Raw genomic sequence first — 72,089 nt, forward strand, 5'->3', positions numbered from 1 at the left:
ATTTTTTAAGAGATTTTTTTTCATAAATAAGTCTTAGTCAAAAAATTTTGATCAAAAATATTTTTTAAAAAAATTCCTCAAAAATTAATTTTGTGAGGAATTTTTTGAGGGATTGTTTCCTCATAAATGAGTTCTTAGGAAAAAAAGTTTCGATGAAAAACCTTTTCTCAAAAAATCCCTCAAAATTTATTTTTTCAAAAAAATTTTTGAGGAATTTTTTTCTCGTAAATAAATTCTTATTTAAAAAATTTTGATGAAAAATATTTTCTTAAAAAAATTTTTAAAAATTATTTTTATCAAAATGATGATAGAGAAGAGTATGAAATAAGGCACCAACTAACTCTTTCAATATTCAGTAACTTTGGTCACCCATCTGGTCAGTGTAGAACTCAGTATTTGAATGATGTGGAGCTTATTGCTACAATATTACATGTATTATTAAACTGTGATGAAGTGAAGCGATATCTTGAGTGAGTATCGAATCCTCCTTAACTCCACATAGAACTTTATACTCAATTAATAAATCCATCAAAACTAATACAACATGATATTTTAGTATGTTTGTGTAGTATATACATGCTTCCACACCTGGACATCTTAGTGATGCTTAGATAGATGCAAGGATTGAGACTTTATTTGCATCATGGTTTAGAGATTATGTAAGTTTTAACTTCTACTTGTGCCAATAGAAATTTTTTGTTCATATGAAACATAAGTACTAATACATTATTTTTGCAATTTATGATTAGGTACCTAATCCATGTAGTATGATATAAAATTAACACTTGAATCACTTAGCCTGGGGTCCCATAAGAGTGGTAAAAATAAGGCTCATATATTTCCTTGGTAGATTCAAATTCCACACAGATGCATATAGTGAGGGCAAAAAAATAATCAATAGTGGAGTGTGTGTAAAGGGCAGAGGACATGGTGATAGTGAAAGTGATTTCTATGATATTCTTAAAGAGGTGATGGAGTTATAATATCCAGGACAAGGTGATAAAAGTGTGGTGATATTTTACTATGAATAGTTTGATCCTATCATAAATCGGGGGATGAAAGCGCACAAACAATATAATATTATTGAGATTCGACATAATAGAAGGTATCTAAATTAAGTTTGATCCATTCATTCTTTCCCAACATGTGGTGCAAGTGTATTATTTACCTTATCCTAGGAGGATAAGAGATAAGGTAGACTAGTGGGTGGTCATCAAGACAATATCAAGAGGTCGAGTAGTTAATGACCATACCTTGGAGCCTGCCTTTCAAGATGAGGAGATGTCTTGAGTCAATGCAATAGATGATAATGAGCCCACTGAAATTTTGACGAGACAGTGAGGGATTATTTGAGGACATTGATGCATATCTTGAAGGCACTATTGACGATGAAGAAAAAGAAGATGAAAAGAAAGTTGAAGAAGAAGAGGAAGAAGAAGAAGAGGAAGAAGAATATTTCACTATTAAAAATGATTCAAAAAGTAATGAAAAATATGAAGATAACAATAAGGATGATGATGAGCAATTGTGATATAAAATTTATGTTTTTATATAATTTTTTTATTCTTTTTTGCTAGTAATTATGATATAAAATTTATTTTGTATTTTTGTTGTTGTAATTAACACTTGATATTTGTTTTGTTTTATATTTATATTGTTATGCATCTACAGATGTCATCTTCAGATCGAGTTCATGGGAAGGGGAAGAGAAAGTTATCTACTTCTCGGGACAACGATAATAGCTACTTCAACTCCTGCAACACCAATCGGGTTCGGGACGATGCGTTTCATAACATTGATGAGTCAATGATCCAATAGAGCTGAGCTACTTCTCTAGTTTTCGAGCCAGTAGCTTTACCAAGTCAATGATCTGCCTAGATCACTAATCTAAAGTGGCCAAAATGATCCACATTAAGTCCGATGATCATCATGGATCATAAATCTATTTAAAACATGCTTAATCTATTTCTATCATATTTAAGCTGACCCACTTAACATGTTTAAATCCATTAAATCTATTTGAAATTTATTTAACATGTTTAACCTATGTATTTTAATTTGATTTATCAATAAATGGACTATGTAGATCAAATCCGATTATTTGTCTAATGAATAGATTGAATTTAAATAAAAATTTTTATTTTATTAATTCAAATAGATTGGAATAGGATTGATAAATTTTTGGTCCAATCTATGTATAAGAGTTAATTTAGATATAGTAATTAATATAGATTCATAATCAATAGTTAGTTATTTTAAATTAAGAGTTAATTTATAATCAATAGTTAGAAATGAATTTATGTTTTCCACGGCGACACCGAATATGGGAACAAACAGAAAAATGAACCAACATGTATTGGTGATAGGTGTCGGCATTGGAGAGAATTACAAAGGATACCAACGATTTGTAATTACTAGAGGTTCCCAACTAGACTAAAAATTGAGATCAGATGGATTTGGTCTTAACTTAATTTTAATAGATGGCTTACAAAATTTGGATCAAAACCAAACCACTAGCTCCCCCCCCCCACCCCAAAATTTGGATCTCTCTCGTTTACATAAAAAAAAAACAACCCTCCCTCTTTCCCAAACCCTTGAGCTCTCTCTCTCTCTCACTCTCGCTCGATGGCTAGTGAGTCTTCATTCCCGCCCCCACCCTCTTGGCCCCTCGCCCTCTCTCTTTCTCAGTCGGCCAACGAGTCTTCATCCCCAAAATTTTACACAGAAGTGGCAAGAGGTGCAATCATGTCAGAACTCGATTGGGGAGGATGGTGCAAAAGCATCACAGTAGCAGCCTCAATTGTTCATGATGCATGTATGGAAAGAAACAGTTGGAGTGAATAAGAGAGGAGTTCATGCGTCTTATGATGGAGAAGATGCAGGTCAATCCATCTATCTTAGTGCAACCTTCGTCTACAGTTTCAGCACTGCCTCCAGTTGCTACCCCTGCAGATGGTGATGATTGTGATGATGATGATGATGATCAGGAGAAGGAGGATGGTTACTTATGATTTTCTTTTTTTGCTATGATTAGGATGATGATGCTTGTCATACTTTTTTTTGTTATAAACATGGATATGATGAGGATGAAGATACTTGTGGATACTTTTTTTTGATTATTGATTTGGATATGATAAAGATGACGATACTTGTGGATCTTCTTTTATTTATGCACTTGGATACATGAGAAGAATGATGTTTGTGATGATTATAATTTTTTATTAGAATTAATATGCTAATTTATGAATATGAATTTATTGTTATGTGGATTATTTATTGTTGGTGCAGAATCCTGTCGAAGTCGGAGAAGTAGGAGCTGGGATGACCGCGGCCGCCACCGGGACCTACAAAGAAAGTCTAAATCGGAGTTGGGGGTGCTCCGGCAAGACCCTCCGACGCTCAAGTCAATACTCTGCTTCAACAGAAATGGAGTGCTCGAGCAAAAATTTTGACAGAGTTTTGAGATAGAGTTTAGAGCTTAGAAAAGAACGTATCTGGGGGTCCTTATTTATAGACGGAGAGCGTAACTGACTGACAGCGACGTCTGTAACCATTTGGAAGTGGGCCGTTCAGAGACGTGCGGAGTTTGTTACGGAGAGTAGTGGCGTCAGAGGTCGCCCAGGGCCACGTGGAGCTTACTGCGGAGAGTGGAGTGGTATCCATTGTCGTGACTTGCCAGAGAGTGGAGGAGTTGCATGGAATCCGTTGCAGAGAGTGGAGTAGGGTGGCGGCTCTTGTCGTGGCTTGTCAGAGAGTTCGGATCCGTTGGTTGAAGCTCGGCTAGGATGCCTGATGGAGCAGAATGGCTCTTCACATCGTCGTTCTGGGAAAGGCCCGGATGTTCCGAGGTCGCTGACGTTTCAGACGGGAGTCACCTGCCGCAGGAGCTCGGATGGAGATTTTCTATTGGCGGAGTTTGGGAAAGTCCGATTGCTAGGGAAGTTCGTCTGAGATTTATCTGATGTGGAGGTTCATCCGAAGATCATCCGCTGGGGAAGCCCGATTTTATGGAGAGCTTGGTAGGAGGTCGGTCAGCGATGGACTTCGGATAGCACTGGGGAGGCTCGACAGACATCGGGGGAGATCGGCCATCGTAGGGACCCAGCTGCTGGAGCTCGTCCGTCATAGAAGCTCATCTGGAATCCATCTGCTGGAGAAGTTCGGACGGGATTCGGTTCTCGCGAGAGGTCGAAAGGGGGTCATTTGTTGTAGGAGCTCGGGCGAGGACCAGTTGTCGTGGAAAATTGGAGTAGTGTCCCGTTGTAGAAGTTCGTCCGAAATCCCCTCGCTACGGAGTAGCTCGGCTAAGGTCTACCTGTAACAGAAGTTTGAAAAAATTTTGTTCATAGTAGAGGCTCGAATAAAATTTGCTTACAGTAGATGTTTGGGATAGACAGCTCGCTGTAGGTGTTCGGAGTAGACCGTTTGTAGTAGAAGTTCGTGTTGGGAATAGTGTCCCAAAGCCAATCGTCAGCCTGTTGACGGTTGTGCTCTTTTTGTATTAGTACATGAATTATAAATAAATAAAAATTATTTTGATATTTTTTCATCACAAATGTTCATCTTCTAATGAACTCCTGTGTTGTGGTGAAGTCCTTAGGACTATTTAGACTCGACAAAGGAGGATTTGTCGCTTAGTCCTTAAACATGTTCACGACCAAATGATACGTTGTTACAAAGGACGACAACGTTTATCGAGCATAGGTCGTTGTGTGCCATATGGGTTGGTTGTCCTCATAACCAAAGAGTGTGAAGACACTCCTATGGCATACAGGTGAGATGTAATGGTACATCTGCACTGAACGTGATCAACTCCGGAGCTATTTCTGCTGTCAAGATTTGCTCCGATGGGATATGGATATAAATATCCCTCCGACCTGAGACCGCCACGGTGACTTGCAAGCAACTCACTGCACTTAGGCACTAGACTACCTGAATTTCTAATTCAATGACGGAAGGCTGCTGGGTGTAGTCAAGTACTTGACTTGTCGGTGCGTGTGTCAAGATGGGATTGACCACTCCAGTTTAGGAGCTGTGTACAGTCGTGTTTCAATTTAGCAAAATCTTGGCCAGGGTAGTCCTAGTGAGGAGTCACAGGACTAATTGAGTTGAGCATGATTCGGATGATATCATCAGGGTTGACAGTTTAACCCTGAGTCGTCCTAAACACAGGGGTCAAAAGGGATGAATTATACGGTAACCATATTCACGTAGGTTCTGAATGTTGCGATTGTGATTATTCGACCTATCCGGTTGTCGGATACCATTGCTAGATGGTCACTTCGATTAGTACAGAAATTGGTTCCTATGCTACCGGCTTAGGTTCAAACTTGCGGGGTCACACACATTAGTGGTTCCTTTCTGATCAGATGGTTGATTATGAGTCTTATGTGTCTGGGACTCTATGATTGAGAATTAGGATTCTCTGATCATGAGTTTCACACATTTTGGGTACCGGGGTCAAAATTTTGAATTTTAAATTTTGAATTTGAAATTTGAACTCTTTGATCAGGATTTCATATCGATGGTCTCTGATGCCTGATTGCCCATCGGATTTGGACTCAATATTTATGAGAGGTTTAATTAGTGATTTGATCGCTAATTAACTCAATTTGATTGAGTAATTATTTTTGGATCAAGTCCAATTGAATTGGATTCAGTTTGGATTGATCCGATTAGGTTAAATGTTGACCTAATCGCTAAGGTGGTTTAGTCCCTGATTTGATCAGGGGTTAGGTTTAGTTAATTCCTGATTTGATTAGGATTTTATTGAGCCTAATTAAGCCTAATTAAGTTAGATTTAATTTTATTCTAATTGTGCTTAACCTATTTAGATTAGGTTGGCTCAATTAGGTTCAAACCACCTTGACTTTTCTCCCTGCGCCATCTCACTTCTTCTGTGTATATTTAAATTCACGAGAAGCAACTTCTCGTGAATTTTCTCCACGCAGAGCCATCCCATGCCCACCCTTGTGCGCCAAATATCTGGATAAAAATAAGTTGGTTGGCCATTCAAATTCAAAAGAAAGTTTGAATTTGAATGAGCAACCAACTAATCCATGCGCCATAGTTTTATCTTGTGCGCCCCATATTTTACACGAGAAAATATTTCTCGTGTAAACTCTCCATGGACAAATCAACTCACGCCCCTTCTCTTCTCACGCATAAGTGGATAGGGATGAGTTGGTTTTGCATTTGAATTCAAATTTGATTTGAATTCAAATGTGCAACCACTTATCTTTATCCTCTCACGCGGATAAGACACGTTCGATGTTGTTTTAAAAAGAGGAAAAATGTGGGACATGCGTAGAAATTTTAGGAGAGAAATTTTGGGGCGTGAAGAAAGTTTGTGCGCAAGGTGAAGGTCCAAAACCTTCCAAGAGAAAAAGAAAGAAAAGAAAGAAAATTGAGCGCAGGGTTTCTAGTGTGTACCCTAGGGTTTCTACCTAGGGTTTGGGAAGTGAGATTGGTGTGCCACGAGTGTCGTGAATCCACCAAATTTCAGGGAGAGATCCATCAGCCTCTCAAGCAATCGTGTAAATGATCCAGAGCATCCGAGAAGTCGGCACACATTGATCGAAGGAGTTCGATCAACATCTGCCATCAAAATGGTGAAATCACGAACTAGCATTCGTGAGGAGCTGATCAGATGGGAGCTTCGTGTGGACGATCCGCAGAGGTCGGACATTTGTGTGGCTGCGACGTGACGATCAGAACCGCCCGATGGTGATCAGATTGCGGTGATCGACTACCCGCAAAAGGTGATGTGTTCTGAACACAGTACTGTAAAAGGTTTACTGAATCAAATTTGAATTTCAAATTTAAATGCATGCTATTGTATCATATTTAGATCCTAGTATAGGGTTAATTAGTATTAATTAATGAGATTAATTAATAATTTTACTGTAAAATAGTAATTTTGAAAAAGATTTAAAATTACCATTTTGCCCCTGCACAAAATTTTCGCTACAGTTCGGCTCTCGCGGGAGTCCGATTAAGATCTGGGGGGTGGTCGACCGTCGTAGAAACTCGGGTGGAGTCTGGTTACTGTAGAACTCTCGTTGTAGGGGAAGCTCGGACGCTGACGAAGTCCGAAAGAAGTTCGGGGGATAGTTGGTTGCTGTAGAAGGTCAGCTGACAGTGAGCCCCAGAGGGCCTTCGGGGCGGCCCGATGGACGAATGCAGAAGTTCATTATCGGAGAAGTCTGGACGATTGAGGAGGTTCGGAGAGGCGCCACGCATAAGGTCGGGAGCCGGAAGAGTGCAGGAAGGATCGGTCCTTTACAAGCTTCGGCCGGGGGGGTATTTTATACCCAACATTTATATATGATCAGCTGTATAAAAAAAAAGATATTTTAGGTTGTTTTTAATGGTTGGATTTAAATATTGTAGTGAAATATTTTTCTCAAAAATATATTTTGTGAGGGATTATTTTTTCTTGAAAAGTCATTTTGCGAGGGATTATTCCTTAGAAAAATTATTTACGGGGGATAATTTTCTCAAAAATACAGAAAAGTTATTTGAAAATTTGAACAATCCCTTGGAAATACAGAAAGATTCCCTCAAAAAATTTCTCAAAAAATCTCTCAAAAAGATTCTCTCGAAAAATTCCTTGGAAAATCCCTCGAAAAGATTTCCTCAGAAAATTCCTCAAAAAATTTTTCTCAAAAAATCCCTCGAAAAGATTTCCTCAAAAAAATTTTCTCAAAAAATTTCTCGAAAAGATTCTCTCGAAAAATCCTTTGAAAAAATTTCTCCCAAAAAATCTCTCAAAAAGATTCTCTCAGAAAATCCCTTGGAAACTTTCCCTCGAAAAATCTGTTGGAAGTTTCCAAGGAAAAAATTTCATCGAAAAATTCCTCAAAAAATAAATTTCCTTGGAAAAATCCCTTGAAAAAAATTTTTGAGGAGGGTTTTTCCGGCAATCTTTTTTCCATCGAAAATTCATCGGAAATACAAATTTTCGACAGATTTTTTTCTTTTTCCCTCAGAAAATCCCTTAGAAATGGCCATTTTTCTTGTAGTGGGACCTCATATAAGCTATGAAGCCTTTTTCACTCTCTCCTTTTCATTGTTCTCTGATTTTTTGTTTGACTTGAGCATTATAGGATCTCCACCGAAAATAACTCTGGCAAGAAATTTTGATTGCGAATTCAATCTTCTTACAACCATATGGACAACCTCAGCAAATCTCAGATTAACTGACCTCGAGTTTAGTTCGGAAAATAGATGCAACACTTACCTTTATCCACCATGGACAACATGTTTTTGGGGATTTTTGACTGACATCTTTGGGTTTTGTTTTTATAATGTTTACTTCCCAACGTGAAATACACAACAAAATTTCTTGATTGATCAACCTATCCTGTGAACTCCTCCCGTGAACCACAACCATCTCATCCTGCCATATCACACATCAGCAATATGGAGAATATTGCGGTCCCATATAGCATAAAGAATCTAATATTATATATATGAAAGCAGAAACTGAGAGAAGATCCATTAACTATTTACATTATCCACATAAACAGCACATTATCATCATGAATGTCATTTGAATCAAATTAACCTACAACATGTCATGTATCCAGACTCTTCTACATAATAATTTTTAAAATATTAAATTAAAAATAATATTATTAAAACTCATTTATGTCCCGTGTGTGTACACAAGTAAATTTTTATTTTAAAAGAATCATAATACGAGACTTTAAGAACACCAAATTATGGTTCTCTTAAAATAAAAATCCACTCTTATATATACTTTTATATATATATATATATATATATATATATAGAGAGAGAGAGAGAGAGAGAGAGAGTTAAGAATATGAATGGGTTTTAAAAATTTGAATGCATATTGTTTTATTATTTATAAAAAAAATTTTTAATAAAAAATAATAATGACCTTGAATCCGCGTGCGGGTTAAAAACTGGTCAGAAAAAGAAGAATGTAGACAGCGAACTGCTGGATGGCGTTATAAACTGAGCTCTCCTTTGATGTGGATGGCCAAGTGGGCGTAACGTGCGCTCAACCCACCGACGATGGCATTTTACCGGCTTGCGAGCACGTCGGGCAGTTTAGTCGGTTGCTCTTCTAGTTTCCTCGGTTGCCCGCTGCCGCCCTTCCCCATCTTCTGTACCCCATGTCCTGTCCTCTACCTAAAAGAAACAAAACAGAAGTCTAACCACGCTCATGAGAGCGAATAAGGAAAAGAATGGAAAGGTTAGATCCTATTGCCTCACAGAAAGGGCTCCCAATCCCATGTTTCATTCCCTTCTCTGTCTAATTAATCATGGAAATATTTTTGTTCGTCAGATTGGATCGGCTGTTACTCGAAGGAGATGGCAACCGGTGGAGGTTGGGGTTCTCTTTCTCTTCTTGATTAATTTCTTCTACTCCACTATTTATTATTATTATTATTATTATTATTATTATTATTATTATTATTATTATTATTATTATTATTATTATTATTATTATTATTATTATTATTATTATTTTGGGGATTCTCAGCAATTTTCTCACCTCTCATGTTCTGTAGACTATTATTATTGTTATTATTATTTGGAAGTACGGGGTCATTATGTTTATTAGATTCAAGCACTTCGTAGAATTATGAATTTATGATGCTTGCTGCTGAAATTTCGATGATGATAATGGTGTTCCCTCATTACCATTTCCGTTGATGTTTATGTTCTGTCCAACTTTCCGATGTTATGGGTCTTGGTTCACTGTTCCCGCGATTGAGAGTGGAATATATGCACGATGGTGAAGTGCAGTTTGACATTGATGGCTTTTTATGACCTTGCTGATCTTCAGGGTCATATCTAATAGCTGCTGTTTGTTGACCCTGGTGTTCTCCATCGGAGATGTTACTTTGGGCAATTTACGGGTAGAAATGTTTGGGGAGGGGGGGAGAGGCTACTGAGAATTTGGCACTTTGAAGAAGAACAAGCTGTGTATGGTTCAGCTAATGCCACCTTCTCGTCACATTGCTTATTATATTTTCCAAATCTTGATTTTATTTCTTTTGTCAGTCGTCATTCATCATAGGGGAGATATGGTCGCATTTTCATGGTGAGTCAATAATCACAGTGCGCTTCCTTAATCATTCCTTTCCAATTCCTATACATACATTTTTTTTTTTTGCTTTTTTTGTGGTAACTTCCTTAAAGATCCATCCATTTGAATGTGTCGAGTGCTTACTGTTACATTATTTTTCTTTTGAGAAGTGTTGGATCCTTTGTACTGCCACTGATAGTGGAAACCATTATAGTTTACCAGTGGAATTTGGTACGAGTATGACTATTATGATCCGAGGAGTCTTTGCTTCATCACATAGATAATGGACATTTTGTTTCCATTCAGGTGTTGAGAATATGTATATCATTAATAGTGGTGATAAATTTAAAATGAATTAGGCAAAAGGTCTTTTAAAACCATTATTCATTTGGAGGTCCCAAGACAGATGATGTGCAACTCTCCTATTGCACCTATCACTGACAGCATGTATATGACATGGTAGATGTTATCAATGAGAACAAGAATCTAAAGTTGACAACAAGCTGTGTAGCTTTTTGGTGTGAGGTTTCTGTGCTACTTTAGCTTTTCTTGACCAGTCCAAGCTGTGTTCTTGCAAAAGTATGTAATGCTTATGTAACTGGTATGGAGGAGTTTGTGATGAAAGGGAGTTTAAATATTTAATGAAGATTATCTCTTGACATGTGTGTTGAGGAAAGCACAGAAACTGTCTGCAATTACAAGATTGCTTGGTCGATATCAACTAAATCTTCTTTACATCTGGAACCATATCTGCTTCATATGCGATGAAAGAGAAATTAGAGTCAAATAAGAGGGGGGGGGGGTACTGTGAGTGGAGGACTTGGCATGACAACAATTAGACTAAGTGGAAGTGGCTTTTTGGCTTGTGGAGTGATATAAGTAGTGTTGCTGCTCGATTCGATCGAGGTCAGAGAGAGGGTGACTAAGCCTCATGCAGAGATGCTGATGCTGGAGTGACCTGCAAAACAAGTCAAAACCGGAGGTTTTCGCTCCGACGAGGATCCTCTGACACTCAAATCAGATTCAAAGAACAAAAAGAGCGGCAACGAGTTCTCTGAGAGGGATTGTGTTAGGATTTGACGCCTCGAGATTCAGCCCACATTGAGCCCACAACGAGGTTCGCGGCGAAAAACGGAGTCCAACGAGACCAAGATCACCTGAAACGGAGCTCGGATGGAGGAGATACGAGCTTTTGAAGTCGGCACGAGAATCGAGGTGGCGGAGGACCGCCGGCGACCGGCGGCGGGCGGCAGCGGCGCGGCCGCAGGCGGCGGCGCGCGGGACGCGCGTCCCAGGCCCGCGTGGGACGCGGGACCCAGGCCCGCGCGGGATGCGCGACCCAGGCCCGCGCGGAACGCGCGACCCAGGCCCAGGCCCGCGCGGGACGCGCGACCCAGGCCTGCTGGCCCTTGCCCCGGTCCACCGTGGACCGGGTGGTCCACGGCCCGGCCTGTGGACCGCGTGGGCGTTTCCCACGCGTTTCTCGCGGTCCACGGCACTATTCCGTTGATCGGAGCGCGATCCAATGGCATGGGTGGTTTCCGGTCTTGATCCGACGGTCCAGGGAGTTTTTGGCTTTGTTTAGGATTCCTAATCCCTCTCTAATCAAGGATTAAAGTCAGTTTATGCCTTTAAAAGGCCTGAGACGAACAGAGGTTGGGTGGTTTTCGGTTTTCTCACTGCCGTACGAATCAGAGGAGAGAGAGAGGCGTGAGGCGCTGTGAGAGAGGAGCAGGAGGCTCCTGGACAGCGGTCGCCAGGCTCTTCAGGGGTTCAGGGGGGTCTCCAAGAGAGAGAGAGCTTTTGTAAGGGGAACTTTATGTGAGAGAGAATTGGGTATACAAGGGTTGAGGGTGAGGTCTCCTCTTGTAAAATTTTCTTTTCATAGTGAAGTTTGCATGCCCCGTGGAGGCGAGCCCTTTTGTGGCTGATCCACGTATTTTGATTGTTTTTCCTTTTGTTTTGTTTCTTCTTTCTTCCTGCTGCATCGCGTGGTACTGGAAAGATCTTGGGAGGTGGTGTCTTGGCCAGACATCCACCCAACAGATTGCTTATCTTGATCTTTGGGGTTTTGGTTGTTTATATAGAATGTCGTCGAATAGCTGATTGAACAGCTGTGAGATTGTACGATCCTGAGATTGTAGGGCCGTTGAACATGCCATTACGGATGAGATATTTTAGTCTTTGATCGTTCCCACGAAATCAGGAGAGATGGTTACCTTTGAACCTATCCACTCGGGGTGGACGGCTGTTGCACATGTTAAGAAATGAGTTGATCGAGGTAACAGAGACAGCTCACGTGCTTATGTGTCAGGAAGATCATGGGCAGGCAATAAGTTAGTAGCTCGGCTTTGCATACCTCTGCTCTGCTCTTAGGTCAGCAACCACTATAATAGCTCGGCGGTCTGAGGAATCCTATGATAACATGCTGATCCGAGGTATTCACGGTAGTACCATAACATTATCCCCTACTCCTAAGTCTGAGGATTAAGCGAATGAAGTACCTCAAAAGTTGTACCTTGGATCAGGGGATGCGTGTGCTTACGCTTTCATATGGGCCCTTAGCATTTAAAGGTGATGCTGTTAGCTTGACAAGTAGAAGCATGCGGCGAATGATTGCGATTGATGGGATCACATAACCGGCGGTTTTCTCGAGAATTGAATTTCTTCAGGCGGCGGCTTTTTGTCTTCACCCTTGCCTTCTTTTACATCTGCCCTTCGGGTGTACGGGGAAGACAATCGCAAGATTTTTTCACTCCAAACTTTTACTGCAACTCTTGACGATTCTTGGAGACAAGATGGATCTAGAGTGTTTGAGAAAGCTCGAGCTGGTGCTGGCCAGAAAGAGGCAGGCAAAAGTTTCGTCCATCGGTCCCTCGGTCCTGTCGGGTGGTGATGTGAGGATTTTGGCCGTTGAATCGACTGTTGTGGCCATAAGGGACAAAAATCCTCCCTCAATCAGTGAGCCAACTGTTGCCTTATTAGATGTCATGGTGAAATCTCCATCGGAAGGGGTTCTGACAGAAGAGAGACCAATGAAGAAGGCATGATTGATGGGCTCGGCCGACCACCCTGAGGTGGTCCCGACGGTGGCCAAGCAAGTAAAGGACGTAGGTGGTCGTTCTGAGGAGGCTCCAGTGATGGCGACAAAAATTGGGGAGCCTTCGGAATGGACGCTTTCACTTCAATGCCTCTCCCTGATCGTAACTCAGATGGGGACTTTGCAGCCGGCGCCTTCTGCTCCATCCATAGCAGAGAATCTCAAGTCCGTGGTGGATCTTCTGAGAAATTTTCTTTCTCTTGTTGAGAAGCTGCACATGGGTGAGCAAGGGGCCCAACAACAGATAGCAGGTGCTTTGAGATCTCTTGCTTAGGTAGAGTGTCTTCAGATCTCTGCTCTCAGCCTTCCGCGACTTGCAGCACCTAATAATTGCATGCCAATTTGTACTGATCGGGTATGATTTAGCCAGTTTTATTGGCTCTACCCCTGAAGCCTCAATAGAGCTTACTGCAATGAGAGAGGAGATTGACTCGCCGAGATATCACTTGGGATAGGTAGAGTCGATCAATTCCGAGTTGGTCAAAGAAGCCAACTCTTCGGAAGAGGCTCTCGGAGAAGCTCAAGAAATGGTTAATCATCGGGACGACAAGCTGAGGAGGGCCAAGAAGAAGATTGAGGACCTTGAGCGGCAGAGATCTAGAGCTGAAAAAAGATCGAAGACCTCGAGAGACAAAGATATGAAGCTAAAAGAAATTGCCACCAAACCCATGATGATGTAGAGCGTCTGAGGAGGATGCTCAAAGGGAAAAGAAGCGGAGATTATATTCTCTTTGAAGTTCATTCTTGAAGGAGTTCCAGCGGAAGCTCAGCTAAGAGGGTCAGGACCTCAGAAAGAGCAAGGCGCAGGAAGAGAACTCTGAGGGGTGAAGGTTTTGCTTCCAAAGGGGTCTAAGCATCCCCAGAGTCGTCTGCCGAGCTTCAGGAAGCTTCATCAGAAGCGGAGCACTTGAAGAAGCTGGAGGAGAAAAGAGAGTCAAAGTCTTCTCTGGCACCGGCTCATAGATCAGGAGCTTCTGATTACAAATGCCAAAAGAAGGGAAAGCTGACCGGCAAAAAAAGGAGCTGAGATCATAAACCAGGTTTGCAAGATGGCGTTCTCCATGTGCTTCGAAAGGTGCAAGATAATGACTCAGGCACATCTTCCTGTTAACAGTATTGAGCTCCTACGAGTCAATTTCTTAGATGAAAGCTTGAAGGCCGTGACGGTGGATAGCGTAGAGAGATTTGCAAAAGCGTCTTGTTATTCTGTTGAAGCAAATAAAATCGATGTTGCCGTCCCAACTGAAGATGCTACTAATGTCGAGGAAGGCTATTCCGAAGCGCGTCCTGGTGTTCCAAGGCAGTGACGTGTATTTCTTTTCTTTTTTCTTTTTTTCTTGTAATCTAAACTTTATAATCATTTTGATGTGAATGAATAAAGTTCATTTTGTTGCTACTTGCTAGTGCTCGTAGTGTTTGAATGGATTAATGCAAATTACATTCTAGCTGAATTAGCCAAATTTTGATCTGTATTAACTAATAACTTAGCTATAATCATAAAATATGATCTGAGCTATAATTCAGCAAATAAATGATCTGAGCAACATTCTGAGCAGAGTAATGCTCGAGCCATAATCTGAGCTGTAGTTTGAGCAATATAATTCGTACCTATTGTACAGGCGTTAAAAGAGTTGGAATTCAAATTGCCTCTATGGGGCAGGTACCGTCACACATTTTCGCACGTCCCTTCAAAAGTGGTGCAGAGTATGATTCGCCTGTCGCTGGCATTAACTACCATATCGATGGCAGAAGTTATATCCCATCAAGGGCTGCCACACGTCGAACGTCCACTCCCAGTCCATCGATTCATGTCTAGAACAATCAATGCTCTGGAAGAGAGCATCGTTTGGTGATGATTTGAACTCTGGGGCTATTTAAAACCTCAGACGAGACTGGGCATAGGCTTTTAGGGTTCACCCTTATCTTTTTTCATCGCAAGTCTTCCTCATCTTTCGGCTGTCACTTTCAAACTTCTGACAAGAAAGATGGCCTTCGGAGACTGATTTTGCTCCACTGAGATTTCAATTCGAGCTGATGGAAAGGGATGTGATATTGCTTCACGAACAGTTTCAAATCTCTCCAGAGTTCCAGATGAAAATCCCAGGGCTGAATGATCGAGTTTGCCACCCTCCCTCAGACCGGATGAGTCTCTACGAGGAATGTTTTCGGGCTGGGCTGAGGCTTCCTCTCCACCCCTTCTTCATGGCCTTTCTTCAATACCTTGAGATGTCGCCCTATTCTATAGTCTCGAACTCTTGGCGACACATCAGTGGATTCACCGCAGTGTGTGTTGTGTTGCACTTTTCCTCTCCCTTTTCAGCCTCAAGAGGCATCTAGATTCATACGGGTGGTGGTATGTGTCGATGCGAAGGAAAAAGAACGTCTGCCCATTGATACAGGATGCTCCTACCGCTGTCCACGATTGGAAGGAGCGGTTCTTCTTCGTCTCCCAGATGTCTGGTGAGGACTGGAGGTTCGTCACCAGAGGTGAACCCCAAGAGGCTGTGCTAAAGGAGCCTCTTTTGAATTAGAGCCAAAGGGAGGAGGCGAGAGCCTTACATAACTTCAAAATTCTGAGGCTAAAAGAGCTTCTATCGGTGCAGACACTGTTCAACGCCGGCATCAGCCAGGCAGCCCGTCAAGATATGCATGGGTTACTTGTCTTAAGGCTGTGTGTCCTTCAATTTTTGCTTTACTCCTACGCTAACCATTTGGTTGCCTTGGCAGCAGAAATAGTTGCGGAGACGGGCCTGGATAAGATGAAAAAATTGGAGAAGAAGGCCCGCAAAAAGAGGGTAGCTGAGCTTACGGGTGGTCGGATCACTTGTATCAGGATTATGCACCCCTCCGTGCTGCCAGCTCCTGGGTCCGAAGACCCTGAGCCTCCTCGTACTGACGACTTCAGAACCGTGCGGATCCATCCTGGCTCGACTTCACTGGCTTCTAATGGGAATTGAAGAAGCCAAACCAGTCGAATGATAGAGGAGGCAATTCTGAGCCTATCGACCTTGGAGGAGGCAATTTCAAGCTCGCCAGCTCCTCCTGTCATCGTATTCTCCTCGGAAGACGAGCCGACCAATAAGGCTGGGATTTTTAGGGCCACGCCAGCTACACTGAAGCTCGAGGCTTTGACCTTAGAGGACTATCAGCTGGTGCATGAGCTATTCACCAGAATTCTCCTCCCATCTGATGCAACCAAGCTGCTGGTCGAACCGCACAGGGAGGTGCGGAGAAAGGCCGTGGAGAGCTTCATCCGGGTGAGTTCGAGTTTCTATAGTTTTGTTTACTTTAAACATTCACTTATCATGTGCACTCAAAATAGATTTCTTTTGATAGCTCACCCATTATCTAAATGGGTATATGGAGAGCTGCCGCGACCTTTTGACTGAGGCGAGGAAGCACCAAGCCGATGCCAAGATGCTCAAGGGCACCAGGGACAAAGCTGTGAGGGAGGCTAGAGAGGCCTCCATGAGGACCGACACTGCTGAAAGGAGAGCCGAAGATGTTGAAGCGGCATTAAGAGGAGCTATCGAGGAGAATTCCCGACTGCTGGAAAAAAATTAAGGAGCTTGAAGTTCAGCTAGAGGCGGCAGATAAGAAGGCAGCATAGGCTGCTTCCAGGGCCGTTGCGGACTTCCAGACGTCAGTGGAATACGAGGATGAGAAGATCGAGTTTTTTGCTAATGCCTATGTCGGTGGGAAGCAGCTGGTCCGAGACAGGATTGCTGCTAAGTATCTAGAGCAAAATTTAGATTTTTTGGATGAGCTTTGGGAACCCACTGTAGCCAATGTACCTGCGACGGACAAACCAGCTCCAGGCGCCACCTCTTGGGCTTTTACCTTTCTCCCCTTTTTTTTTTTGCTTTGTATCCAGACTCTTCAAGGTCTCTGTAAAAACTCTTATTGTAAATATTTTACAAAGAATGAATGAATAGAATTTGTTCTTCTTCTTACTTCTCACCTTTCATTTGTGATCGCACACTCTTGTTCAGCATACAGGCGGATTTAGGATACTAGGCTTTGTAGTGAACTTGGAGAAAGTAGGAGTGTTCCGAGCAAAGGAACATCAATGGTAGCCAGGTCAGTTTTGAATTAAGATCGATCAAAGATTACTGAGACCTAGGCCGATCGAAGGCAATTGTTTGCGCTTGCCGATTTGAGGCAATTGTTGGGGCGGCGTCTTCACCTCGCCTCTTTTAATGTGGATAGTCACGGGGAACGATGCCTGTTGACTCTTCCGATAGGATAACATCTGAGAAAGAATGTAAGACTTATAGGAGTACGCCACGCCTGTAGGAAAATGCCATGTAGCCATGCCTGGATTCACGAGGTGTCGCTTGGATTTGTTTCTGGCAGTTGGAAAACACACCATTTACCGCCTAATAGACAGCTGTATTCCTTCAAGCCGTTGATTGGCGATTAATGCGGGCGCTGACGTTTATAAATAGGGGCTGAAAGCTAGTTAAACCCTACCTTTCATCTTTTTCTCCTTGTAAAAACTTTCTTTTTTTTTCTTTCCTTGGTCGCGATGACACCACCTTTGCATCCACCCTTGTCTGCGATCAAGGCTAGGGTAAAGGAGCGGAGGCTCTAATGAGAGCGGCTCGGGAGAGGGCAAGAACCAAACGCACTGATCCGTCTTCCTCTTATAGGGTGCCTTCCAGTTCTCGGGTCTCGCTGCCTTCTGAGAGTAGACGTACCCCTCAATTTGGGCCGATTCCACTTGGTGTCCGAATGCACTATGCCGAGGAGTCCCGGGCCTCTGTGAAGTTCGAGCAGGCTGTCGACATCGCTGCTGGTGGCTTTATCCTCGGCTTTATCTGGAGCTCCAATTCCTCCGGTCCGAAAATAGCGACGATGAGGCAGGGGACTTCTCATCGGATGGGGACTGAACATCCTCATCTTCATCTTGTTTTGCTTTTCCCTTTTTTTTTTTTTTGATAAGGTGGTGCTTTACACACCGTCTGTTTCTTATAAATATTCAGATGAATGAAAAGAGGTTCTCTTCCATAGCACTTTTATTTTCTTTGTTCATGCCTGCATATTTTCGCTTAGCATGTGGAGGTCGACTCCGACCTAAGGCATTTAGAATTACTTCAATTTAACTCAATTCCAACCTTAGAAATTTAGATGACTCCATTCCAATTTAAGAGAAATAAAATAACCTCAAATGAACCTTGATGGAAATGGTTTCGGTCAAAAGGGACTTTGGTTCTGAATAGAAGAACCTCAACAGTGGCTAGGTCAATCTTAGACCATTTTGAGTCATGGCTCATCAAAAGCAATTATTCGGGGGGCATCTTTGCTTTGCTCGATGACGTGAGAGGCATCTTTGCCCTGCTCGCTGATGCAAATGGCATTTTTGCCTTGTTGATGCGAGTGGTATTTTTGCTTTGCTCGTAATGCGAGAGGCAGCGTGTGCTCTGCTCATCTTGTAAGCAGCAGCTTGTGCTCTGCTCGTAACGTGAGAGGCAGCGTGTGCTCTGCTCATCTTGTGAGCGGCAGCTTGTGCTTTACTCGTAACGTGAGAGGCAGCATGTGCTCAGCTCATCTTGTTAGCGGCGGTGTGTGCACTTCTCGTAACGTGAGAGACAGTATGTGCTCAGCTCATCTTGTGAGCAGCAGCATGTATACTTCTCGGAATGCGATAGATAGCGTGTGCTCTGCTCATCTTATGAGCGATAACGTGTACACTTCTCGTAATGCGAGAGGCAGCATGTGCTCTACTCATCTTATGAGTGGTAGCTTGTGCTTTGCTCGTAACACGAGAGGCAGCATGTGCCCAACTCATCTTGTGAGCGGTAGTATGTGCACTTCTCATAATGGGAGAGACAGCATGTGCTCAGCTCATCTTATGAGAGGCAGCATGTGCTTAGCTCATCTTGTCAGCGATAGCGTGTGCACTTCTCATCCTTATATCATAGGTTGAGGGTTCTTATCGGTTAGCCCTCCGGAGGTCCCTTAGGGTCTCCCTTCGCTTCTCATGTGACTCAGGTTCTAATGGGGTCTTGTAAGTTAGCCCCACCTCTAAGTCGTCGAGGTATTGGTCAGCTTTTCAGATCACTATCATGTGCAAACAAGAATTGACGAATCTGAAACTTCATGCATGCAATAAAATGTTACAACATCCTTATTGATAATACACACGGAGGTTGGGCGAATTCCATGGCCTAGGAAGCAGAGTGCCATCAAGCTGCTTCAGCCGATAGGTCCCAGGGTGCACTACTTCATCCACCTAATAAGGATCTTCCCAATTAAGTGATAACTTCCCCTGCTCAGTGGGCCGTAATACCTCAGCTCACTGCAATACTAGGTCGCCAACTTGGAACTCCTTGGTTTTGACTCGAGCATTATAATACTTGGCCACTCTGTGGCGATAGGCGGCCATCCTCATAACGGCGCGCTCCCTACTTTCTTCGATCAAGTCGAGGTTATTCCGGAGCCATACTGAGTTGGTGTCTTCATCATATTCCTCCACTTTAAGGGATGGGAGCCCAAACTCCACAGGAATGACTGTCTCAATTCCAAATGCAAGATTAAAAGGAGTCTTGCCGGTTGGGAGTCTCTGAGTGGTTCGGTAAGCCCATAATACATGATGGAGCTCATCTACCTAGAACCCTTTGGTCTGCTTTATCCTGACCTTCAAGCCCTGCAGAAGAGTTTTATTGGTTATCTCCACCTCTCCGTTTGCCTATGGGTGACCCACCGAGATGAAGCGGTGCTTTATTCTATGTTCTCTGCAAAAATCACAGAGTCTAGTACCACTGAACTATCTATAATTAGCCCTCTGGAAAGATCATAGCAGCAGATGATTGACTTCCAAACAAAGTCTTTTACTCTTGCCTCGGTGATACGAGCAAGAGGCTCGACCTCGATCCATTTTGTGAAGTAGTCGATGGCCATCAAGAGGAACTTGCGTTGATCCGATGCGAGAGGAAAAGGCCAAGAATATCTATATCCCACTAAGCAAATGGCCATGGGGCACTGATTGGAGTCAGAAGTGCAGCCGGCTGGTGCTAGATGTTGGAGTTCCTCTGGCAGCGATCGCATTTCCTGACAAAGGCACCTGCATCTTGCTGCATTATGGGCCACTGGTATCCCTATCGAAGGATCTTGTAGGATAGGGATCTACCTCCCAAGTGACTTCCGTAGATTCCTTCGTGGACCTTCCGCAATGCATAATCAGCCTCGGATGGACATAAGCACTTTAGCAGAGGCAGAGAAAATGACTGCTTGTAGAGCTTGTCATCGTACAAGACATAGTGAGCGGCTTGCTTCCTTATTTTTCGAGCCTCCCTGTGATCAGGCGGTAGCTTTCCTGATCACAGATACTTTAGCAAAAAGTCGATCCAATAGGGTTCTTCATCAACTTACTGGACGACAAGAGGCTCCTCGAGGCTTGAGGTTTTCAATACCTCGAAGTAGGTTCCTTTTTCCAGGTCAGTCGGCAGCAAGGTTGCTTGATAGTGCATCTGCCCTAGCATTTTCTGTTTTAGGGACCTGTCAAATGTCAGCTCAGAAAGGTTGAGATTAAATCTTTTACCTTCTGGAGATACTTTTTTATACTCCTCTCAAGCCTCGTATTCGCCCTTTATATGCCCCAGCATCAGCTGGGAGTCGCTGAAGACCTTCAAATGCTGGGCTCCAGCTTCTATCGCCACCTTGAGACCGATAAGCAGAGCTTCATATTCTGCCTCATTGTTGGTGACTGGGAATTCAAAGCACAGTGCATATCCTGCAACATCGCCTTTAGGACCGGTCAAGATCAGCCCGACCTCAGCTCCAGAAGCATTCGATGAGCCATCGACGTGCAGCATCCATAACTCCTCAGGATTAGATCCTACTTCTGTCTCCTCTTTGAGTTTTCACCAGCTTCTGAGTACTCGTCAGCTTTTGAGCCTTCTCCGTCTTGTGAGCTCTGCTCGTTCGGGATGGTACATTTCAGGATGAAGTCTGCTAGCAATTGGACTTTAATGGAAGGTCTCGGACGATAGTGCACGTCTAACTCGGCAAGTTCAAGAGCCTACTTTGCAATTCATCCCAAGGTATCCGGACGATAGAGAACGGCTTTGATCGGCTGGTCAGTGAGCAGCACAACAGTATGGGCCTGAAAATAAGACCTAAGCTTCCTTACCGTGACAATTAGTGCAAAAATCAATTTTTTCAGCTTTGAATATCTGATCTCAGCATCATGAAGGACTTTGCTTATGTAATATATCGGCTTTTGAATCTGTCCTTCTCGAATTAGAACTGTGCTTATCGCCACTGGAGAGATAGCTAGGTATAGCAGCAGCTCCTCACCAGATTGAGGCTTTGTGAGCAGTGATTGAGAACTAAGATATTGCTTTAAATCCTCAAATGTCTTTTGGCATTCAATAGTTTATTGAAAGTCTTTTGGCTGTCTGAGGGTTTAAAAAAATGGGAGACATCTCTCGACCGATCTGGAGATGAAGCGGTTGAATGAAGCGATCCTGCCAGTGAGATGCTGCACCTCCCCAACTGTTCTCGGTGGAGTCATCTCAAGAATTGTCCTGATCTTCTCGGGATTCGCCTCGATGCCTCTTTGTGAGATCATGAATCTCAAAAACTTTCCAACGGTAACTCCAAAGGCACACTTCACTGGATTCAGCCTCATCTGGAATCGACAGAGGGTGCTAAACGTCTCTTGGAGGTCTGCAATGTGGTCTGGGACTGCACGGCTCTTGACCAGCATATCATCTACGTATGTCTCCATATTACGGTTGAGTTGATCTTTAAAGATCTTGTCCATCAGTCGTTGATAGGTAGCTTCTGTATTTTTCAAACCAAAATGCATCATCCTATAATAATAAAGCCCACGATCAGTAATAAAGACTGTTTTCTCCTCGTCTTCAGACGTCATTCGGATCTGATTATAGCTGAAAAAGATATCTATGAAGTTGAGGAGCTCATGTCTAGAAGTAGCATCCACTATCTGGCCTATCCAAGGTAACCAATAGCTATCCTTGGGGCAGGTCTTGTTTAGGTTGACGAAGTCGATGCACATGCGCCACTTCCCATTCATCTTTTTGATCAGGACAACATTCGTTAGCCAATCCAGGTACATTGCTTCTCTAATGAAGCCAGCTTTGAGTAGTTTGTCCCCTTCCTCGGATATGACCTTCTGGCGCTCTGGGACAAAGCTTCGCTTCTTTTGCTTAATCGGACGGTAGGTTGGATCCACCTTTAGGTGATGCGACATCACCTCAGAATCAATGTTGGGCATGTCTGCAACCGATCAGGCAAAGAGATCTGCATTTCCTGTAAAAGAGCAGTTAGCCGATCCTTTGTTACCTCATCTAGGTGTGAGCCGATCTTTACCATTTATTGAGGATTCTCTTTCCTCAGTGGAATCTCTAGGAGGTCCTTGGATGGTTGGGCTCGTTCTTTGGATAAATCATCTCGAGCATTCAACCTAATAGGAAGTTCAGGTTGGACCTCTGCCTGGGATGGCTGGTCTTATGCTTGAAGTTTGGTAGCAAAACACTATCGAACCATGATCTGGTTGCTCCTGATTTGCCTTACTCCATTCGGGGTTGGAAACTTCACCATAAGTGGTAGCTCGACACCACGGCCTTTAGAGTTCATAAGCTTGGAAGGTCAAGGATTGCATTATAAACTGAAGGGAGATTGACCATCAGAAAGTTGACTTGGATCGTCATCTGTTTTGGTGCAGTACCCATTGTGATGGGCTGCCTAATCATTCCCTCCAGGATTACGGAACTCCTGGAGAAACCCTGAATCGGGGTATCAAATCTATTTAGTTGATTTGGTGTAAAGCCCATTTGGGCAAAGACAGAGAAATACAAAATATCAATCGAGCTTCCATTATCAATGAATACACGATGCACATTAAAGTCAGCGATATTCACTGTTACAACCACCGCATCATTATGTAGGGTAGTACACCCTCTGCATCCCGCTCAATGAAAGTGATGACGTCTTCGTGCTCATCTTTGAACTTCGGCCTCTTTGCCTTCGAAACTCCGTCGGTCCGGATGACCGCCCAGTTATCATATGGATTTCACCTTGGATGGGTCGGTCTTCTACTACCGCTGGTCCCCCTGCTTCCTGTCTCACCGGTTGCACTGGTGTTAGCTGTGGCTGAGGCAAAGGGAATGACTGCTGAGGTAGAGGAGGTGGCTGCTGAGCTCTCAGAGGAGATCGTCATGGAGGCGCTCTTCCCCGAACGAAATGGTTCAGTCTCCCCTGCCTGATGAGCCTCTCCATCTCATCACAGAGCTACAGGCAGTCTTCAGTGTCATGACCATGATTATGATGGTAGAAACAATATTTATTTGGGTCGCGGCGGTTCTCTGGCTTCGTCTGCATTTTCGGAGACTCAGGTAGCTCGGCTTGTACCTTCATTAGCACCTCCCCCTGAAAATATTCAAAGACGTATAGTTAGTGTAACGCTTGGGGGGTGAGGGTTGTCGATCCCTTCTCTGAGGACTTCGAGATCGACGATTTCAGGAGCCTCCATTCTTTCACCTCTGGAATGGGGATCGGGAACGCTAGCGAGTTCTTCCCTCTCGCCTTGGAGAGCGTTTTCTATTTTGTCCTGTCACAACAGAACTGGCAGGGGTTTCCTCTGCAAAAGCCTCCTCCGTGCGAGCGTACTTTTCCGCACGGACAAGCATATTCGGAAAGTTTTGGAGATAAGCTTTAGTCAACGATTTTTTCAAATCGTTCTTCAGTAGGCCGTCCATCATCACGCCATCGCGATCGACTGATCCAGATCACAGACTTTCAGGATCGCCACATTGAAACGGTTGATGTAGGTGCGGATCAACTCGTCCTCTTTTTGTTTGATGGTGTGGAGGTAGTCGGATCGCTTCTACTGTCGTTGGCTGTTGACGAAGTGGCCGACGAAGGACCGGCACAGCTCCTCAAAGAAGTGGATAGAAGTCAGCTTCAGACTTGAGTACCATTGTCGAGCCACCCCTTTGAGAGTAGGAGAGAATGCTCGGCAAAGGATGACATCAGATGCTCTTTGGAGGAGCATTGCCGCCTTGAAGGTCTCCAGATGATCGACGGGGTTGGTGGTCCCATCGTAGACCTCGAGCTGGGGTATCTTAAAGTACCGAGGGAGTGGCTCCTGCACTATCCTCGGAGTGAAGGATGGCTCACTGTTGAATCCCTCGTAAGGGTACGCTGAGGAATTATTATTGAGAGCATTCTCAATCTTCTTATTTATCCTCTCATCAAGTGTCTGGAACCATCTTTTGATGGCAAGATCTTGGACGGTGTAAGCCTCGGAATGCTGAGGAGAATGACGATCAGGGGTTGAATCATGCCCTGATTGCGGGCTAGGAGATCACTGCCTGGCTGACTACTGGGCCTTGGGACGGCTCTGGTGAGTCTGTGTCATCTTTGAGCTTTGAAGAGGCACAAGCGGCTCTAGCTGTGAAGGAATCGGAGTCAGATTCAACGGGGACACCACCACAGGAAGCGCCGATGGTGCCGTTGATAGGGCCACCGGTTGCATCGCTAAAGGAGGTGCAGGGCAGCCTGAGCAGGCTGCGGTGTTGCTTGAGGAGGTGCAAGAACAGTCTGGACCGATTGAATAGCGATCGTCAGATTCTGAACCTGCTGGAAGAGCAGGTTGAACTGATCCGTCGTGACCAACGCTGGCTGGGTTGGCGGAGGAGTCTCCATCGCCGATTGCTGTGCCTGATTGTTGAGCTGATTCTCTGTCCAGCGAGAGGCTGTAGTGTTGGAGAGTCGGGATGATGCTCGCTTGGGTGGCATGATGAAGATAGGCCCTTCCTTTATTTGTTGTTGCTCAATTCGGTTGAGGTCAGAGAGAGGGCGACTGAGCCCCGTGCAGGGATGCTGACACTGGAGTAACCTGCAAAACAAGTCAAAATTGGAGGTTTTCGCTCCGACGAGGACTTCCGACGCTTAAGTCAGATTTAGAGAATAAAGAGAGCGGCAACGAGTTTTCTGAGTGGGATTGCTTACCTTGGTCCTCGAGGCTTTGGTTGTTTATACACAATGTCGTTGAACAGTTGGTCGAACAGTTGTGAGATCGTGCGATCCCGAGATTGCAGGGTCGTTGAACATGCCATTACGGGCTAGATATTTTAGCCTTTGATCATTCCCGTGAAATCAGGAGAGACGGTTACCTCTGAACCTATCCACTCGGGGTGGACAGCTGTTGTACACATTAAGAAATGAGTCGGTCGAGGTAACGGGGACAGCTCACGTGCTCACGTGCCAGGAAGACCACGCGGCAGGCAATAAGTTAGTAGCTCAGCTCTGCATACCTCTGCCTTGCTTTTAGGTCGGCAGCCACTGCAATAGTTCGGCGGTCTGAGGAATCTTGTGATAACATACTGATCCAAGGTATTCACGGTACCACTATAACAAGTAGCATTTCTGTATATGATGAAGACAGAGAATCCCTACTTTCTTTTACTGTATTGTTATAGGCTATAAAGATTTTGTCGGCCATAAGTGTAGGGTTTTAGGGTGAGCATGCACAGTGAAAACATAATGGATTTCAAAATTTTAATAAAAAAATCCTAAATATTAAACCCTTAAACAAGCATTTCCTTGATGATTAACAATCATATATAACATAAATTCAAGATTAAATTTAAGTTATAGAAGAATACCTGCAGCGCTAAATCTAAATTTCGGCAGAACCTCCATCAGGCGCCCAAGTGTTCGCCCTCCAACGGTGATCCACACAGGGCTATGATCAGGACACCAACTCTTTGAGATGATTCTTCCTCTAAAATTCTCACTCTGAGAATTTTCTTGAACACCAGGACCTCAAGACGCTTTTCCTCTTCTCTTAGCCTTCCTATCCCTATCTTCTCTTCTTGTCTTCCTTAATTCTCTTCCTAGACTCTTGTCCTAAAATCGAACTTGTCCTTTCTATTTTTGGACTTGTCCTAACAAGAGAAGGAAGAGACTAATTGAACAATAGGGAGAGGATGTTAGAAAGAAAGGAGGAATTGGAAATCTGAATGAATCCAATCCCCCGGCGCACCCCCTTTAAATACTTAGCAATGGGTTGCCTTCGGGAATTTTTCGCGCCCCTTCCACACGCCATCTCGCATCCATCAGAAAATCTCACGCCTTCTGATGAATTCTCATGCCTATCTGAAAGTTTTTGACACATGACAATCATCGGAAAAAAATCCAAGAGACGCTTCATGCAGAAGGACTCTTCGGAACATTTTTCTCGATGATTCTCCGATGAGTCGCACAGCTTCCCATGGCATAATTTTTTTTCACCACCCATCAACATAATTTTGTCCATCCAATAGCCAAAAATCAAGATGCTAACATGAGAATGTCGTGGAAAAAACTTCAGATTAAGAAGTGGCATGACAAATGGGTTAGAGTCCTTCACAAGTTGGACTCTTGGTCAGGCGCATGGATCAGGCTGACAGGATTTCCAACTTCAACGAATTTTCACGATTAAACCAGAAGGAATTTTAACTTCAAAAAAATTCCTCACGCTCAAAATAAAGTTAGGAATCATCCAAAAATTTATTTCATCATGGAACATAGGATAAGCTCGAGGATGAGGCGTCCCATCTCATGGGATGCGAAAACTATTTCTGCACACAAAAACTGCACCCACGCACAAGAAAAATTCTTAACTCGTGGAAACTTGGTTTCCTGGGTCCAAATTTTCGGTACATGCAGCCAAGGGCTGAACCAACTCAAATCCAAAATTGATTTGAATTAATTTGGCTTTAATTAGCCCAATCTGGAATCAATTTTAAACCCGATTCGAAACAAGGAGCTAGTTTTTTGCAACATGTGCTAGCATGTCAATTTTGCAAATATGATCTAATCCAATTAGACCCCTGATCAATACCCTTTGTGTGTGACCCATTGGGTTCCATATCTAGCCAGCAATAGGTTTGAGTTCAAGTCGATTTGATTTGATTAGAATTTAATCTAACCGATCTAGATCCAATCGAGCTAATCCGATTTCAGCAATTAGAACTCTTTCTAATTGGTGATTGAATTAAACTCTTTAATTCGATCAAACCCATAAGACAAGATTGACGTCTAGCAACGTATCATGTCTACCTGGAAGATATGAAATTTTTGATGGAAATATCAAAAATACCCTTCAGTGGAAAGTTACCGTGCAATTTGATCCTGCGATCTCCCTGCACCCCGAATATGACTCTGGATATGGAATGATGTCAAATCCAATATCATACTCACGTTATATCATCATATGAAAGCATATATCATTCACCACTTCAATAAGCACATGGACTGGTCTTCCTGCATTGAAGATGATTTGGGTTGTGATTACTTTTCCCCATGATGAAATAAGAAGTATCATGCTCTATAAAAGCATATTTCATTTCTTTCATTACTAAGAGGCATAACTTGATTGGTGTGGTGCTTATGAATATGTAGATCACCAACTTTACGCATGATTTTGATGATGAGTAAGCTTGACAAGTTTATGAATTCCTTGTTTCTGCATGTAAAACAGGACCACATGATCATTGGACTTTTTTTTATGGGCTATACTTTTGGATGAAATAAACAGAAATCGAACCATGTTGTGGGTTGAATTCTAGGCTTGAATTAGTGAAGTAAGATAATAATATAGAGACATCATAAATATTATCATTTTACATTTTGAGTTTGTGAAGGAACTTAAGCAGAATAAGTGTGTGATGTGGAGAATCTCATTTTTATGCTTGTGCAAGAGATATATAGGTGAGAGATAGAAACCTGGTTGAGGAGCTTAACATGATGTGTTCCCTGATGCTTTAAAGGTGGGGCTGGAGAGGGAAGGATGAGTTGATCTGGATGCAAGATATTGAGGTTGTTTGTTGTATTAAGGGGATAAGGACAGTGTGCTTCTTTGTGAGATGGATGAATGATTTTTGAGGATGGATACTTGTATATCTGATTTCTTTTTTCTTTTTGAAGATGAGTTATATAAGTTAATTCAAATTCCAGAATGTTTTAATGAGAGAAGATATTCTCTCTCTCTCTCTCTCCCCCCTTCTTCCTGCTGGATAGGAGGATGGTCTATGTGGTTTGGATTTGTTAGACTCAAAATATTGACTATTTTCAGAAATTTGAGTTTGGGATTGACTTTGAGAAGAAAGAAATGAATAAAGATATTTGAGTCCAAAATAAATTGTGCTCGTTGATCTATTTTCCTTTTAGTTTATCCATATGCTTTGCATGTTATGAGGTTTTATGATGTACCATTATTGAAGAGGGTGAACCATGGTGTGATGGTAAGGTTGCCCCATTGTGACCTAGAGATCATAGGTTTGAAATACGGAAACAACCTCTCCGCTGCGTACATCTAACCCTCCCTAGACCCTGCCATGGTGGGAGCCTCCTGCACTACACTACTCTTTTTACGATGTATTATTGTGTTACAGAGAATGAAATCAAACATTACTAATAAAGGATATTTAAGCACACATCAAATTTTCAAGGAGCTAATCAAATGGTCCAATACTTGTTTTGAAACATGACTTGACCTCTTTACTAGTTGTCACATTGCCAAATATTTTGTTGTTCCATTACCGCATTTTTGGATTCGGTATAATTTTATCTTAACTTTGAAAAACTTGATACAGTGAATTGAATGTGGCATGTGATAGATAGGATGACATGCGGGTGAAAGCTGCATAGCTGATGTATTCTATTTTCATAATGAAACTTCAGTTTTGATTAATTGATCTTTTTTGTCCATGTTTATTCTTTTCTATAGTAAATAATTAAAGTTTGTTCCTCTCTTCTTTGGTAGTCAAATTGTTTAATGAAATATATGTGATGGTTAATAGGACAGGGTTATTGGGGGAATAGCAAGTTGGTCAGAGGGACATGGCTCCAAGTTTTAACGTGTAGGCAAGTAATGCTCCAATGTCTAGTATTGTCAACCTACAGAAGGTGCGATATAAGGTTCATTTTGATCTGAGTGGATGTTAGAACCTGATGTTATTGTTTTTGTTGGTAGAAATTAGGATGATGAGAAGAGTGTTGACTCTTCTAGATTTCGCTGACTTAAGGCTGATTATAGATTTCTAATTGAATACCTTGGATCTTTGTTTAAAAAAATGACATGATTGGGGTTCTCTGTTGAAAATAGAAAATGAAGGTTTAAAAAGATGAAATATTTGGCTCGTCTTTCAGGGAAGGAGTTTCTCTAGTAACAAGTATTCCCTCCAACTGTCTGGTTCATCACTTCAGATCACTGTTTCAGAAAATAATCTTGAGAATATTATATGATCTATCGACAGTATTTTGATCTTATTTCACTACGACCAGGCTTCCTGAGTAAAAGACAGCAGATGTAAGTTTTTAGGATATTGAGAAGCTAAATGCTTCCTTTTAGGGAAATAGTTGTGCCATAGAGGTTAGGCCAGAGCAATTGATGGTTCGTGGTACTGTGTGACTGGTTAAGTTATTTTCACGAAGGAGGGATAGAGGGTTAATTCTTCCTTTGACACTTTTTTATTATGGGAATACATCACAGATGAAATGAAGGATTTAGAATAGTGACAGGTTCAATGCTGGCCAAGAGAAGCATTAGGTTTTGGGAGGTCCTTTAGATTTGGGCATTGAGCTTTCTCAAGTTTTTCTCTCTTTATTGATTTTGCCTCCAATGTCAATCCCATGATTAGATAGGTCAGTGGGGTTTTCTCTAATGTCCTCCATCTTGAAAGAATTAAAACTATTATGAAGATTGGGGTGTGACTATTTGCATCTCACCCTTGAAGACAAAAAAGTTAATGAAAAAATTTCTAATCTGAAAGGTTAAGATTCTTTTTCTTTAGGACAATATTTTTGGCATAAGGCTTAGAACTCTATCACTCTTGATATATTAGAATTTGGGTGCAACTGTGTTAGGCAAGATAATTATTGCCAATGTTTTTTGGAAAAATATTGGAGACCAAGTTTTGGGACAAGATGAGAATGACTTCTTGTATGTAGTCCTTTTTTTGATTTTTAACATTATATACTTGGTTTTGCTTTCTTTTTGACTTCATTGTTATAGATTAGCTTCTTTCTTGGGACCAACATCTGTTACTAAGAAGGATAAGGATGGGAATACTTTTTCGCGTGCATTTGCTATGAAGTTTGGATGTTATTAGATCTTCAAGAACACTTGTAACAACTCTGAGGCCATTGCTGCATGCATTGCATGCATTTTTATATGGGGCAGGATATTTGTTAGAGTTGCTTTTAGTGATTTTTGAGGCAATATTGGTGTTTGTTCTTCGAGGATTGCTGTGTGATGTAGGTATGACATAGAACATGTGGTTTCACTAATATTTGTTTCAATGGAGCCATATAATCTTCATATGACCGGGGGATTTAGATATATTTTGGGTGTCTATATACGTTATATATGAACATAATATTGATGAAATAACAGTATTGATTGAGGAAGCTGTCATGTAAAATATTTATACTTTAGGGTGACAGCCTAAAAGAAGAGCAATCACCTTTTTAAAATAGAGACTGAAATCCTACTTTCATACAAAGATACAAGGTAAAATCCTAAAAAACTGTTGAAAAGGCGCAAAAGAGAAACCACAAACCTTTTTTGAAAGGAAAACACATTGTCAATCATTGTTCCCTGGGAAACTGGTTAGATGTTGTCCTGACCTGATCAGGAACCTGAATGATTTACATTGTTTCTTCCAGCCTGAAGAACCAGTGCATCAAATGTAAGAATTCTTTTTTTTTTTTGTTTTTTGAGGGGGGGGGGGGGGGGGGGGGTGGAACCTAGCTGTACACCAGAAAAAACTAAAATCAAGAAATTTATTCAGGATAGCTCTGTTTGTCATGGTAACACCCTTCCGGTCTTTCTAAAACATTTTCTTTTTGCTGCAGAGGCAGTCCTCTGGTTTTTGATATGTTTTCATGATTGTCCTGATTTATGATTTGACTTAGTATTGACAATCTTAAAAGTGACACACAGGTCCTCCAGGTCTATATGTGAGCATTGGTCATCTCATACTATCATCTGTGGCATAATTATGCAGATACTTCATAGTTTAGCCTCCTCAATGCCCATCTACATCTCTGTGGATCCTTTTTCACAATTTTTGTTGATATATATCACACACATATAGAAAGATGACAACTAGCTAATCGTTGTCTTCTAGCATCATTTTGATTTTTGAAACCTATTTTATTGTCTTTCCTGTTTCTGGTTTGCTTCATACATCCAACGACTAGTCCACTATAACACTTGGTTCCTTGATTAAACCTAAAATCATCAAGAATCAAAACATGCAACATCTATCAATCTAGAAGTCTGAAGCTATGTTGTTGAACCCAACATCAATTGTTCTATCACCAAGACTATCCCTGCTCACAATGATTAAAAAAAAATGGTAGGTATCTACTTTTACATCTACAGTTTTATTAGTGCTTCACAGATTCAAATTATTCTTAATCATACTTCACGGCCAGTTAAATATATCTGCAGCTTGAGTATCAGTATGTTCAGTAGCCTCAGCTAGTTTTTGCTGAAACTACCTAGTTCGTCTCTTGTTTTGCTGGTTTTAACTGAAACTAATAATTTTCGGCTGGAATTGATTTTTACAAGGCTAAAAGCATTGCTTATTATTAATTTTTAATTATCCTTCTGGTTGAGCTTTCCTATAGCTGATATGTTTATTCCCTTGGAGGCATTTCTGTGGGATAATCTTGCATTTTACGAGTATTGAGTAGATTTGTGAGAATGTAAGGCATGGATTTGCAACAAATATGATTGAAGCTCCATCTTTTTCAAACATTTTGTTATTAATGTTTTCAATTGTTGCAATTTAAGGAAAATTGTTCAGACCTTATCTGCATTTGTCACCAGACAGCGCAAATTTGCAAGTTATATTATATTCTGTAAATTGTAAATAGAACTTCTGCTGTTTTGACATGAATGCATTGAATTGTTTTATAAAATCCTTATGAACTAACCTAAAATGTTTTCAAATTTGCATAGCTAGCTTATTTTATAATTTTCAAGAGATTGATGTATTTGTTAGTTTTGAATGGATATATATGTGTATACATCTTCAGCAGTTTTTATATGCTTTCGGACCACATAAACTACAGATATGGCATACAAGGTTTGCGGACAGTTCAATATACTACAAAGTAGTATGTAACTCTGACTTGTTTTAATTTTTGTTTATTTTTATGAACTTTTTCGTTTTCCCTGCAAAAACTATGGAATCTGTATGTAAACTGCCAAGACCATCTAAACTGAATATATCCATCAGAACTGAATTTGAATTTGAGTATTCAAATTTGTGTGTGGTTAGTTGGGCTAGTAGTTTGACTTATTGATTGTTGGTCAGTTGCAAGTAGAGGCACATGAAATTGACCTGGAATGGTTCCAATGTGATTCATATATGGAACTGGATTACTTGTTTATTATGTGTTTGTGACCTGGAATCAACTCTCCATTATGGCTATATGGGTTTAGGAAGTTTCATTTATCATGGGTGCTGCACAATTTGACCAGATCTGACTTTAAGAAAAACCATTCTGTTCTAGTTCTATGAAATATGGACTTGATTGAATTTAATTTAAAATTGACTGGATTTGACATGAAGTTGATGAGTAAATGGGTCCATGATGAATTCAAGGCAATTTAATTCTATACCTGGCCTAGTTGCATGCACACCTAACCCTGGCAATATGTTTTCCAAACTTGGGCTTTGAGTATCAAGAAAAGTAAAGGTTGGGTGTAATCATATTTTTGATTTTGTAGTTAGGTCTTATTAGGATTTACAGCATGAACAAGTTATTGGCATTTGGGTAATTTGAATAGTAATACCATCTTTTTAAATAAAATACTTTCACAGCAAGTGGGATACTTTTTAAACCATAAAATTTGTAAGTGACAACAAATACATTTTGTCCTCTCCAATCTAGTGAATGACTTATTATCTGAGTGTCCATTAATCTACTTCCAGGAGTCATTTATACTTTTTGACCATGATATGTCATCACTTGAGAAGCCACACCTTTGGATGGGAGTTTGAACCTATGACAAGGTCTAAAGTTTCCGCTGAAACAAATGGTTGAGAGAAAGGAAAAGGTTGGCCCAGGGGGAACAATTGATGCCCAGGTGCAGGGGGTGTTGTTAGCATATGTTGGTACATTTAAAATGCCGTGCATCTTACTCCTATGTGTTAATTTGCCACATCATATATTAATCTGTGTTGTTGGCTCAGGGTGTAGGGCACTAAAGAAATGCATGCAAACAAGTTGACTTATAGCAGAAATGAGAATGTTAAGACTGACAGAATCCAAGGGATCATCAGAGTACTTGCTTGGGAATTTTAGGATCTTTGTTCATGATGTGTTCCCATGAAGATGCATGCATGTTGGTTTAAGATAATGATACCTTCCCATATCAGCGATATTGGAGACTTTGGAGTTCGTTATGCCTTTTTGGGGGAGATTGAGGTTGTGAACTCTCATGACCCTCTGAGCTTTGAATCTCCGTCAACTGCGGGTCAAAGGGATGCTCGGCTGGAAGAACTTGTCTTACAAGCCTCTCTCTCTCTCTCTCTCTCTCTCTCTCTCTCTCTCTATTGGAGATGGAAAACCCTAGGCCTTCAATGCCTCTCTTTGGTATGGCATGTGATGAGATTTCCACCAAACCCTAGGGAATCTCCCTTTTTATGGAGCAATGGAGGTGCCAAGGCTTTCCCTGGATGCCTCAACTGGGGTGCCCCTAGAGTCCTCATAGGACTGCAAATGATAGGATAAGATAGGGGGTGGCTGACCTTGGGTGCCGCCCCTTTTAAATGTTGCACTCCTAAGAGGAGTGTGCTATATAGATGTCGCACAGAAGAGCAGAAGGTGATGGTTTCCTTGCTTCCACTAGAGTTAGACCTGATCTGTTCTTGCTTGACTTAACCTAGTAGAAACCAATGTTAGACTATTTCTCAAGTTTAATCTTTTCTTCAATTAGATCCAGACCTTTCTTGTTCCTTGAAAGAAATTTTAACTAGAATCTCATTTCAATTGATCTGGAGATAGTGGTATAAATACTAAATGTGTTACTAGAATAGGTCAACTTAGACTCCCGCCCTCTAATTCCTTTTTAAGCCTGCTTTTTAGTTGCAGTGTCACACATGGGCAACATGATCCAGCATGGGAATATTGTGCCGGTATCATATTATTGAACCCCAAGATGAAACCAGTTGGTTTTCCTATTTCTGCATAAGCTATATCTTGCATTTAAGTCCCCACTATTCTGGTGTCTTGATATGATTTTCAAATATTGCACTATTAGAGCACATGATCGAACTGATCAAATTGTTCAGTACCATATTGTTTCGGCTGTGAATTGGATGGTTCATGTCTCAATACAAAGTGGTAGGAATCAGTCCTTATCAAGCTGAACTGCCAAGAACCAAGCTATTCATCCTGCTACGGGTCTGGTTGTGGGCCAATTAACCCCTCTTCCTCAATAATTGAGAGAGAAATGCCATCATATCCTTTTGTTGCTTTGTTCGCCCACAAGCAATGTAAGAGAGGAAGGAGAGGAGAGGAGAAAGAGAGAGAGAGAGTGGAGGAAAGGTGAAGTCCTGGATATACCAGGATCCCTCTGGTACCAGGATCATCATTCTTTACTAGATTATATCCTCCCATTCCAGGTTATGATCCACAGATACATGCCTTCTGAGTTTTCATGTTTGAGTGGGTATCAGCATGCTATCTAGTTCAAAAGACCTACTAGGATCTTGGATGAGTACAATATTGAGGCTGGAGTTAGGTCCAGGGCCTGACTAGAACGTGATCTAGACATGTTATGGACACCGGCACAACTTGAAATTGAACATATGCACATATGTTGGATTTCCAATTTTAGTATAAATATTTTACATTTTCAGTGTAATACTTAGTTAATATGAATTGTATAATCATAGTATTCCTTAGGCATGCCATTAAAATACTAAATTTATATTCAAGAATCCAAAATGAACTTAGAGAATCCTATTTTCCACTCTTAACTAAATATAGGAATATTGAGACCTTGAAGACAAAATGAGCTTTTTTTTTTTTTTTTTGTATGTGTCGGTATGGGTCAGCATGATACGGTACTGGTACCATACCATAATAGTCTCCTATCAATACACAGTTTGGTACCAAGATTTTTGTGAACCCTGGTTCCTAGGATCACTGCTCCAATTTATCTTTTTTTTTTTAGTCTATTAATAGATTTATAGTATTGTAAAATAGGCACTTTCATGCTCAATCATTCTGCTCTTTAATCTGATCATGAGTTCTAGGTATGATAGTTTCTTAGCTTTGTCTTTCCATCTTATCTACCCAGTTGACCATAAATCTTGCATATAAGTAATAGTTTTAAGGGGTTTTGATATAATGAACCTCTATTTTGAATAAAATTTCAAAATGATCCTTATTTTTCTTGGTCTCATTTGATTTAATAGACAGGAAAGTACTGCCCATCTACTTGACTAATTACCTTGTTAGTTATCATACGAAGATGAGTGGGAAATACCCAGGATACTTGTTATCATATGAAAATGGAGTGATAAATACCCACTATTCTCTGAAGTTTAATAATGTAGGTCGGGTACTGTGAATACTGGCAACCTGGCTGTATTAGATTAAGGTGCATGTGTGGACGCAAAATGGTTTCCCTAATTGGGTTATGAAAGCAAAATTTGTGGGTGCCCACATGTAAGAGAGCCTGGGGTGCAGACCACTATGATGATTTCCAATAGAACCTATTCCAGGCCTCTTATATTCTAGAAAACATTTGAGGTTCTAGTAATGCAATAAATAGAACAATATATATATTTTTTGATTTTTACATTTTTTGGAATTGAAGACAATGAAGAGGAAGCCTATTTCAGTCTAGAAACTTGGCCTAGAAGATAACTAGAAAGCTAATTCAAAACTACAATAACTAAAGGCAAGATCTGAGCAAGATAATGAGAAAGTAAAATAAGCTACCTAGTTTGATTCTCATTGATTGAATCTCTTGATTCAACAGCGGCTACACCATTCTTCACTTGGGCTTACCATGTGTCCATTGATGTGCCATCAGCTTTGCAGGGCTGTCTTTGAAGTTGCCTAGCAGAAGAAAGCCCATTGAATCGCACAAAGGTTGCTATATAGATGCCCTACGGTGGGGGAAGTCCACCACCAAGAACACACAAGAAAGTTTCAATAATTTTAATTCAATTCACTGTGATGCAAAAGAGAGCTGTACTGGGGTATGTATATAGCTTTAAGGTCCTTACATTGATGGAGGCTAGTGGAATCCCTTAGAACATGATTAAGACTTGAAAAATTCCAAATTAAGGCTTCTAGATAATAAGCCCTCACCTTAAGGGCACTTCAAAAAGAAAACACTAATCTGACAGTGGCCTGTGTGCTGTCAGATTGACCTAATGGTATCCTAACTACCATCAGATGACTTTCAAGTTGATTAGGACTCAGAAGACCAATTGGCGGCTGGTTTCTGTTGTCCAAAATGTTCCAGCAGTGGGTTTACTATCATCAGATATGTCTGATGATAGGCCTCTGCCTTCGGATTACAAACTCAGACTACACCCAGATGACTCCCAAGTTGATTAGGACTCAGAAGACCAATTGGCGGCTGGTTTCTGTTGTTCAAAATGTTCCAGCAGTGGGTTTACTATCATCAGATATGTCTGATGATAGGCCTCTGCCTTCGGATTACAAACTCAGACTACACCAAGAGTAGTTCAATTATTCGGCCATAACTTTTCTCGTTTGTCCTCCAATTGATGTGATTCAAGTCACATTGGAAAGCTTACTTAATGAGGAATCAGATGGAAGTGGGTTAATCCTGAAATTCTGCATGTACCATTTTAGGTGATTTTTTTTGAAGTTGCTACTACCCGTGGTGCATCCTAACACTGCTATAGTTTGAGCTTTTTAGGTACCTGAGTCAAATTCCATGATATGGTTATTCTTGGACATCAAATAAGGCTCCCTAGGGGTCACCTATTGTGTCTTTATGTTGATCATTTGCCCTTGGCATGAATTTTAGTCGGGTATTTTTTTGCCTGTGTCATTTAGCCCAACTTTCCTTCTCCTGTCCACTTCCTCTTTTTCCCATCTATCCTTTCTCTTCCCCTCCTCCATTATAGGAAGCTTTATCAACTCTTCCTACTTAGTTGAAAAAATTAAAGAAAGGAAATCCTACTTGTAGCTTGGTCTCCTTGTCTGCTAGGACCATAAATTTACTTGGTCAAGTTATCGTGGTGGAGCAACGGAATTGCTAGATGATGATGGGCTTGATGGCAGCATGGTAAGGCAGTTGGACATGATGAAGGGGGGTTGCAATGAGATGAAATTTCTAAATAACAACAGTGGGGTGGTGACGAGGCTTAACAGTGGTGATGGTGAGGTGATGGGCTTGATGGATACAGGGGAGATGATAGTGGGGATTCATTTTTTCACCTTCTTTCTCACAAGTATAATCCTTCATCCAGTTATATTTCTTCTTTCCACGTTGGAGCATGGTCAAGTTTTTTTTGGCATGTACTCATTTTATTTCAATGTTTTATCAATTTAGTTGATTTTGGACCCTATTTATTGCCTAAGTTCCAAAACAAAAGAAAACATTTTTCAGACTCTTTATTATTACCCAATAACCTAGCTCATGTGATACTTGCTCAATATTCAAGAAGTTCTGAAGTAATTCATCCAACCATGGTATGTCAAACTAGGCTGAACTGCCTGATTCATCTCGTACCAAGTTGAACTGGTGTAGAGCCGGATTGGTTCTGCCTTTTTTATCGAAAATCCAACTAAACCGCTATGTGTTGCCCCGAATCAGGCGGTTTGGAGCGATTCATCCGATCACTCAATTATTTGAGTGAAGAGGCCTGAGCCTTCTTGAGCAAAACTCTCCCATTTCCTCAAATTCTTGACGTAAATTAGGTTTATGAAATTAGGTGTTTGTTTATGAAATTTATACACAGTGGCTTAGGCCTAAATTTCAATAAAATTGAGAAGTAGGTTTTCATGCATATTTAGGGGCTTAAGTAAAGTATATGTAATATCTGTGGTAAGGTTCTATATGGATTTAAGCTCAAATTAATTTTTTAAAATTTTAAAATTTAAATATATTTTTAATTTAAATAATAAATAAAAATATATCGTTAACTCAAAAAATATGAAAAATTTGCACTATATATTAGATAATTTAGAAGTATTTTTTGAAGTACAAAACATATTTTTATAAATTTATGATATTGAAAATTATTTTTAATTGAAAAATTATTATAATAAAGAATAATTGTAACAAACATGTATTACATAATTGAGAAGTTTTTTTTGAAGTATAAAATATTTTTTATGATAATAAAATTTTATTATTTTTATGTAATTACTAAACAGACATGTTTGTTAGAACCTACAAGAATGGATCTATTAAGGAAGAACTCCGAGTATGATATTGGTTGGGACTATGGCAAATACTCTCATATCGGTACCACTAAGAATGCAATCGGTGCAACATAGAGTTCAAGAAAGAAGTGATAAATAGGTTAAAGCAGCATTTGATTGGTGGTTACTCTAACATAGCTATATCCTAGAAATGCCCATAGGAGGTTTGATGGCTAATGAAAAAGTATCTGACTAATTTTAGAGAAACAAAAAGTTTTGAAAAAGGTGGTGGATCATTGAATCGTAGAGCCACCTTCCTGTCATTTCAAAGAGTCAGAGCAAGCTCTACTCTAGATGACGAGGCACAGATCCAGGTTGGTCTTTAGGCGAGCTTTGATAATCAGTGACACCCTGAGGAGGTGGCCAAGTATAGGGCTAGATTTGAACCATCATAGTATGAGCTGGGATCAAGCTCTATGATTGTCGAGGAGAAAGTTCAGGACCTTAGTTATGGAGGCTGTCAGTAAAGGTGGTGACCATATTGCATCTATGTTGGAAGACTTTTGCAGTAGAAAGAAGTCCTGTAGAGAGATTCTACTTGGGGCATCATCCATGACTTGGATTCACATATCTTTCCTATTAAAGATTCAAAGTAATAGAGGATCGATAGTATGCTAAAGAAAGATAGGAAGGATATGTGGTGAGCTATTAGATCCTAATTTTACTTCAACAATATTTCAACGAATATAGTAGGAAGCACATTATCGTTCTACAATTGCATTCATACTGCATGTCGGTCTAGATGTAGATTCTTTATAATCGAAGGATATCAATGGTGAGCTTCTTGACAATAATGAACTATAGAAATGGATTGTATCCTATCAAAGTAAGTGGTTCATATACGGACTAATGGTGATGTGTGATGGTTGGACTGGTCCTATTTTATCAACTTTCTTATATACTGTGATGGAAAAATATTTTTCTAGAAGTCGATTGATGCGTTGGATCAGGTGTGTGATGTTATGTACATCCTCAGATTGATGGAGGTGATTGATCAGGTAAGAGCAAAATATTGTACCGGTTATCATCCATAATGGGTTACAATATAAGGCCATGAGAGAGATCCTGATGGTGCGGCAACTGCATATTTTTTGTAACCCATGTATTTGTATTGATTTCACGTTGATGGATATTAGAAAGCTTCATAAGATGTGGTAGACGATGGAGTCCGTATAGACTATCACTAGATTTATCTATAACTATACATGGGTCTTGTTACTGATGCGAGTATACATGGAGAGATCCGAAGACTGGATATCATATAGTTGGCTATGAACTGCATAGTATTTGATAGCCTTCTTAACAAGAAATAGGTTTATATTAGATGCTTGTCAATGCTGAGTAGTAGGAGAGCAAATATACGAGGCTGGCATTGAGGAGAGTATCGTCGAGAACTTAGTGATGAGCTAGACATTCTGATAGCAGCTAAGAAGATAGTGAAAACTAGTCTTTATGTGAGGTGCTTCGAGCTATGGACAACGAGAGATACTTCGATATATGCTTCTTATATCACATGATAAAGAGGGCAAAGCATCAAATCAAAGAGATAGATTTGAAACATGCCTAGGAGTATATCAGTATCATTGAGTGATAGTGGAACTATTAGATGGATAGGGACTTGCATTTAGTAGATAAGCAAGAAGTCAAGAACGCTCTGAAAATTTAATTGCTCTTGCACTTGTACAACTTAAACAATTACAAGCATGGAATACCGTACCTAAATTCTAGCTAAATTTCTAGCTATACAACTTAAGGAGAGCTAAATTTCTAGCGGTCACTTGAGGAGGTGGATATAGCACATACAACTAAAATCTAATTTTTAGTTGCCTATTATGAATTTTAATAATTGCATAAAATAATAGAAATAATTTTTTATTAAGTATTTAGAAAGTACAAAAAATATTTTAGAAATTAAAAAATAAATGTACAAAAGGGTGAATATAGTGTATAGAACTTAAATCCATTTTCTAATTACTTATTATGAATTTTAGTAATTATATGGAATAATAAAAATAAATTTTATTAATTATAAAAATTTAGAAATTATAAGTATTTTAGATATCACAGAAAAATAAATATAGGAAAGGGTGAATAATTGGATATCGTGTATACAACTTAAATCTAATTTTTAGATACTTATGAATTTTAGTAGTTATAAAGATAACAAAAATAAATTTCAATTATTGATTAGATAATTAATTAAAATTAGAAAAAATTAATGAGTGTAATGCATGTAAAGTTAAAGAAAATTAATATAAATCTCCAAGTAATTTGCATGTATGGATGAATATTTTTAATAAATTTTAAATTATTATTTACTATAAAATATCAAAAAATATAAAAAAATTATAAGATATTTGAAAAATGGTGGATATAGTATAGGCAATTTAAATCAAATTTCTAGATATTTTTAATTATTGATTACATAAATCTTCTTAGCTAGATGGAGCCTAATAGTAAGCAATAGAAGATTGGGATATTGGTTGGCATTTTGGAAAAATGGAGAAAGTTTGGTACCAATTAAAATGTAATTACTGTGAGCTAGAAAATAAAGAAAGTGGTTTTACTCGATTGAAGCAGCATTTAGTGGGTGGCTTTAGTGATGTTAAGAAGTGTTCAAAGGTACCTATATAGGTTCAGTGATGATGGAGTATTGCAGAAAGAAAAGGAGGCAAAGATAGTATATAAAGCTTGAAGAGAAGCACTTAATCATTGGATATCTTAATCATATGTTCACATTGACTTGGATGATGATGATGATTATTTTGATCTATACGACTTGGAGGTAGGTCATCTATGAGAGGTCATTCGGATCTCTTGATAGGATCAGTGACAACATGAGGAGGTATTGAAGCATCGAGCATATTTTGGGTGCTCTCAATTTAAGAAGGATGGTGGTTTTGGTGCTGTAGAGAGATCACGTTCATATGTATAGTCTACTAGGTTAAAGAGGAGCCAATCTATAAGCATGGAATCATCTTCTGTCAAGTCTTCATTCGGTATATTTGGGAAGAAATCAAAGAAGAGCTCAATAGGTCTCATCATCTATGATTTAGAATCTATAACATATCTAGATCTAGAGTTGAAGCATCCAAGAATTGACAATTTAATAAACAAGGACAAGAAAAAACAAAAAGAGAGGACAATTGCCAACTAATTTCAGTTTAGCCATATTCTAGCATGGCAGCGATGAATACTTACTTTTGATTGATGATTAGTACAATGCGGAAGGTTGATCCAACTATTGATCTTCCTATACCCTATGAGATACATGGATCATATTTTCAACATAGGTCATGGATAGCAAAGCCTGGCTTAAGAGTAATAAAAGGGAATTGAACACGTACGAGGTGACATTGATATGTGATGGTTGGTCTTAACCTACTAGGAGCATTATCAACTACCTAGTCTATTGTGATAGAGTGACTATCTTTCATACTTCAGTCTTTGCTTCAGATAAGATACATGACTCTAGTTACATTTTGGGCTTAAGGGGAGATATAGTTGATGAGATTAGTGAACAATATATTATCCAAGTCATCACTGACAATGGAACAAATTATATGCAAGTAGGAAAGGATCTGATGTTGGAAAAGTGACACCTGTATTAGACTCCTTGTGCAGCACACTGTACGGATTTGATGATGAAGGATAATAGGCAGCGACCTAAGGTAAAGTCAATAGTGGAAAGTGGGCAAGCACTATTGAAATACATCTATAATCATATTTAAGTACTTACCTTTATGAGAAAATATGTACATAGGGAGCAACTTAGTCCAAGATTAACAAGATTTGCAACCACATAGCATTAAAGAGCATCCTTGATAATAAGTTTGGTTTGAGAGCTATGATGCCTTGTGATGAATGGTGAGCTTCTAAATATGCCAGGACCAATGAGGGACAATGTATCAAGGGTATTTTATTGAGTAATGATTTTTAGGATAGGTGCTCCAAGATGGTTAAGGCAGTAAGGCGCTTGTATGTAATGCTGCGGATAGTAGATACAAAAAAGTTCCTTGGATTATGTATATGCCAAGATGGCCACTTGCAAAGAAGAGATTATATAAGTAGTAGGACAAAAAGAAAAAAGAAGCACCATATTTATGTGTCATTGAGGACTTGGCAGGTAAAATTTGTTTGAATCTCAACTCTCATTTATCTTTTATCGAATAATCTATGGATGTCTTTGTTGTCAATCAATATTGTCCTTATTTTTCACACAACCTACCATTTAAATCGTAAGTACCAATACAACCATAATATTGTCTTCGATGAGGAGCTACTAATGGCTTTGATGAATGTGGTGTATTGCTAGAAAGTGATCCAGACTTTGTTGTAGAAGCTATAAGCAAGGTGATAAGTGTGGATGCCTATAATAGTAGGATTGTTGATGTATTTTTTAATTATATTAAGTTATTGAAATTAATAACCTCCGATAAGAAGCCTATATTGATTAAGCAAGGAAAAAATTTTGAGGAAAGGGAGCTTTGGAGAATGCATATAGATTTATATCTAAAATTACCATCAAGTATAATTATGTGACTATTTTTATTATATTTGCATCTATATATAGCTAAAGACTTAAGCATTTATATAGACATTATTTGAATGCTGAGTGGTGGATCTAGTGGTGCACATCCGCACAAATCTAAGAAAGGTTGCAATTTGAATCCTATCATAGACCGTTTTATCAAGTGGATGCGAGCATGATTAGAGTACATTTACTTTGATCAACATAAAAATAAAAAATCGTCTAACCTCAGAAAGATTGAGATATTTGACTTTTATCCTCTACAATATGAGGTTGAAGCTTAAGTATATGAACGAGGGAAAAGAGCTTAAGCAAGATAACCCATTTGAGGACTTTGTGTATGTGAGGTGGATCATATTCTAAGCTGGGTTATAGATTAGAATGCATGAGATCCAAGGATCATCGAACCATCTTGAATCTGATGGTTCAGGATGGTTCCGGGCATTCCGAATCGTCCTGATGGCAAATTGGGATGGTTCGGCAGAGCAAAATGGCACACCAGAGGTGGGAGAGGGAAAGAGAGAGGAGGAGAGGGTGATAGGGGACGATGCTATCGGAGGTCGGTGGTGGCCTATTGAGGCTATCGGAGGGCCGTGGAGGCCTCCATATCTCGGCATTGTCCAATAGGACATTTAGTCGATCGAGAGAGAGGGAGTGATGGTTTCGAAGGGAGGTGCAATCGGTGGAGGGATTGCTAGAGGACATTGGATGGCCACCATGGCCATCGGATGGTTGAAAATGTGCTGATGGAGCTATAGCTGTGGAATAGGGGCGACCACTTTTGTTTACTCATCGATTTTTTTTAAAATAAAGATGAATAGTGAAGCTAGTAGATCCATTGTTGGCTTCACTGTTTGAGAGTTTTTTTAAAAAACCTAAGAAACAGTGAAGCCAGCAATGGATGTGCCGACTTCACTATAATCAGAATTTTTAAAAAACCTCGTGAAATAGGGACGATCGCCTCTGTTTCACATTCGTAGTGTCGGAGGCTGCGATTGCGTTGTTTGACGACCATAGCGGTCAGCCGGTGGCCCTCCGACGGCTTCTCAAACAACTTTTTCTCCCTCCTTTTCTTTCCCTCCCCTTCCCTTCCCTCCCCCTCTCCTCTCTCTTTTCCTCCGACGGTCTTAATATCAAAGTTGGTGTCATATTTAAGGACCTGATTATGAATAGGACCTAGATGTTTACAAGCGCATAGGCATTCCACCGGGGATTAGTAATAAATTTGATATCTTATCTTGATGAATTCATTCTATATAATATTGAATATGATTTATTCCATAATATTAGCAAATTATAAATTCATATACAAGTAACCAAGTTCAATATAGTAAAAATTGTAACTTTTTCCATCAAACTTCATTGTTTTTGCTTTATCAAGTACTCTTGCAGCATCAATTATAAGAGGTTGTTGATTGGTAATCAAGAAAGGTTCTCCAATAACCTGGAAGCTTATAATGCGTTATGGTGTTAGTTTTAAATTGGATCAATTTATCATAAATATATTACTTTTGAAGTTCAAATATATTTAGACAACAAATAGAGCCGTAAAACTTTGAGAGAAATTTTAAGAGAAAATAAAATATACATAAAAAGGGCATCCTAGGCATGTACCAGGGTGCTCGATCAAGATGGCCACTAGCATGGGGTGGGCTACAGGATGTGGGAAACCCTAGATGCCCCCATCTTTATCACCTTGGTCATAAACTTTGGTTATGGGCGCCTTATGATGCACAAATAAATTGTGATATTTCATGATTTTAAATTACAAGTTGTGATAATAATGCAGTGTGTGTGTGCAATAAGATATATTTAAAGAAATAACATCTTAAATTTTGAATCATGATTTTAGAATTAAAACCTCTAAATAGAGATTAGGATATATTATATATTTGCCACGTATTATGAAATGGATGATGGAAGCTTTCTAGTTCATAGTATGTTTTGTTATTGGAAACATTTAATTGCACCTCGCAATTCCAATGGCAGTGAAGACGTTGCTTCTTGATTGTGATGATTTGGCCTGGGCAGCTTTTATGTGATAAGTAAACAACAATGTCTCCAGCATCCCAATAATGAGAATTCCCAGAATATTATAATCTAATATTAAATTGCTGTACCATTATTGTCCATTGTCTGATAGTGACCATCATCAACAATTCTAGCCTTGATAGGTGTGAAAATATCCTAAAGTAGCATGCAATGAATTTATTTACCATTGACTTGGATGGTCCACCATGCATTTTGGCATAATCCATAGCCAAGTAAGATAAACCCTGGGAGCATTCAAACCATTCATATGTGCATGTTAGTAAACTGTTGGTAAAGTCAATGGGACAAATATGAAGAAAATGAAAGTTCCTATATGAAGCTCTAGATTGTTGAATATGATAACTACTTCTAAATTGCCTACAAACCAGAATAGTTATTTAGTTTTCTCAGGTGGATTAATGGGAATTATGAAGTACTCATTTGCTTGGCATCGAGTGGTGGGACCAAGCAGAGGGTTGGTGTATGACATCAAAAGAGCAGCAAATGAGAATGGAGGCAAGTTGTTGGCTTCAGAAGGCTTTAAGAAGAATGTAGATGATGTGGAGGCAAAGGTCTAGAGTTGTTTAGCTCAGGGGGGATAACAGCTTTTCTTTCTTTTATCACATTGGGCAATGTCAACCAATTACAGTCACTCACTTTAGGTGGGTGATTTGGTAGTGTCAGCAAGGAAAAGTTGACTCTTTTAAACAACCATTAACCAATGGTGATGGAAGACTAACTTCCAGTAGTCTGTGGGCCAAAGGAACGGGTATGAAGTATGGGAGACTTACAGATTAAGCTTTGAAAAAAGAGATAAGGAATATAATATTCAAAATCATAATGGAGAAGGTGCTTCATCTGAACCCTTTTTTGATGCTCTTCTATCAACAATATTTGTGGTTATCAAGGAGGACCTTAAAGCAGTGTGTGCTAAGTTCTTTGGCAATTTGGATTCCATGTACTGATTCAATCTGGTCCATGTATTTCTGATAACCTAGATAGATGGTGGGGGCTATTTGTAGGACTTTATACCAATCAGTTTGTTGGATGGAATATTCAATATTATGACCAATATTTTAGTGTTTAGGCTAAGAGAGTGATCAGCCAATTGAAATTGGACTCTCAATCACTTTCATTCTCAAATATTTCTTATTGGACAAGTTGCCTTGTGTTGAAGGGATATATTTAATCGTAGATGATGACATGAGTTTGTCCTTGTAAAGCTTTAGCTTGTCAAGCTGTTTGGCTCTCTTTGCTACACGTTATTGCTTGTGTCCTGAATACCTGAAGCACAGAGTAAAGATGAATCAAATAGATACATGTTAAGACATGCTCCAGGAGATTATGATGATTGGCAACACTAAAATTGGAAAACTAACTGCCTATAGAGGAGGTGTGTGGCATGGTGATCTAATGTCCTTCCTCTTCATATTGGCTATTGTAGTCCAGCAAATGCCAAGGAAAGTACCCAACAACACTTGATTAGAGGTTTGGGGTCGGTTGGTGTGAGGAATTTCTCAACTTGCATTATGTGTATAATATGATTCCTCTCTCTCTCCCCCCTTTTTTACAAAGCTGAGGAATGATAGTTGCGGTCATTAAAGAGTTGTCAATAAGTTTTGTTGGTGCATTAAATCAGCCTTGAGATACGTGGCATAATCATATGAGATCAGAGAGACGTCAATCTGAAAGCGCTAGGTCCCAGCAGACCAATTGACCAATTAGTAGATTCAGCTCGGGTTTTTACCGATCTGAATGAAGGATGCCGTTGTGTTCTGTCCGGATGATATCTTAGCTAATAAAGAAATGTTCAGATCGGGTATTTATCGACCTGAACCCCGATATCTCACTATCTGGGATGAATATTATGACATCTCTATTTCACCTCGATCATCTACAGAGGTGAACTATTATAACGACGGACTTAATCGTTCTACCAATGTCCGTGATGGCTTCCTCAACCAAGCCACAGCTGGCCACGATCTCATATCCAGCTCATATGTACAATTGTGCACCAGCTCACTTGCAGGTGACTCTAACCGTCTAGCAAACTCTTCTAATGGTCTAACAAACTCTGGAATGACCTCCTCAGCCCCTTTATAATAGAAGGTCAGAGATTCTCCATTGGTAAGTTCTACTTTTTGAAATTAGGGGAGACTATTGATAGAAAATTAGGCCAGATTTTTAGCTTCTACCCAATGCTCCTCCAGTTCCATTCAATCTCTCTTGCTCTTCCATTCTTTTTCACCCTTATTCTCAAGGGTTTAACTGACTTAAGCATCGGAGGGTCAAGAATCGGAGGATTTCCATCCAATTTTTTGATTGGTTTTGCAGATTGAAGAAGTTTTCATCAAGTGGCAAGGATCACTCTAGCCCAGCTTCACTCTAGTCAATCCACTCTACTTCAAATTTTGAGCCTTGCAGCAATAGATTGGTACTAGAGGAAGGATCTTTGATTTTTTTTATGGAAAAGATGGTCAAAGCACGAGCTCCGATTCCTTTCCCTTTGCTTTAGAAAGAGCGCCTGATGCACCACCACAGCAATCAATTGCTGTTGATCCTCAACAATTCAGTCTCCTTGTTCAGCAAGTTCAAGTCTTGACAACAGCTGTTCAGCAGCTTCAAAAGGAGGAGCAACCGTCGAAAGAAGCTCTTCCTCCAAATGCTTTGTCTCAGCATAGCCCTCAACCAACCCATCAAGATGAACACCACATTGATGAGGCCGACAGCGAATCTATCCCCAGTACTCCAAAAGTTCGAAGAGGGGGTGACCTGGAGCATAAGGTTCTAGATCTTGAAAAGCGTCTAATGGAGCTCCAGATAGGTCGATCTCAGAACAAAGATAATTTCAATCTTCGATCTCCTTTCTCCTATGAAATCTTGAGTGAACCAATTTTAAACTGATTCAAGATGCCCGCCATCGAATCTTTTGATGGCTCTGCTGATCCAATGGATCATATCGAGAGTTATAGCGCCCTCATGGCTTTACAGGGGGCTTTCGATATCCTATTATGCATTGCTTTTCCTGCAACCCTCAAGAAGGCGGTGAGGATTTGATTTTTTGGACTCCCACAAGGGTCCATTTCTTCTTTTGAGCAGCTTAGGAGACTGTTCATCACTTTGGTACTAACATACCTTATTTGAGACACATAGATAGTCTTTTCTCTGTTCAGTAGCAGAAAGAAGATCTCTGAAAGTACGTGGCTCGTTTCAACGTGGCCACCCTAGAAGTAAAAAATTTTAATAAATCAGTTATGTCTGCTTTGAAGAGCAAATTTTGGAGCAATCGTCTGATTTTTTCTTTGAATAAAAACTTCTTGAATATGTACGATGAGATATTCGATCGGGTGCGTAAGTACACCCAGGTCGAGGAGGAGGAAGTTATTTTAAGGCAGGTAAAGAAGGACAAAAATGAAAAAAATCGATTGAGGGAGAATGACGAGATGCAGCAGACTGAGAATTCAAATCAACCCCAAAAAAATCCGAGGTTAAGGAGTCCACCTTGGCATTTTAATTCTTACGCTCTGATTACTCTCTGAGCTCAGATTCTGATGGAAATTAAAGGGGATAGATACCTCCGAAGACCTGATCCTTTGAAGGCCCCTTCAGAGAAGAGAGAAATGAAAGTATTGCCACTTCTATAGAGATCATGGCCATGACATCGAGAAATGCAGGTAATGGCGAGATGAGATAGAAACCTTAATGCGCCGGGCTTACCTCGGTAAATATGTTAGACCGACTAAAATCGGGGAATACAGGCCTCCAGCAGAAGGAACTTCTGACGATCACAACCGATCAACTGTTGGTATTATCAATATGATATCTGGCGTCCTACCTGGCACTGATGATCCATCCTCCAAAAAGCAGAAAACTGAAGATGTTATTTTTTTTTCTGAAAATGATGTAAAGGAGATCTAAACTTCTCATAACGATACGGTCATCGTCTCTATGACGATAGCAAAGTATGATATAAAAAAAGTTCTTGTTGATAACGGAAGCTTTATTGACGTATTGTTCTATGATGTTTTTTTAAAAATGAATCTGATCAGACAACTCAGGTGGATCCAGCGTTCGCCGTATCGGGCCGAACCGCCCGGTACGGTGCGTACCGAGCCGGACCGATGCCTTATCGATCCGGTTCAGACTTTTTTTCGGAAAACGATCCCGAATCACATCGAACCACCTGGTTCGGTACGGTTTGGACACCTACCGCTCGGAACTGGGCGGTATGGTTTGGTTCGGCGTCGGTTCGGCTTGAACTGAACCGTACCGGTAGCCCCACGTCCAAATGTGGGGGGGGGAGGGGAGGAGGGAGTGGGTCTTTTCATGGGGGGAGGGAGGGGGGCTTGGTGCTTTAATTAGCACCCACACCGAAGAGTGTTCTCTAAGACTTCTCAGAGAACACCCATGGGCTACGAAGGTCTCAACGAACCGTTGAGACCTCCAAAAAATTAAAAAAAGAGGGCAAAATTTTGTGAAATTGGAGTGGTTCGAGGAAAGGTTGATCTTTGATCGGAGGTAAGATAATCTATTATTTTGTTAGTAAATATTTTATTTTTTTTGTTTTTGTTGTTAAAAATAGGATAAGAATGAGATAAAATGTAAATATGAGGAAATCATGCCAAAATCTTATGATTTTGGTATGATTTAATTATATGTGATAGATCTTTGAAAGATCTACATAATGACATCAAAATTATTAATTTTTATTAATTATATTTTTTTTAAATATTTTTATATATTTGTTCATTTAAAAATTAATAAAAAATTAAATTAAAGAGAAAAAATTCAGAGTTTTGGAATCATGTTTAGAATGATTCAAACTACTTAAATCTAACCTCAAAATTTTTTTAAAATATTTGAAATTAAAAAATATTTTTTATTATTTAAGTAAAAAAATTAATTATAAAATAAAAAATATATAAAAATAGTGTTATATTTTAGTTAATTTAAAAATATTATTTGAAGCATATAACATATTTATTTTAAATTTATAAGTTTTAAAATAATTATTAAAATTATTTTAAAATTATATATAATTATTTTAATTATCATTAAAGTATCATGTTTTGTTATACTTGCATATATTTATAAAAAAAAATTTAGAGCATGACGTTCGTTGACTTTAATTAATCAGCTATTTTTTAGTATATATTTATTTATACAAAATTTATTAAAAAAAAGAAAAAATTAGAGTTATTTTTGAAATTGAGAATAATGTTTAGAATGATTCAAAATAATTGAAATATTTGAATGTAACTTGAGATTTTTTTAAATTTTTTTTGTAAATATTTAAATAGTAAAAAATATTATCAAATAAAAATATACAAAATTAATGTTATATTACAGTTAATTCGAAATAATTATTTGAAGCATATAATATATTTTTTTTGAATTCATAGATTTTTATTTTATATATAATATATTTGTAATAATTATTAAACTGTCGTGTTTTGTTATACCTGCAGAAATGAGTAAGAAAGATTCAGAGCATGACATCGGTTGGGATCATAGCGAGATGCTCTCGGTTCGGCATCATTAGAGATGCAAATGGTGCAACATAGAATTCAAGGAAGAAAGGGTGATTAGGTGGAAGCAGCACCTAACTGGTGGTTATCCTGATGTGTCCATATGTTGGAAATGTCTGCAAGAGGTCCGACAATTGATGAAAAAATACTTTGCTGATTCGAAAGCAGCGAAGAAAAGAGCAAAGCAGAAAAAGATCGAAGTAGACCGTCGAGCTGCAGAACCATCTTATTATCACTCTAGAGAGTCAGAGGAGGCTTCTGCTCCAGATGATGAGGTACAGATTAAGGCTGTCATTCAGGCGAGCTTGACAGATTAGTATCGATAAGAGGAGATGGTCCGGTACAGAGCAATTCGGACCATCATGCTACGAATCAGGGTCTGGATCAGCGACTGATGGGGGAGAATTCGAGTTAAGGACTACCTCAGTCAGAGAGTCTGGTGGTAGAGGGAGTAGATGCAGCATATCTTCTTTATTGGGAGCTTTTGGTAGTAGGAGGAAGTCCTCCAGAGATATTCCAGTAGGAGCCAGCATTCATGATTTGGATCCACATGCTTTGTCCAGCAAGGATTCAAAGCAGTAGAGGATTAACAGTACATTGAAAAAAAATAAGAAGGATATGTGGCGAGCTATTGGATCATGATTTTATTTCAGCTATATTTCAGTAAATGCAGCAGCTAATCCTTATTATCGATATGCTATTTTCGTCATAGAGGCTGCCGGTCAGGGTGTAGATTTTCCAGGACCTAAGGACATCCATGGTCAGCTTCTTGACAGTAATAAGGAGGATCTGCAGAGATAGATTGCTTCTTAAAAAAATAAATGGCCTACATACGGACTGACAGTGATGTGTGATGGTTGGACAGGTCTTATTAGATGGAGCATCATTAATTTTTTGACATACTGTGATGAAAAAATATTTTTTTATAAATTAATTGATACTTCAGATAAGATGTACGATGCCACATATATCCTTAGTCTAATGGAGGAGGTGATTGATTCAGTGGGTGAGCAGTATATCGTGCAGGTCATCACAGATAATGGATCACAATATAAGGCTGTCGAAAGTTACTGATGGAGCAACGACCGCAGATATACTAGATCCCATGTGCTGCACATTGCATTGATCTTATATTGATGGATATTGAGAAGATTCTTAGGGTGCAGCAAATAGTGGAGATTGCCCAGACCATTACTAGATTTATCTACAACCATACATGGGTTCTTTCATTGATGCGGACGTATATTGAAGGGGAGATCTTAAGATCGGATATCACATGGTTTGCTACCAACTACATAACACTTGATAGTCTTTTTCAGAAGAAAGCAGTCCTACGTCAGATGTTTGTCAGTGCCGAGTGGCAGGAGAGCAGATATGCGAGGGCCGGCACTGATGGAAGTCATGTGGAGAACTTGGTGACGAGTCAGTCATTTTGGTAGCAGGATGAGAAGGTAGTGAAGGCTATCAAGCCTTTATATGAGGTGCTTTGCGTCGTGGATAGTGAGAGATACCCCTAGATGGGCTTTCTATATTACATATGGAGAGGACAAAGAAACAGATCAGTGAGAATGATCCCAAGCATGCTCAAAAATTTATTAACATCATTGAGCGTCATTAGGACTATCAGATGGGTAGAGATTTGCATCTAGCTGGTAAGTATGGATTCAAGAATATTTTAAAATATTTTTTCGAAGCATGAAAATAAAAATATACTTAATCAGTCTTGAAATTTATCTGCAATTTATTATTTGAATCCGAGATTTCAGTATACCATTTTCGATATGGACAATGAGCTTCTTGCTGCTCTTCGCAATGTCATATATAAAATGGTGACCGATCCAGAAATCGCATCGTTGTATCTGCAAGAGGTATGCTAGTTTAAAACAGATATAATTATTCAACTGAATTCGATCTGATATATTTATAAATTTAATAAATATATTTTGTTTCAGACGAAATAGTTTAGAGAGGGATCAGATAGCTTGGGAGACCCATCAGCTATCGTAAGCAAAAAGCAGATGAATCCAGATAAATTACATATTAATAATGAGCAGCATAGATTGATATATAATTTTGCTTGATAATATCATCAAGTTTGATATGTAATTTTGCTTTTGCAGCTGAATGGTGGATTCATTTTGAAATGTCAGCAGAAAATTTGAGACATGTGGCTGTCCGTATTCTTTCTCAAACGGTCTCTATTAGTGACTGTGAGCACAATTGATCTACTTTCGTCCTTATCCACAGCAAACAGAGAAATCGTCTGACACAAAAATACCTCAACGATCTTGTATATGTTCACTATAATTTGAGGTTGAGGCTAAAATACATTCAGAGGAAAGTTCAGTTGAAGTACACTGATCCGATGCTGGATGATTATGCCGACGAGGACAACGATCCGATCATCGGATGACTTGCAGGTCAGCAGCAAGAGCCAGAGTTTGATGAGCCGGAGTCCCCTCCACGACCAGCCAGTGTGGTGGCGAGGGAGATCAGGGTGGATCCAGGGCAATGGACAGAAAGAAATATTCTACGTAGGGTTCCAATGATCAGCCACAGCCTGAGGGGATATAAGGAATTCATTCATCACATGACTCGCTGTCCGATACATCTTTCCAGAGATTTGAGCGACAGATGTATAGACGATCCTTCCGGCAGCCAGCAAGAAGGCATCCATCCTTCCAATCATAAGAAACTCAGTCACAGAGGGGCATAAAGGAGAAAGAAAAGACAGTTGCACGTGCACCACTCTCAAAGTACAGGAGCTATCTGGCTCAGATACGGACATTAGGGAGAGTGATAATGATACTAGTAGTAGTAGCCATGGATTTGATGATCAGGAAGGAACTGGAGGATAGGAGACCACCATTTATGAGACAACCACAAGGTGATATTCGATTCATCGGTGAGTCTCAGTTTATACATGCCACATAGGATAGAGATCATGGTGGATGAGTCGGTAGAGACTGTGGGGAGTTGATTTCATATAGACGATAGGCTCCTAGAGATCGTCCAGCACACGATGCAGCTGTAGACGATCTTGCACATGGAGTAGGGTCCATGGATGTATCTGGATCTTCCTCGCATTATGGATCTTATTATCCGCAGTCACCTTATGATCCATATGGATATGGTGCATCCGAGGCATTGTCTTCTAGTGGTTACTACCTTATGCAGCTTGGAGCATCTTATTGATCAGATTTTGCTACTGTCATATTTGGATAGGCTCCTCCACAGCCGTACCATCATCTCGAGGATACTTCTTAGAGCTAGAGTTTTAGTGAGAGGTTTGAGAAATTTTACAATCCAGAGAGGATGTCTTATGGGATGAATATTCGAGAGTACAGTACAGCTTAGCTAGAGGATTGGACTGATATTCCTCCAGACGACTATGTTGATGATCCAGACATCTACGAGCATCACAGACATTCGACAAGAAATTAAATGCTGAGTACATCTTGAGATTCGTATATCAGTTATTGCGCTTTGTACTTAAATATTTAGATATATTTTAATACATATTTTATATATTTTTTTTAATTTTAAGATGACAGTTGAAATATAATGTAAATAAATATATATTTGAAATTTTGGATCAAGAGTCTTTGTATTGCTATCTAACTCAAAATTGAATCCAAATATATCAATAATATACAATTTAATGTCATTTTGAGGTTGTATTTATCAATTATTAACTTCAACATCCATAAAAAAAAATAAAAACAAAAAAAAATTAGATACCGATACCGAACCGGTATGCGTTGTGTCGGTATGGTATGGTATTGTACCATACCATACTGGTCCGATACACCGTTCGGTACCGGTATAGGAAACCTTGGGTGGATCAATATTCTCTTCGTCAGGTTCTCAGAAAATCCGATGGTAGTCGAGGGTGAAATTATTCTATTGGTTATAGCGGGACAAGAATCAAGATAGTCAACAATACAGTTCACTTTGCTGGTAGTCAGAGTCCCATCTGCTTATAATACTATCCTCGATCAAGTTGGTCTCAATGCCCTCAAGGCTATTGTCTCTACTTACCATCTGTTGGTGCGTTTTGTGACTGAGTTGGTGAAATGCGTGGCGACTAGATGGTGGTCCGACAGTGTTTTATGATTTTTGCTAAAATAAATCAATCGACGAAAATTGTGCCAATTGATGTACCCGATGCATTGGACGAGGTTGAAAAAATCTGAGGTGAACCAGTGGAAAAGCTTGAAGCCATTCTTTTGGGAGATGATCCAGAAAAAATGGTCCAGATCGGTGTAAACCTCAAGTCTGGTTTAAGAGAGAAAATGATCAAGTTTCTACAAGTAAATGTTGACGACTTTACTTGGTCGGCCTCTGATATATCTGGCATTCCTACCGATGTGATTATTCATAAACTGAATGTGGATTCAAATTTCAAATTAGTTCAGTAAAAGAAAAGAAGTTTCATCTCGAAAAGACAGAAAACCATCGATAAGGAAGCTGACAAGCTTCTAAAAGTAAGATTCATTAGAGAAGCTCATTATCTAAAATGGATAGCCAATGTTGTTATGATCAAAAAGGTTAATGGCAAATGGAGGATATGCATCGACTATAAAGATCTCAATAAAGCTTGTCTGAAGGATATTTTTTTTCTGTCAAGAATTGATCAACTTGTAGACGCTACCTCTAGTCACAAGCTTCTCAGCTTTATGGATGCTTTCTCAAGCTATAATCAGATCCAAATGGCTCCAGAAGATGAAGAAAATATTGTCTTTGTCACCGAAAAAGATTTGTATTGTTATAAAATGATGCCTTTTGATCTTAAAAATGCAGGTGCTACATTTCAACGCCTCATCAACAAAGTTTTCAAGCAACAAATTGATCGGAATATGGAGGTCTATGTTAATGCCATGATAGTAAAAAGCGTCGAGGAAGATTGATATATCACCGACCTGAAGGAAGCATTTGGAGAACTCAGGAGGCACTAGATGAAGCTCAATCCTAACAAATATGCCTTCGGAGTTGGCTCAGATAAGTTTCTTGGCTTTCTCATTAATCAAAGAGGAATAGAAGCTAATCCTAAAAAGATTAGAGTATTATTGAAAATGAAATACCTGGCCTCTATCAAAAAATTCCAGCAACTCACTGGATGAGTAGCGGTTCTCAGTCGATTTGTTTTCAGATCAGCTGAAGGATGCCTTTCATTCTTCAAAATATTAAGAAATATCAAAAATTTCAGCTGGACAGAAGAATGTCAGACTGTCTTCGAGGATCTTAAGAAGTATCTTGGCTCTCCGCCTCTTCTTTCTAAGCCGGTTGAGGGTGAAGAACTATACATGTATATTTCCGTCTCACCTTATGCAGTCAGCTCAGTTCTTATCTGGAAAGAAATGGGCATTCAAAGGCCTATATACTACACAAGCAAACTGTTGTGAAACGCAGAGATCCTGTATAAAAAGATCGAAAAGATGACATATGCTTTGATCATGGTAATCCGGAGACTCAAACCTTGAAAGCTCATACTATTGCAATATTGACAGAGCAGTCGCTCAGATTGATATTATAAAGGATTGATGCTTCAGGTCGGATCGTCAAATGGACTATCAAATTTACTGCAGGTCGAATCGTCAAATGGACTATCAAATTCAGTGAATTTGATATCCAGTACTGACCTCGAACCGCGGTTAAAAGCCAGATATTAGCTGATTTTGTTGCAGAATGCACTATCCCAGATGATGGGTTAATCCCGGCGAGTCCTAGAAGTGATAACTCATTCTGGGTTCTACATATGGATGGAGCCTCGAATTCTCAGGAAAGTGACGCCGGTTTGATTCTGGCTAGTCCTGAAGGATTCGTGACTGAGCAAACCCTGAGATTCAATTTTAACACCTCCAATAATGATGCTGAATATGAAGTTCTAACAATGGATCTCAAAATGGCAAAAGAGCTTGGAGTCAGAAAATTAAAGATTTTCACAGACTCCCAACTTGTCATTGGTCAAGTTCGAGGTCAATTTGAAGCTAAGGATCCCATGATGGCCCGTTACCTACAGTATGTCAAAAAGCTATTCGAAAATTTTGAAGGGCTTGAAGTGCTCCAAATTCTTAGATCGAAAAATGCCCAGTCCGACGCTCTATCGCACCTCGCCACTTCAGATTTTTTTAAACTGAATCAAAAGGTACTGATTGAATAGTTGGATAGGCCTAGTATTGAGGTGCTCTCTATATTTCAGATTAGTCATAAGTCGAGTTGGATCGATCCCCTCATGGATTACATATCTAAAGGAGTTCTGTCCAATGATCCAATCAAAGTCTGAAGCATTAAAAGACAAACTCCATGGTATGTTTTTCAAAAAGGCCGCTTATATAAAAAATCTTATTCTCTTTCTTTACTTCGATGCTTGACACCATATGAAGCTGACTACGTACTTCGAGAAGTACATAAAGACATGTGAAAACCATCTGGGGGGCAGGTCACTTGTTTATAAAATAATTTGATGAGGTTACTATGGGCCAACTATTCAAAAAAATGTAGTTGATCTTGTCAACAAGTACGACCAATGCTAGAGGTACGCTAATATCCAACATCAATCTGCTGCTGAGCTTATTTCTACTACCGCTCCTTGGTTTTTTGTAATTTAGGAGATGGATATACTGGGACCTTTTCCAGTGGCAGCAGGCCAAAGAAAATTTTTGGTGATAGCAATTGATTATTTCACAAAATTAGTAGAGACAGAATTTTTAGCCCAAATCATAGAGAAATAGATGAAATCGTTCCAAAAGATGAAAAGTAGAATCCCTTCTTCCTGCTCCGACAAAGCTTCTCGCTGTCTCCGACGGTCGCTCAACACAGAGAGACTTCTAGAAATAGTTTGGCAGCACCTTCGCAAGGTAACAGCAGAAATGAACAGTGATTGGGGGGCAAAAACATTTTATAGGCGAACCGACGGCTTGGATTGGTTAGTCCCCTTGCCGATTTGTGACATCTGGCATTAATCCGATGCTCGATCAGACGGCGGTTAAACGCACATCCTCCCAGATTCAGCCATGACAGACTGATCCGTGCCCAAGCTGATAAGCCAATCAGACGATGACAGATGGCGCACTCTTATTTGATATTTTCAAACCGCCCGTTCAAGCAATGATGGTAGAAGATCCGGCAAATCATTTTTTGAAAGATTAGGTCTCTTCATTTTCAACCAAGTAATTAATTTTTATGTGCTCGAGGGGCGGCGCATTTATTTCAGACGGTGGCAACACCAATTCAGAAAGTTTCGAGGTAAAATATGGAGATAAGATCTCTTGGTCGGTGAAAATTGAATCGAAAATTCAAGTGCAGAGATAAGATTTCTTGGTCGGTGAAAAATCGAGCCAAAGATCGAATGCGGAGATAAGATCTCCTAGTCGATGAAGGCCGACCTGAAAGTCAAATGTGGAGATAAAATCTCCTGACTGGTTAAAGCCGGACCAAAGATTTAAGCATGGAGATAAGATCCCCTGGTCGGTAAAAGATCGGGCCAAAAATTCTAATTCGAAAATAAGATCTCTTTATCGATAAAATCCGGTCTCTATGGCAAATGCCTCTCAAATTGATGAAAATCCAATCTTATGAAGATACTTTGACTTCCTAGTTCGATCAGAAAATTGTTATCTCGGACATAGGAAGTGGGGGGCAAAGTATTGGTGCATTAAACTAGCCTTGAGACGTGGTATAATCATATGAGATCAAAGAGACGTCAATCTGAAAGCGTCAGATCCCAGCAGATCAATTGATCGGTTAGTAGATTCAGCTTGGATTTTTACCAATTTGAATGAAGGACATCCTTGCATTTTGTCCGAATGATATCTCAGCTAACAAAGAAATGTTCAAGTCGGGTATTTGTCGACCTGAACCCTGATACCTCACTGTCCGAGATGAATGTTATGACACTTTATTTCATCCCGATCGTCTAGCGAGGTGAACTATTATAATGACAGACTTAATTGTTTTACCAACGTCTGCAATAGCTTTCTCAACTAAGCCACAGTTGGCTACGATCTCATGTCTAGCTCATATGCACAGCTGTACGCCAGCTCATTTACAGATGGCTCTTTAACCACCTAACAAACTCCTCTAACGGCCTAACAAACTCTGGAATGGCCTCAGTTAGAGCCAGTGTTGCTCTATGAATTGATTTTGATGATTACAAAATATTTGAGACGGTTATTAATGATTTTGGTTTGAAAAAAGATTTATTGTATTTCAGAGACAAAATCATAATTTTACCAAGTTCTGATTCAAAAGCCTCAAGAGCAAAAACAGAAGATTTGTGATCTATTGGAGGTAATTTCATATTTTTTGGATGTATATTTTGAGAGAAAATCAAGTTTAAAGAAAAATGTCGACCCCTAGGTCGATCTCTATCAAAAGGAGCTGAACGGCAGGTTGACCTCTGTCAAAAGGGACGGAACGACATGTTATTTTTGATTGGCACATCCAAAGGAGACGACCCAGGATCGATCTCTATACCAGGGATCGACCTCAGGATCGACCTCTGTTGTCTGTGCAAGCCAAAGATACAGAACAGTCACTTTTTGTTCTGCGCCACAAAGGTCAGGGATTGACCCCCTGTGCAGGGGACGATCCTAAGGTTGACCCCTGTGACAGAAAATCTCCATAATGGCTAGTTTCAGCCCGTTTTGGCTGCATTTAATGCTCATTTAAAGCTCTCCAATGGCTCTAAACCTATCCAGATTTCTCTCTAGCATCTATTGAAGATATAAAGGCACTTAAAGGAGGGAAAAATACAAGAGATTCAAGCATTCATTTCAGCTTTAAGCAAAAAGCCTTCTTCAAGCAAAAGAAGCTTTCATTTCAAGTTCACCAGCCCCTCAAGAACTCATTCAAGTCTTCAGCAATCTTGAGAAAAATCAGAAAAGCTTCTTCCTTGTTGTGTAAAGTGTACTTAAAGTTTTATTTGCTCATTAAAAGAGCTAAATTTGTATTTCTTTGTCATTAACTCTTATACTCTGTTTCTGTCTTGATCTTTAATTTTGGAAGGGTTCCAAAACTTAGATAGGTTGATCCGAACCATGAATCGGATTATATTAGGTTGGCTTGTATCCGAAAAACAAGTGTTCTAGCTTGGGATAGTTAGAGTCGGAGGTACCGATGTTGTATTCTTGTTAAATACATTTTAGTGGATTTAAATTCTCAAGTAGGAGTTTGGGGAGTGGATGTAGGTGCAAGGTTGGCACTGAACCACTATAAACCTTGATTGTTTGTGATGTGCTTATTTGCTCTCTATCTAAATTTTTTTATTTTTTTGCATTCTTGCATCTCATTTCTACATTTTGCTTAAATCACTTATTACATATAACTTGCTTATTATTATTTAATCCTTGTGGTTCTAAATTAACTGTAAAATTTCAAAAACCCAATTCACCCTCCCTCTTGGGTTGCATAGCTGGGCAATAAGTGGTATCAGAGCTCGGTGCTCTAGCTCTACTTTGATTTAATCATGAAAGAGCTAAAGATCTATGGCAACTCAAGTTGGTGCTTCACTGGTCGAGGGACAGTCTACAAACCGACCTCCACTTTTCAATGGGTCAAACTACACCTATTGGAAAGTTCGAATGAAAATTTTTATTCAAGCACTTGACTATGATATGTGGAGTATCATAGTTAATGGATCACACACACCCATTGAGATAATTGATGGTGTAGAATCAACCAAGCCCGAAAGAGAATGGGATGAGGTTGACAAGAAAATGGCTCAACTCAATGCTAAAGCCATGAATGTTTTATATTGTGCTTTAGATGCTAATGAATTTAATCGCATTTCAACATGCATATCGGTTAAAAAAATATGGGATATATTAGAAATAACATATGAAGGCACTAATCAAGTTAAGGAATCAAAAATTAACATGCTTGTGCACAAATATGAACTCTTTAAAATGAAGCATGATGAATCAATAATTGAAATGTTTACTCGTTTTACGGATATTATTAATGGTCTAAAAAGTCTTGGTAAGTCTTATTTTAACAGCGATCTTGTGAGAAAAATTCTTAAATCTTTACCAAGGACTTGGGAGGCCAAAGTGACCGCAATCCAAGAAACCAAAGATTTGAATATTTTATCCTTGGAGGAGCTTCTAGGATCACTAATGACATACAAGCTAAGTATGAAATAACATCAAAAAGAAGATGTCAAGGAGAAGAGCACAATCGCCCTCAAATCTACTGCTCAACTCGATGAGGAATCCGATGAAATAGAAAATGAAGAGCAAGATGAAGAAATAGCCCTCATCACTAGAAAGTTTAAAAGATTTTTGAAGAAAAGAAAAGAAGGAATGAGGAAGTGGCCACCTACAAAAGGAGAGCATAGCAAAGAGAAGGATAAGCAGCCTCTTATTTATTATGAATGTAAGAAGTCAGGACACTTTAGGTTCGAATGTCCACAACTTAAAAAGGGCCCCAAGAAGTACAAAAAAAAAGCTATGGTGGCTACATGAAGTGATAGTAATGAGTCAAGCTCCGAAGAAGAAGATTCATATGAACAAGCCAACTTATGCCTTATGGCACATGAAAATGAGGTAAACGCTGAAACTCCTAATGACTTTACTTTTGAAGAACTTCAAGAAGCATTTTATGATCTAGTTGATGATCTAAAGAAGTTAGGGGTAAAGAACAAGAATTGAAATCAAAGAATCAATCTTTACTAAAAGAAAATGAGATTATTTTAAATGAAAAATTGGTCTTGACACAAGAAAATCTGAACTTGAAAAATAAAATTGCTAAGTTAAAACCTATGGTAGAAAAGTTCACTCAAAGTTCAAATAAACTTCAAATGATACTTGATAATCAAAAGGCCGTTTATGATAAAGCCGATTTTGGCTACAACCCTTTAAAGAAATAAAAATTTCTGAAAAATATTTTTGTGAACTCATCAAGTAACAAATTTTCAAATATTACTTGCTTTAAATGTGATAAAGTAGGATACAAATCCTATACATGTTTCTCTAACAAATCTGAAAATTCTAATGTGAAGAAAATATGGGTTTCAAAAAGAATTACTGTGACTAACCAAAAAAGATCCAAAAAAACTTGGATACCTAAAGTCAAAATTTGATTTTTGTATGTAGGTGTGTCTTGCATCCCATGGAACAAATCAGAAATAGTATCTTGATAGCGGGTGCTCAAGATACATGATCGGTGATAAATCTCAATTCATCACACTTGATGCAAAAGATGGAGGGATGGTCACCTTTGGAGACAATAGCAAAGAAAAGATCATCGGTATAGGTAATATTGGTATCACTCTCCAAGTATATTGAAAATATTTTATTAGTAGATGGTTTGAAACATAATCTATTAAGCATTAGTCAATTCTGTAACAAAGGGTACAAAGTTATTTTTGAATCTTCATTATGCATAGTAACTAATTCCAATGATGAAGGCATTAAATTTGTTGGGCATAGACATGGTAATTGTTGGTGCAAAAATCTGCTTGCGCCGGAGAAGCTGGAGTCGGGAAAGTCGCGGTCGCCGCCGAGACTTGCAAAGGAAGTCTAAACCGGAGGTGGGGTTGCTCCGGCAAGATCCTCCGACGCTCAAGTCAGTTCTCTGCCTCAACAAGAATGGAGTGCTCGAACGGAGAATTTAGCAGAGTTTTGAGATGAAAAATGAGAGCTTAGAGAATAACGTATCTGGGTCCCCCTTTTTATAGGCGGAGGAGGTAACGGATTGATAGCGACGTTTGTAACCGTCTGGTAGTGGGCCGCCCATAGTTAGGAGGAATTTATTGCGAAGGGTAGTGGAGCGGAATCGTGGCTATCGCCGTAGCTCGCCACGTGGAATCAGTTGCAAGGAGTGGAGCAGCGTCCGTTGTCGTGACTTGCCAGCGGATGGGAGAATCGTTCGGTATCCGTCGCAGGAAGTGGAGCAGGATCGTGGCCGTTATTGCGGCCTGCCATGGAGTAGTGGAGCTGCGCGGAATCCGTTGTAGGAAGTGGAGCAGGGCTGCAACCGTTACTGCGGCCTGTCAGGGGTGATGGAGCTGCGCGGAATCCGCCGCAGGAAGTGGAGCAGGATCATGGTTGTTATTGTGACCTGCCAGGGGACGCAGATCCATCGGCTGAAGTTCGGCTGCGGTCGGAGTCCGGCCTCTGTAGGGGTCCGGGCGGAGTCCTTGCGGTTGGGGTCGTGGATGGAGCCCGGCTTCCGTGGGAGTCCGGACGGAGCCCTCTCGGAGCTGAAGTCGCGGGCGGAACCCGGCTCCCGTAGGAGTCCGGGCGGAATCCCCTGCAATCAAAATCAGATGCGGAGTCCGGCTCCCGTAGGAGTCTGGACGAAGTCTGTCTGCAGCCGTTGGAGTCGAGGACGAAGCCCGGCTCCCGTAGGAGTCCGGGCGGAGTCTTCCTGCAATTAAAGTTAAAGGCGAAGTCCAGCTCCCGTAGGAGTCCGGACGGGGCTTACCAGCAGTTGACATTGAGGACGGAGCCCGGCTCCCGTAGGAGTCCGGGTGGAGTCTACTTGAGGTCGAAGTTGTCGGCGGAGTTCGGCTCCCGTAGGAGTCCGGACGGAGTCTGTCTGCAGCTGTTGGAGTCGAGGACGAAGCCCGGCTCCCGTAGGAGTCCGGGCGGAGTCTTCCTGCAATTAAAGTTAAAGGCGAAGTCCGGCTCCCGCAGGAGTCCGGACGGGGCTTACCAGCAGTTGACGTTGAAGACGGAGCCCGGCTCCCGTAGGAGTCCGGACGGAGTCTACTTGAGGTCGAAGTTGTCGGCGGAGTCCGGCTCCCGTAGGAGTCCGGACAAAGTCTGTCTACAGCTGTTGGAGTCAAGGACGAAGCCCGGCTCTCGTAGGAGTCCGGGCGGAGTCTTCCTGCAATTAAAGTTAAAGGCGAAGTCCGGCTCCCGTAGGAGTCCGGACGGGGCTTACCAGCAGTTGACGTTGAGGACGGAGCCCGGCTCCCGTAGGAGTCCGGATGGAGTCTACTTGAGGTCGAAGTTGTCGGCGGAATCGTTGATTCTGTTGAGGACTTCGGCTGTGGGTATTTTATACCCAACACCAGTCCCCCTACTTTCGAGTTTGAATTTCGAACGAAGGAAGTACAGAGAGATGGGTACAGCCGAAGCCGTCCCCTCGAATCCCGCGCACTGCTGCCCCCAGATATTTTGGGCATTAATTGCGCGCGTGCCGGAGTCTTTTCGAATTGGGGCGGTACGAAGGGACTCTTCGAAATTTCCGCAGGAACGCTGGCCCAGGTACGGCGCAATAATGGTCCTGTCAACCGCCAGCCGCTTTTAGCCGCCTGCTAGGGGGAGTGGGACACGTGTCGGATGCGGGCTGGCTTGGGGGGATTCGCGATCATTATGGAACCGGATCCCAGGGTCTATTTAAACCCGTCCTCCTACCTTTAGGTGCCCTACTCCGTTTCTGAGTTCTTACCAGCGTCTGCCTTCTCTTCGAGAGCCCTGTTTCAGTGGGCGTCTTCTCGAGCCGTAGGCGTCCCCTGTTTTCGTCCCTCAGGTCCCTCAGAGCGATATAGGTTAGTTCCAGCACCGCCAACCTTCTTCTCACCACCTAGGGACTTCTTTTCTGTCATTATCTTTTTGCATCCCTCCGAGTTAGCTTCCTGTGGCCTCTCGTTCCCCCTTTCTGTCCGTCTTCTTAGGGTCCTTTAGAGCCCCCCTTCGAAACTACTCGAAATGTCTTCCGGCTCTTCTGCTCCCTGCAGTTCCGGGAGTTCTTCTGCCTCAAACCCCCAGGTCCCCGTCTCTACAGACGAACCCGCGTCTGGGGCTGGGCTCCGCCCGGTTTTCGCGCCGGACGCCATTCCGTGTTCTCTGACCTCGGAGGAACTCCTTCTGATAAGGGTTCAGTACGGAGTTCCTCCGGAGTACGACCTGGAGCTGCCTGGCCCTTCTGACCGGGCCAGCACTCCTCCTCCCGGTCGTTTTTGTTTGTACCAGGAAGCGTTCCGTGCCGGACTCCGGCTTCCGCTTTTTTCCTTTGTCGTTGCCCTCTTCCGTTTCTTGGACATCTCCTTGGCTTCCGTGGCCCCGAATTCTTTTAGGTTTTTGATAGGATTTCTCTCCCTCTGCCACGTAGTCGAGGTCCAGCCGTCCCTCTCCTTGTTTAGGCACTTCTATACCTTCAAGCGCCATCCTTCGGCGAAGGACTGGTGGTACTTCTCCCCCCAGTTCGGCAAGAAGGGGTTGCTGAAAGGCGCCCCTTCTTCGATCCACAATTGGAAGGGGAAATACCTCTTCGTCCACTGTCCGACCCTGAAACTGGGCCTGCCCCCTTGGGGCTCTCTGAGGGATTCTGTCCGCCGGGCTCCCAGCCTGGGGGAGGACGACCTCCAGGCCGCCCAGAAGCTTCTAGCTTATTCTGCTCCTTCCCTTCCCAATCTTCTGAGGGAGCAGTTTCTTTTCAACATCGGCCTGAGTCCCCAGGATCCAGCGAGTATTCATCTTTTACCTTATCTTCTCTTTTCATGCCTTCCTCCTCTTCCTTCTCTCTCTTTCCCCTCTGTTTCTTTCTTTCTCTCTTCTTTCTTTTCTCTTTTTTTTTTTTTTTTTGACTGATTGGTTTGCTTCTTTTTCTTGTTTCCTTTTCTTTCTCTTTTTCTTCTCTTCTTTTGTTTTGTTTTTTTCTTTTTTTTTTTTTTTTTTTTTTTAGGAATGGACGCCGAAGCAGTGCGGATGCTCGCCAGGGGCATGAGGGCCCACAAGAGAAAGGGCGCTGCGACCTCCGGATCGGCGAAGAGGGCCAGGGCGGAGGAGACGAGCTTAGCTACACCCATCCAGGCGGCCCCGGCCATCGACATTCCCTCGGATGCCGAGCCAACGGCCCCCCGGGCCTCCTCGAGGAGTCCGCCGACTGGGGCCCCCGCTCCGGGGGTTCGTCCTACGGAGGCGCCCGCCGCGGGGAAAAGAAGGAAATCGGTGGCCCGCAGGGCGAGTAGCCGCCGAAATGCTGCGGACGAGTCCCTCTGCTCCGAAGAGGGGTCGGAGAATCCCTTCAACGATAGAGACCTGATCAGGCGGCTGATCGACGGCTGCATTCTGCCTGACGTCGTGGAGAGGATCGACCGCGCCGATCCTGAGCAGCGGGCTTGGGATTCTTTGGGGTCCTTCCTTGAGGTAAGCGACTCTTCATTTACATGGCTATTCGGCCTTTGTTCTGATTCCCTAGCCGTCCTTGCAGATTGGGCACCAGCTCCTCGCCTATATCGAGGCGGTGAGCCGCACGAGGAGGGACATCCTCCAGGTGGAGGAACGCTGTCAGGCGGAGGTTGCTCGCCTCCAAGCAAAGACGGCCGAAGTAGCCGCCCTCCAAGAGGCCCTGGAAAGGGAGAAGAAAGCCCGGGAGGAGGAGAGGCAGATCTTGGAGGAATTGGCGAGGAAGGCGGAGGCCGAGGTCGCCCACTTGGTCGAGCAAACTCCGGTCCTGGTCTCGGAGGCCAGAGCCCTTGCGGTGGAGGAATTCAAGGCCTCCGCGGAGATGAGGGACCTGAATGTCCAGTTCGGCCAGGAAGCGTTCATTAAGGGGTTCGAGCTCTGCCAAGAGAAGGTGGCCAGAAAATTCCCAGAGCTCGACCTCAGCTTCCTAGGCGAGGAGTCTGAGGACGAGGCTGGCCCCTCGCCAGCCGCCACTGCTGTCGCAGCTCCCGCGCCGAGTTCTCCACCCCCCGCCCCTGAGGTCTGAGACCTCCGATCTTGTACCTTTACTTCGTCGCAATTTTTCTTTTCCGTTTGTCTTTAAAAACCATTCAATCAATAAAGTTGAATTTCTTGTTGCGGACGGCTTCTCCTTCCTCCCTCCTCTCTGCTTTTCTTCTTGCAATAAGTCGTGCTTTGACGCTTTTGCCTTCCGATGGCAGTGCCCTGCAGAAGCGCTCCCCCTGCCCCTGGGGGTCCCGCTGAAATCGACGATCCAGCGGCTGAAGAAGGAAGTCCTTCACCTGACAAAGAAGTTGAAGAAGACGGAAGGCGAGCTCCGCAAATCGAGAGAAGGTCACTCTGAAGCCACCGCTGAGGCCACCCACTTTCGGAGTCTCCATGTGAAGGGGATCATGGAGTATAGCCGGAGGAAGGCGAACTTCGCAAAGGAACTCGAGGAATGTAAGAAGAGCGCCAGCGATCGAATTTGGGCCCAGGCCGCCAGGATCAGCGCCCTCAAGGTGGAACTGTCAGCTGCGAAGGGAAAGATCGGCCAGCTGGAAGGAAATTCATCCCGGCTCTTGGCCCGGGTCGATGATGAACAGAGGTGGTCGCAGAAGGTCTCCGACCTTCAGCAGCAGCTTCAGGACGCCGAGGTGAGCCACGACGTGCAGCGGGCTAGCTGGCGCAGGCAGGTGGAAGAGTATAAAGGGAGATTTAGGACGGCGGCCGACGAAGTCGTCCGTCTCCAGAGGTAGCTGGCTAACAGGGCACAGCTTACTTCCGCCCAAGATTCTGAAGAGCTCCAAGCCCTAAGAGGCACCGTTGAGGGGATTTCTGTCTCCCTCGGGGAAAAGACAGCCGAGCTGCAACAAGTGAAGATCCAACTGGCACTCGAGCGGCGGGCCGTCGCGGACGCGGAGGCGGAATCCGAGTTCTTGAGGAAGAGGCGTCGAGAGGCGGAGGCTGAGAGCCAGCAACTTCGTCGGGCGCTCCAGGACGTGCTGCGGAAGAGAGAAGAGCTAGAAGAAGAAATTGAGAATCTGAGACAGTCCTGGTTAAGAGACGGAGTAGATAATTCTAGGTCGGAGGGAGCAGGGCCTCCTTAGAGCTCTTTTTGTCTTTCTGTCTTTTCATGTATTTACTTTCTTTTTGTCGTTTTGCCTTTCTTTCCTTGGCCTTCCGAGCTTTGTAGTGTGTATATCGGAAATGGAATAAAAAAAGTGTTTTGTGTTACCTCGTCCGCGCGTTGTACTAAATTGCTGTCCGCCGAACCTTTCTTGTCATTTGACTTGTCTGATGTAGACGTCGTTAGGGGGCGCCCGGTCATCGATGCGTTAGCTCGCCTTTCTCGTCGTACATGGCCGCGAGCCTGAGCTTGGCCGTCCGGGCTCCGCATTATTTCGGGGATGTCGTTGTCTTCCTAACCGGTGTCGAAAGTCTTTTTAGCGGCCGGAGGTGTTCGGTAGGAACTCTCCGTTTCAGTTGGGACGAAGTCCTTTAGGTCTTTTGGTGTGGTTCATCCTTCGTCCGTTCCCGCCGTAGTTCGTCATCCTTCCTTTTTAATTTTCCTCCTCTTCTCGGAGTGAAGGCCTTCCCCCGCTTTTCGCGGGGTTGCATAGGAGCGAGGAGGTGCCAATGAGGGGCTTTTTCTTTTCACCCGATCTTGTTGGGCGGCCGGGCTTCGCCACCATCAGCTCTTGCTGCAGATGTCATGGGTGGAACCCGGCTCCCGTAGGAGTCTGGGTGGAATCTTCCTTGGCGTCGTGGACGGAGCCCGGCTCCCGTAGGAGTCCGGGTGAAGTCTTCCTTGGCGTCGTGGACGGAACCCGGCTCCCGTAGGAGTCCGGGTTAAGTCTTCCTTGGCGTCGCGGATGGAACCCAGCTCCCGTAGGAGTCCGGGTAAAGTCTTCCTTGGCGTCGTGGACGGAACCCGGCTCTCGTAGGAGTCCGGGTGAAGTCTTCCTTGGCGTCGTGGACGGAACCCGGCTCCCGTAGGAGTCCGGGTGAAGTCTTCCTTGGCGTCGTGGATGGAATCCGGCTCCCGTAGGAGTCCGGGTGAAGTCTTCCTTGGCGTCGTGGACGGAACCCGGCTCCCGTAGGAGTCCGGGTGAAGTCTTCCTTGGCGTCGTGGACGGAACCCGGCTCCCGTAGGAGTCCGGGTTAAGTCTTCCTTGGCGTCGCGGATGGAACCCGGCTCCCGTAGGAGTCCGGGTGAAGTCTTCCTTGGCGTCGTGGACGGAACCCGGCTCCCGTAGGAGTCCGGGTGAAGTCTTCCTTGGCGTCGCGGATGGAACCCGGCTCCCGTAGGAGTCCGGGTGAAGTCTTCCTTGGCGTCGTGGACGGAACCCGGCTCCCGTAGGAGTCCGGGTTAAGTCTTCCTTGGCGTCGCGGATGGAACCCGGCTCCCGTAGGAGTCCGGGTAAAGTCTTCCTTTGCTCGAGCCAGGGCGAGGTTCTCCTCCCGTTCCCGGCTTGGCTGTGGGGGCGCGTTAGGGCGCTGTAAGGCCTCTCCCCCCATCCGGTCTGAAAGAACCGGACCTTCGACTTTGCCCATGTCAGGACGAGGTCCTCCTGTTCCTGACATGGCTGTGGGGGCGCGTTAGGGCGCTGTAAGGCCTCTCCCCCCATCCGGTCTAAAAGAACCGGGCCTTTGACTTTGCTCATGTCAGGACGAGGTTCTCCTCCTATTCCTGACATGGCTGTGGGGGCACATTAGGGCGTTGTAAGGCCTCTCCCCCCATCCGGTCTAAAAGAACCGGGCCTTTGACTTTGCTCATGTCAGGACGAGGTTCTCTTCCTGTTCCTGACATGGCTGTGGGGGCACATTAGGGCGTTGTAAGGCCTCTCCCCCCATCCGGTCTAAAAGAACCGGGCCTTTGACTTTGCTCATGTCAGGACGAGGTTCTCCTCCTGTTCCTGACATGGCTGTGGGGGCACATTAGGGCGTTGTAAGGCCTCTCCCCCCATCCGATTTTGAGATAGTCGGACTTTCATTTTGGGTATGCTTGGGCGGGGTTCTCCCCCGTTCCTGACATAACTTTGTTTTTGGAGGGGTCATATCCAGTCATAATTAATCCACGCCAGATGGGAAGAGTACGTTAAGTAGAAAAAAATTTAGATTCAAGGTGAAATCGTAAGTGATACATTTACAGGTGTTCCGAGCTCCACGGTCGCGGGTGGCCCGCTCCTCCTTGAGGCCCTCCGGTGATGGAGTCGATGGTCCCGATGGGAGGCCGGTCCCCGGGTTGCTCTTCCCTTCTTGGCGGTTCAGGCTGCGGAAGGGCTCTTGGCCGGTCTCCTCTACCCTCAGACCTGCGGCGGATGAACCTGTCGAGTCGACCTCGCCGAATGAGCTCCTCGATCTCATCCTGGAGCTGGATGCATTCCTCTGTGTCGTGGCCGTGGTCGCGGTGGTAGAGGCAGAACTTGTTGGGGTTGCGCTTCCCGGGGTGTGTGCGCATCCTCTCCGGCCTAGGGAGCTGCTCCCTGACCTCCATCAATACCTGGGCCTTCGAGGCGTTGAGGGGGGCGTAGTTGCGGAATCTTCCTGGTGGGGAACCCCACCGAACCCTGCGATCCGGGCTTCTCTGCCTGCGCGCCCGGGGTGGAGTATGGGCGCGCTTATGCCCGGGAGGGGATCGAGAGCGCAGCCGGGCTTCCTTTGGCCTTTTCTCAACTGCGGGTTTACTCGAGTCTCCCGCTTGCCGCTCCCTCGCCGTCTCTTCATCCTTCATTTTGAAGGCTTCTTCCGCTCGGGCGTATCCTTCAGCCCGAGCCAGCAAATCAGCAAAGTCCCTGGGATACTTCTTCTCCAGGGAGAACAACAGATCATTCTTCTGAAGGCCGCCTTTCAGGGCGGCCATGGCGACTGATTGGTCCAAGTTCCGGACCTCCAGTGCCGCGATGTTGAAGCGGTTGATGTATGCCCGTATGGACTCCCCTTCCCTCTGCTTGATGTTGATGAGGGACTCCGAACCCTTCCGGAGGCGCCGGCTGCTGACAAAATGGGCCACAAATTGGTGGCTCATTTGGTCGAAGGAAAAGATGGTACCCGATTTTAAAGCCGAGTACCAGTTCCTCGCCGCTCCCTTCAAGGTAGACGGGAAAGCCCGGCATAAGATGGCATCAGGAGCACCGTGAAGCAGCATCATTGTCCGGAAGGCCTCCAGATGATCAACCGGGTCCGAAGTCCCGTCGTAGCTTTCGAACTGGGGAAGCTTGAAGTTTGGCGGGATCGGTTTCTGCATGATCATTTGGGAGAAGGGAGGGTCAGTACAAATATCCTCACCGTAAGTGGGAGGCGCATGGCGGAGTTCTTCAATCCGCTGGTTCATCTCCTGGAGCCTCCGATCCAGGAAATCCTCTCGACTTCGAGTCTCGAGGGTCCTCTGGCAGAACGGGGGCAGGGATCTTCCAGGGGTGGAGTCGTGGTCCGATTGAGGGCTCTCTACCCTCGGGTTTGTTTTCCCAGGAAGGACGGGGCGGCTGGCCCAGGTGGCCCGCCCCGCCGCCGGGTTCTGGCATTCCGGAGACGCCCTTTCCGGGTGCGCTGACGCCTGCGGCTGCTGCTGCTGCATTACTTGCACAGCTTCGACGAGGCCTCTGACCTGCTGTGCCAGCAAGTCAAACTGCTCCGTGCCGACCGCCGCCGCCGGAGGAGGAGGAGGAGGTTGAGAAACAGGAGGGGAGGCCGGAGCCTGAGATCTGGCCGCGGAGGCTGTGGACCGTCGCGTGGACGCCTTGCGTGGAGGCATCGAGTATGGATCCCGCGGGGGGAAACAAGGAGTGGGTGTCGGAGGAGACAATCGAAGGCGGCTCCGTTGAACGCTCCTTTAAGAACAAGGGTACTGCGAAGACACAGCCCCTTCCTCTTGCGCCAATCCTGTTGGTGCAAAAATCTGCTTGCACCGGAGAAGCTGGAGTCGGGGAAGTCGCGGTCGCCGCCGGGACCTGCAAAGGAAGTCTAAACCAGAGGTGGGGTTGCTCCGGCAAGACCCTCCGACGCTCAAGTCAGTTCTCTGCCTCAACAAGAATGGAGTGCTCGAACGGAGAATTTAGTAGAGTTTTGAGATGAAAAATGAGAGCTTAGAGAATAACGTATCTGGGTCCCCCTTTTTATAGGCGGAGGAGGTAACGGATTGATGGCGACATTTGTAACCGTCTGGTAGTGGGCCGCCCATAGTCAGGAGGAATTTATTGCGAAGGGTAGTGGAGCGGAATCGTGGCTATCGCCGTAGCTCGCCACGTGGAATCAGTTGCGAGAAGTGGAGCAGCGTCCGTTGTCGTGACTTGCCAGCGGATGGGAGAATCGCCCGGTATCCGTCGCAGGAAGTGGAGCAGGATCGTGGCCGTTATTACGGCCTGCCATGGAGTAGTGGAGCTGTGCGGAATCCGTTGTAGGAAGTGGAGCAGGGCTGCGACCGTTACTGCGGCCTGTCAGAGGAATCCGCCGCAGGAAGTGGAGCAGGATCATGGTTGTTATTGTGACCTGCCAGGGGGCGCAGATCCATCGGCAGAAGTTCGGCTGCGGTCGGAGTCCGGCCTCTGTAGGGGTCCGGGCGGAGTCCTCCTTGCGGTTGGGGTCGTGGATGGAGCCCGGCTTCCGTGGGAGTCCGGGCGGAGCCCTCTCGGAGCTGAAGTCGCGGGCAGAACCCGGCTCCCGTAGGAGTCCGGGCGGAATCCCCTGCAATCAAAATCAGATGCGGAGTCCGGCTCCCGTAGGAGTCCGGACGAAGTCTGTCTGCAGCCGTTGG

General features: G+C 42.2%; 1 long non-coding RNA gene across 1 annotated transcript; it reads left to right on the forward strand.

The window, feature by feature from the left end:
* Positions 1–8,959: 8,959 nt before the first annotated feature.
* LOC140858582 (uncharacterized) lies at positions 8,960–33,929 on the forward strand. Its single transcript, XR_012142153.1, has 3 exons — positions 8,960–9,226; positions 9,320–9,361; positions 32,232–33,929. It is a non-coding gene; the product is annotated as an uncharacterized lncRNA (long non-coding RNA).
* Positions 33,930–72,089: the final 38,160 nt, after the last annotated feature.

The sequence above is a fragment of the Elaeis guineensis genome, chromosome 6 (assembly GCF_000442705.2).
Source record: "Elaeis guineensis isolate ETL-2024a chromosome 6, EG11, whole genome shotgun sequence".
NCBI classification, from domain to species: Eukaryota; Viridiplantae; Streptophyta; class Magnoliopsida; order Arecales; family Arecaceae; genus Elaeis; species Elaeis guineensis.